Source organism: Rutidosis leptorrhynchoides, chromosome 6 (genome assembly GCF_046630445.1).
Source record: "Rutidosis leptorrhynchoides isolate AG116_Rl617_1_P2 chromosome 6, CSIRO_AGI_Rlap_v1, whole genome shotgun sequence".
Taxonomy (NCBI): Eukaryota; Viridiplantae; Streptophyta; class Magnoliopsida; order Asterales; family Asteraceae; genus Rutidosis; species Rutidosis leptorrhynchoides.
In genome coordinates, this window is record NC_092338.1 from 57,892,140 (window position 1) to 57,964,228 (window position 72,089).

General features: G+C 34.4%; 3 protein-coding genes and 1 long non-coding RNA gene across 4 annotated transcripts; all 4 read left to right on the forward strand.

Annotated features, from left to right (window-relative positions):
• The first annotated feature begins 6,857 nt into the window (after positions 1 to 6,857).
• Positions 6,858 to 11,127, forward strand: LOC139856116 (uncharacterized). The gene is made up of 3 exons (XR_011761682.1): positions 6,858 to 7,015; positions 7,323 to 7,844; positions 10,729 to 11,127. It is a non-coding gene; the product is annotated as an uncharacterized lncRNA (long non-coding RNA).
• Positions 11,128 to 16,044: 4,917 nt separating this feature from the next.
• On the forward strand, positions 16,045 to 21,558 carry LOC139855758 (ARF guanine-nucleotide exchange factor GNOM-like). The gene is made up of 4 exons (XM_071845007.1): positions 16,045 to 16,256; positions 16,356 to 17,934; positions 18,045 to 18,881; positions 19,299 to 21,558. The coding sequence occupies exons 1-4, from the start codon at positions 16,079 to 16,081 to the stop codon at positions 20,986 to 20,988; spliced, it is 4,284 nt and encodes a 1,427-aa protein (XP_071701108.1). The 5' UTR covers positions 16,045 to 16,078; the 3' UTR covers positions 20,989 to 21,558.
• Positions 21,559 to 22,625: 1,067 nt separating this feature from the next.
• On the forward strand, positions 22,626 to 27,510 carry LOC139855559 (uncharacterized). The gene is made up of 7 exons (XM_071844796.1): positions 22,626 to 23,004; positions 23,234 to 23,275; positions 23,972 to 24,054; positions 24,158 to 24,259; positions 24,357 to 24,571; positions 24,797 to 24,891; positions 27,055 to 27,510. Exons 1-7 carry the CDS (start codon positions 22,863 to 22,865, stop codon positions 27,321 to 27,323), a joined length of 948 nt encoding a protein of 315 aa, XP_071700897.1. The 5' UTR covers positions 22,626 to 22,862; the 3' UTR covers positions 27,324 to 27,510.
• A 1,174-nt stretch (positions 27,511 to 28,684) lies between these two features.
• LOC139851691 (leucine aminopeptidase 1-like) lies at positions 28,685 to 32,670 on the forward strand. The gene is made up of 9 exons (XM_071840822.1): positions 28,685 to 28,850; positions 29,342 to 29,957; positions 30,061 to 30,286; positions 30,380 to 30,506; positions 31,257 to 31,352; positions 31,455 to 31,532; positions 31,679 to 31,739; positions 32,122 to 32,309; positions 32,412 to 32,670. The coding sequence occupies exons 1-9, from the start codon at positions 28,788 to 28,790 to the stop codon at positions 32,541 to 32,543; spliced, it is 1,587 nt and encodes a 528-aa protein (XP_071696923.1). The 5' UTR covers positions 28,685 to 28,787; the 3' UTR covers positions 32,544 to 32,670.
• The last annotated feature ends 39,419 nt before the right edge of the window (positions 32,671 to 72,089 follow it).

The window sequence follows — 72,089 nt, forward strand, 5'->3', positions numbered from 1 at the left end:
AGTGTTTGTTTTTGAGAACGCCATGATATTGCAGTACCTCCATTTAGGAATACATATCCAGTTTGAGATTTAGCTTTATGTGGATCAGATAAATAACCTGCATCTGTATAACCAACCAAATCTTGTTTTGATTCGTTAGAATAAAATAATCCTAAATCAGTAGTTCCTCGAAGGTATCGAAATATGTGTTTGATCCCATTCCAGTGTCTTTTGGTAGGAGCAGAGCTGAACCTTGCCAACAAATTAACTGCAAAAGAAATGTCAGGTCTTGTACAATTTGTAAGATACATAAGAGCTCCAATTGCACTAAGATATGGTACTTCTGGTCCAAGAATGTCTTCTTGATCTTCACATGGACGAAATGGATCAGCTTCAACATTGAGTGATCTAACAACCATAGGAGTACTTAATGGTTTTGCCTTGTCCATATTGAAACGTTTCAAAATCTTTTCAGTATATGTTGTTTGATGTACAAGTAAACCATTAGGCATATGCTCAATTTGTAAACCAAGGCAATACTTGGTTTTTCCGAGATCTTTCATTTCAAATTCTTTCTTTAGAAGTTGAATGGCTTCATGTATCTCTTTATTTGTACCTATGATGTTAAGATCATCAACATAAACAGCTATGATCACATATCCGGATGTTGTTTTCTTAATGAAAACACAAGGGCAAGTAAGATTATTTGTATACCCTTTGCTTATCAAGTAATCACTTAATCGGTTATACCACATACGTCCCGATTGTTTTAACCCATATAAAGATCTTTGTAATTTAATCGAATACATTTCTTTGGGTTTTGCATTTGATGCTTCTGGTACCTTAAATCCTTCAGGTATCTTCATATATATATCACTATCAAGTGATCCATATAGATAAGCAGTCACAACATCCATGAGATGCATTTCTAAATTTTTAGAAACTGCCAGGCTGATTAAGTATCTAAAAGTAATTGCATCCATAACAGGGGAATAAGTTTCTTCATAATCAATTCCTGGTCTTTGAGAAAAACCTTGAGCTACAAGTCTAGCTTTATACCTTGTAACTTCATTTTTCTCATTTCTTTTTCGGACAAAAATCCATCTGTATCCTACAGGTTTCACATCTTTAGGAGTGAGAATGATGGATCCGAAAACCTTTCTTTTATTGAGTGATTCTAATTCAGCTCGTATTGCTTCTTTCCATTGAGCCCAATCATGTCTATTTTGACATTCAACCATAGATGTTGGTTCTGGATCATCATCATTATTCATGATGTCATATGCAACATTAAATGAAAATTTCTCATCAAGATTTTTCATTTCATTTCGGTTCCATAATATTTTTGAATATGCATAATTGATTGCAATTTCTGTATTGACATCATCAATCTCCTCTGCAGTAGGAGTACTAATTTGTGGTTCTTCTTGAACACTTTCTTTTACTTCATTATCAGCTGATTTTCTTTTTCGAGGATTTTTATCCTTTGAACCAATTGGTCTTCCACGTTTCTGACGTGGCAAAGATTCATGAGTGACGTTATTGCCAGCTTTTGGAATTTCAATTCGAGCTGGAGTATTTACTGCTGGTATATATGATTTTGTCACCGTTTTTGTATCTGTAAATGCATCAGGCAATTGATTTGCAAGTTCTTGTATATGCATTATCTTTTGAACTTCTGTCTCGCATTCTTTTGTGCGAGGATCAAGATACTTTAATTGAGGTTCACACCATGAAACATCATTTTCTTTATTTTTCATTTCTCCCCCTAATCTAGGGAACAATGTTTCATTAAAATGACAATCAGCAAAACGTGCTGTAAAAACGTCACCTGTCATAGGTTCAATATACCTTAATATTGAAGATGTTTCATATCCAACATATATTCCCAACCTCCTTTGAGGACCCATTTTTGTACGTTGTGGTGTCGCAATTGGAACATACACTGCACAACCAAATGTTCTAAGATGGGAAATATTTGGCTCTTGACCAAAAGCAAGTTGTAGGGGGGAATATTTATGACTTGCACTTGGTCTGATGCGAATCAATGCAGCAGCATGTAAAATTGCATGACCCCATATAGATACAGGGAGTTTTGTTCTCATTATCAATGGTCTAGCGATTAACTGTAAACGTTTAATCAATGACTCGGCTAAACCATTTTGTGTATGCACATGAGCAACAGAATGTTCAACAACAATTCCTATAGACATGCAATAGTCATTAAATGCTTGAGATGTAAATTCACCAGCATTATCAAGTCTCACCCTTTTAATGGTGTAATCAGGAAAATGAGCTCTCAATTTAATAATTTGGGCAAGAAATTTTGCAAATGCCACATTACGGCTTGATAACAGACAAACATGAGACCATCTGCTAGATGCGTCTATTAGAACCATGAAATATCTAAATGGTCCACATGGTGGATGAATTGGTCCACATATATCACCTTGAATTCTTTCAAGAAACATTGGTGATTCTTTCTCAACCTTAAGTGGTGAGGGTCTAGTTATCAATTTTCCAAGAGAGCAAGATGTACATGGAACCATTGTATCATGATGGATTTTTCTATCCTTTAGTGGATGTCCATGAGTACATTCAATAATCCTTTTCATCATTGTTGATCCTGGATGGCCTAATCTGTTATGCCATAAACTGAATACACCAGGATCAATATATTTTTCGTTAACTACCATATGTATTTCTGGTACATTTATATGTGTATAATGTAATCCAGAACTAAGTCTTGGCAGTTTTTCAACCACATGACTCTTGTCAGTGATACTTAAATATTTCTCATTTTCTGTTGTCACTGACTGATAATCATACCCGTTAAGGTATATGTCGGAGAAACTCAATAAATTTCTGCTTGACTTGGGAGAAAATAAGGCATCATTTATTAAAAATTTTGTACCATTTGGTAGTATGAAATTTGCCTTTCCTATCCCTTTTATCAAGTTAGCAGGTCCTGATATTGTATGTATAGTTCCTTCCGTTGGTTTTAGATCAATAAAATATTTCTCGGATTTAAGTATAGTGTGTGTAGTTCCACTGTCTGCTATACAGAGATCTCCACCACTTGATTGATGTTGTATTCCAGCAAAATTCATATTGAACTTCATATATAAGAAATAAATAGTGAGTACATTAATATTACACAATATTTTAAACGCAAATAGATAGTACTGAAACATTTAGCAAACATAATGACAAAGACAGACGATATTAAATCGTTTATTTTTCGAAAGACACACAACTTAAACATTCAAGAAATCTTCATATAAATCAGATGGTTTCTCAGTGACTGTTGGATCGACGTTATCCACAAAGTTTACTTCCTTTTCTTTATCTTTCAGCGAATCCTGATACATCTTAACAAGATGTTTAGATGTTCGGCAAGTATTAGCCCAGTGGCCCATTCTACCACATCTGTAGCAAGATTCTTCAGAATTTTTAGAAGAATTTTCTTCAACATCTTGTTTAATGGGCTTGTTTTGTGGTTGATATTTATATTTTCGTGGATTACTATTTCTTTGACCACCACGGCCACGACCACGACCACGTCCACGCCCATTACCATTACCATAAGGATGGTTTCTACCATAGTTATGGCTTTTGGCATGATGATGGTGATGGTTATTATAACCACGACCTTGCCCGCGTCCTTGTCCCTGTTTATAATTATTTGCAGTATTTGCTTCAGGGATTGCAAGTGTACCAGTAGGACGGGATTGCTGATTTTTCATTAATAGCTCATCATTTTGCTCTGCAACTAAGAGATATGAATTAAGTTCAGGATATGTTTTGAACTTTAGCATTCTCAAATTTCTTTGCACTGTGATGTTTGCAGCATTCATTGTGGAGAAAGTTTTCTCCATCATGTCTGCATCACTAATTTCATGTCCACAGAATTTAAGTTGTGAACATGTATTATACAGAGCTGAGCTGTATTCATTTACTTTCTTAAAGTCTTGGAACCTTAATGTTCTCCATTGTTCCATTGCAGCTGGAAGTAAAATTTCTCTTTGATTATTGAATCTGCTTTTGAGACCTTCCCATAAAACATGGGGATCTTCTACAGTCACATAATTATTTTGTAAGCATTCATCAATATGTTGATGAATAAAGCAACATGCCGTAGCTTGTTCTTTTTCAGAACAAGTGTTGTTTTCATTTATGGTTTCAAGAATGCCCATTGATTTAAGATGCATTTTTACTTTTATAACCCATGGCATGTAGTTGTTTCCAGTTGATTCTAAAGGAGTAAATTTAAGCTTTTCCAGATTCGACATTTTCTATTATCAAAAATTAAAACAAACATCATGATAAATTAGAGTCAATTTATATTCATAAGTATATAAACATTAAACATAAATTTAATATAACATAAATGATAAGTAGGTGACAGTGTCGACCATGTGTAAGCAATCATAAATAAATGTTATATAACAAAAATATAAATATTAGTAAACATAAATGAAAATTTGGCGACAGTGTCGACCATATATTTTTTCAGGTGGTATAACCGACCTATATCATTCTGGTGGTATAACCGACCATATATCATTTTGGTGGTATAACCGACCATATATCATTTTGGTGGTATAACCGACCATATATCATTTTGGTGGCAGAGCCAACCATATTTAGTATTAAGATTATCGTGCTGATAACGTGTTATAATTCAGTAGGCTTATAACTACCTTTAGTGGTTTGATTCTTGATGTTATAATTCAGTAGGCTTATAACTACCTTTAGTGATTTGATTCTTGATTAAGAATACTAATAATGAAGTGTAAGAACAAAGATGATAATGGAGAAAGAAAGAAACACTTTGTAAGTGTGTGAAATGGTGCAAGTTTAATGCTTGCATTCATGAGTATTTATAGCCTAAAATCTCAATATAAAAATACATACTTTGTGTACCAAAATTGACTATATGTATACACCAAAATTGACTATCCATATCTATATTATTATTATTATTATAACAATCTCATTTATTTTCAATTTATTTTTTTATATTATTAAACATGAAAAAGGTTTATTTAGTTCATAAAGAGGGCGAGTATTTTAATTTTAGAATTCTCAGTCATATTTTAATTAGTTTTAATATATTTTGAATTTGAACGATGTAGTAACTATTATTCTTGGCTTATTTTCTAAGAAAATTGTTTAAATTGAAATCTATAATCTATATCTATAATCTATAATCTATCTATAATCTATAATCTATAATATTATAATTATAATAATAATTATTATTATTATTATATTATTATTATTATTATTATTATATTATATTTATATTTATATTTATATTTATATTTATATTATTATATATTATATAAATCGCTAAGATTAGTCTGACATTCAATCTGACAGATTCCCTGACAAATTCTGTCCACGTGTTAATACCACGATTAAGAAAGCTAATTAAATGATAAATACATTGAAAAATACACGTGGTCCAGTTATAACGTAGATTAATTCTTTAATACGCTTCACATAAAGAAAACTGAAACCAACCCAACTCTCTCTCTTTCTTCGCATCTGAAACAACCCGAACATCATCTTCACCGGCGACCATGCCCTGATGTCGCCTTAATAAAATACGACACGTCTACCAATCAATCCGTTGCATTTTTCTCTACAAATCGGTATAAATTTTGCATACTAACACAAGATTATTCTAATCCGCATGAAGTTTATCAGGTCCTTAAGCCAGCGCGATGAATACGATGATGATTTCAGTTGTTACGGAGACTGAAAGAATCGGAGGCAAATGAGCGGAGATTGTGTTTAGATTATACATCTCATTATGATCCGTTTTATCATATGTGAGACGGCAATTGAGCGAAGCAACACTCAAATTATGAAAATTGGATTTAAGATTAAAAGCTATGTGCATTAATATTGGCTTTTCCCAATCGATTAATCAATCGATTTCTTATTCGATTTCTTAATCGATTTTTTCAATCGACTTCTCAATCGATTAATAGTCCGTTTAAACTTTGATAAATAATTGCTTTTTCTCAGCTGTTTATAATCGCTAGGGTTTAATCTGAGATGTCGATTGCATTTGAGGACGTGGCTCTGATTGAGGTTTCAAATTGTGTGAAATTCACCATCGTCAGGTACGTCGTCATTGATTATTTCAATTTTGTATATTGCCCAACAATCATATAATTTATTGTCATCGATTATCAAAACCTGTCAAACAATATCATTCATTTGATAAATTACTATTATTCCCTGTTGTCATCTTTTCTACCCTACTGTGTTTTTTATGAATTTTTGAATATTTATTCAATTTTTTAAATTACTATTATTTTAATTAAATTTAAATTTTTTAAATACCTGTAAATTTAGCATCAATTATTTGGGATGGAGATGAATCTTTAATTTTCAGTGGGATTTTCTGTTATGTTTTGTAAGCTCGAATATTTATAATTGGGTATGATTAGGATTCATCTTTTGAAATTTGAATATTTGATTCTTTGTTGATTTAGTTAGTTGTATTTAATTCAAATTTTGGAAGTATTGGAGATTTTTAGTTAGCCTGTTGAGTATTTCATTGGGGAGGTGATAGTCACACACCAGTTTTTGATCCATACACACTTTTTACCATAAAACTTACAATTATAACCTTAAATTTATCTTGGGACTTGAACCTCTATTATTGTAAGTAAGGACATAATAGTCAATTCTGTGTGTATGGATCAATATTGAGTGTGTGAGTATCCTCCCCCATTTCGTTGTATAAGGCTTGTGAGAATTTTGTTGTGCTCAACCAGCGATCTAATATCACATAAATCCTTCCATAATCACTAACATTCTCCATATACATTTAGGTGAGAAGATGACTTCAATTCTTCGATTCTCGCAATATGGGTCGTGGTTACAGATCAATGTATAGAACATAACAATTTTAGTGGCCATACTTCGGGACTCTTAGCTCTGCTATGATTTTCTCATGCGACTACTCACAAGGAACTCATGGGAATCATTGAACTTGACCCACTTGAACCCAAAGGTAAGTTAAGAAGATATTTATCATATTTACAATTTATTGAAGGTTTGTTCTTTATCCTTTGTCTGAAATTTCATGGTAAAAAATAATTATGAGGTATAATCGAAAAGAGATCAGTTCATATGAGTGTTGAATATTCGGTCAATATCTTTGTTATATATCAGTGTAGTGTACAGTATTGCAGTATTATTATAAAAAGCGACGACAAAATTTAACTGTAGCAAGAGAAACATATACTTATAACTTACTTGAAGCACAACCAAGAACTCATGACTCATGATATAATTTTTGGTTTATTAAAATTATGAAGGTTGAGAGCTTAGAATTCAAGGTTGAGGCCTTAGAATCCAAGGTTATGGTGAAGACAATAAAAGTTCAAATCAACAGTAATCCAATCAAGTACAATCTATATGATTATTGATTTATACATTTGTATATAAAACAGTAAGTACAATCTACTTATGGTTATTGATTCATATTGTCTTTAAATAGTGATTATCATTCCTGTCTTTAGTGTTAGTGTATGGATTAGGATGAAAAACGTTGCGTATATATTACTATGAAATTGACATATTTGGTTTATATTCAGAATTTGTACAAGAACTCATAGAACAGCTTCCTGGTGTTACAACATGCTCAAATTACAATTCTTTGAGTTTGAGGTCGAGTTCGCAAACTCTTGGAAGCGGGTTTTTAACGGCGGTTAACAAAGATGGTTTACAAAATGAAGCGGTTTCAAATTGTCTTAGGAGAGCAACTAAAAGAAAGATTTCCACATGGCAATATAGTCACCTCTAGCCTTCCTCCTCATTTGATTGGTGACATTATTCAGGTAATAACTTTTTTGATCGCTATGAGCTAAATGAGTATACCATATGTATCAAAAGTAGTCAAACATGGAAAAATATGATCATGGTATGCTTATATTGTTGCAGGTCAATTCTGCATGTATAATATTGTACTAGAAAATGCCCATTTGACGCCTTTTCACCCACACTTAGAACATTTTCTAAGAAATGGGTTGGGTTGGGGAAATGGGTTAATGAATTTAAAGTTTTGACCTTTGCTAAGACTCTAAGAGGAAATGGGTTTGTAAAAAGTCTGCAGTTTACTAACATGCTTCCAGCCTGTTAATTTGTTATTTGTAATGCTAATTGTATGTTGTTAATAATCATATTTTATTCATAGTTATATTTTAAAGCTTAAAAATTGGTAAGAAAATCAGCTTGCTCGAAATGTTTACTTATTTTTCCCCTTTTTTTTTTTTTTTTGGAAAGCTACGGTGATAGAAACCACCCACCCGATCATTTTCCACCCACACACGCGTTTCTGGGCAGATACCTGATCCGCATAACAGGGACCTGATCCATCAATCCATACGGGCATGTGGATCTAGTCGAATTCCTGCGTACGGGATGATATAACTGACTTTTTTTAATGTGTACTTTTGCAATGTGTAGGCATTTGAGTTCTGCTTACGGTTCTATGAAGTTCTAGGTTTGGAGGCCTCCGTATCTTGACAATTGATGTCCAGGGTTTTCAATACCAAGTCATCAAAAGGTGTCATTTTAACCTTTTTTCCCGTTTCCATTTTAGGTATTGTACTGACCCATTTGATATAATCATAACCGAAATTGACTCAATAGTGCTCGAATATGGTTCGTATTTACATGCTCATTAATTATGTGAAATTGAAATAATTGTTTATGCTGTGATTGAAAGCCTTTATTATGGTGGTTTTTTTTATCGTGATTAAGTATTCAGGGTGTTTGTTTACTGAAAATTGAAAAGTATGCCGTGAGGTTTCAAGGGGAAGCTTCACTTAGATGATGATGGATTGGAGGCATATAACTATATGTTAGTACTTATCTACCTACCTATGTATCTATCTATCTGTCTGTCTCTTATTATTACAAAATTAAATTAATATTTAAAACAAATAGAGTTATCAAAAAGTGTTGATAAGTACATTGTTATGTACTCATTTTTTAAATTCTTAGATAATTCTCTCTATATATAAAATTGTGGTAATGGCTCCATTGTAATTTGTAGGGTTCTTGGTTTTGCTAAGATATAGCCTAATTCATTGTATAAGTTGATTTTCTACAGTAAAGAAGAAGCTGATAAATTATTTACTAAGCACAAGGATGTAAAAGATTTTCAATACAGTGAACAACATTTTGATGTGGAAGGATTTGATGTTCAAGACATCTACACCCCTTAACTCATTCCGACTAAAGCCTGTTTATGAGAATTTGCGTACTTTAGGTGGATTGGTAAGAAATACTTTTTGATCTTATGTTATGTAGTATCTTTATATTCACTTTAGCTTTAAGTTTCACTTTAAATATTTGATAGGTGTCACTCAATCGTGGTTAATTACTCTATATATTTAAATGCCATAGCCAAAATGAATAGCCAAAATGAATAGTAAACTTTCAGCCCTTTACAAATGCACACTAAACTTTTTATTTTTTACAATTCACCCACCCCTTTCTAATAATTAACTTTATATATTTTACAAATTCACCATAAACTTTTCACGCTTTATAATTTGACCATCAAACTTATAATCCACTATAAATTGACCACATAATTTTCACTACTCCATAACTACTCATTATCATTATTTTTATTTTTTACGATTCACCCACACTCTTTATAATAGTTACCTTTATAGCTTTTACAAAATCACCACAAACTTTTCACACTTCATAATTTGACCATTAAACTTCTCATCCATTATAAATTGACCACATAATTTTTACCAAAATGAATAGTAAACTTTCAGCCCTTCACAAATGCACACTAAACTTTTTATTTTTTACAATTCACCCACCCCTTTCTAATAATTAACTTTATATATTTTACAAATTCACCATAAACTTTTCACGCTTTATAATTTGACCATCAAACTTATAATCCACTATAAATTGACCACATAATTTTCACTACTCCATAACTACTCATTATCATTATTTTTATTTTTTACGATTCACCCACACTCTTTATAATAGTTACCTTTATAGCTTTTACAAAATCACCACAAACTTTTCACACTTCATAATTTGACCATTAAACTTCTCATCCATTATAAATTGACCACATAATTTTTACTACTCCATAACTATTCATCATTATTATTATTATTATTATTATTATTATTATTATTATTATTATTATTATTATTATTATTATTATTATTATTATTATTATTATTATTATTATTATTATTATTATTATTATTATTATTATTATTATTATTATTATTATTATTATTATTATTATTATTAAATAAATCATATAATTTTTCACTTGATTATTGTTTACTTTTTTTTTATTATAAATTAACTACGTAACTCATTGTTTAATAACTGTTTTATTGTCATTATATATAGTTTTTCCTATTTTATTAAATAGTTTGTACCAATCGTTGATGTACGTCTCACTTTATTGATTGAGCATTTGGGTCTTTTCTCTCGACAAGACGAAAGGTCAAACAAAAAATGATGAATAGCTACTTTCACTCTTATTACAAATGAACCACATAACTATTTTTGGTCATTCCTCGATAAAACAAAAAATAAAAAAATGATAAATAATTACTTTTCAATAATTAGCTATGTAATTAATGTTAATCAAGGGTGAAGAACCGGCGCAAAGCCAGGTCGCCCAACTAGTTATTACTAATAAAAACTAATTGGTGTATCTTACAGAAATGTAATTCATAGAGGAATACAAGATCCTTGTGACGATTGTGTTGCAATGATGAAGCTTTACAGTAGGATAAAATTACAGGCTCAACGAACTAATTCGGCTACTGGTATGGTTTTGTTGTACTGATATTGTAGTTCTTTGTCATATTGATTAAGAGCATATGGTTCAAGCAAAGAACCGGTATCGTTTTGCGCTCGCTTCGTTAACACTGAATTTCTGCTCATAAATTAAAACTCATACTTTTCAGCTCATAATTTTTTCTGCTCTTGAACGTTTTACTGCATCTCAAGCGTATGTTTCTTGCAACTTATATTTCTTTTTATTTCTCAAACTTACATTGTGTGAATGTGATTCTATTTGTAATACCAACTGGTAAGTAATAATGCTTGACACAAGTCATGCATTCCCTATGCACATGTACAATTTAAGGTCATTTTTTGCACCTTATATCTATGTGTAATTGAACAGCATACTCAAGTTTATACTTAAAGTTTATTTTTGTTGCAGCTTATATTTGTTAGCATTTGTCCAACTAACATTGTGTGTATGTGGATCTAACTTGCATTTCATAAGAGATAAAATTATTGAATTCGTGTATTATAAACAATGGTTTGCCGAAGTTGGCAAATCAAATGGTCAGGTATTTGTAACAATATTATTTACTTACTAAACACCTCTTCGTGTTGTTGTATGTCAACACACTTGTAATGTACTTAACTTTATGTTGAATTGATTGTATTGGACTTCGAACAAATGAAATGAAAACAAATGACTTGGAGCTGCAAATCTTAATACATCATTTGGTTATTGTATTATGTATTTATTAAGAATGTATTTTGAACTTCGGTGCTAAAGAATGTATCTTGACAATACTGAGTATGAATTGTTGCGAGTGACCCTAACCAATCTTCTATTGTATGCTAGAATCGTACCCGTCTCAGATGCTAAATGAAGATACCAATTTTTTTGTTATCTACTTCATTTGTGGTTATGCTTATTCGTCGTTTATTTGTGTGAGTGTTCAATTTTAAATTGATTAAAAAGACTGAATCTAGGCAGTTTCGACTACAATTAGAAAGTGACTATCCACTATATATGGATCTTAGTGGATTATTTGCTAACAATAAATAGTCTGATTCATTATTAACAATATTGATGTTGTCCACATTGTTTTCTATATCAGGTACTTACACAATGACATAATTATGTTAGGAAAACTATTTTTTATAGATGCCGGGTAACGCACGGACTTTTAAAATTTATGTATGAACTATAATTTATCAAAGTTTTACTAATGTGTTATGTGTTGTTTACAAAAACATATTTTACTAATTCAACCACAACAGTATTTTTAACAATTTTCCTATAATATCATTATTTCATATATAAATTTGAAAACCAATAATGTTTACGAATGAGTTCCCGTACAACACACGGGCTCGTAAATCTAATATAATTGAAATAAAGCCTGAAAGTAAAACAATGCCAAAAATGAAATAAGTGAAAATACCAGGAGAAAATAACTATATTTAATTTCAAACTATTCAGAAGTAATTGGTGTTTACATTTATCAAAACTACATTCCCATTGGCCCAGACTTTGATAATCCGTAAAAAAGGCCGCACTCTCCATTTTTCAATTTAACTAGTTGTCGAGCCCTCGCTTCGCGCCGGGGGCTCCGTTTTGAATGCGAGTTAAAAAAAAAGTCTTGATCTATTTTGTAAAAAAGAATTTTTTTTGACATAACATTGAAGGGTTGTTCCTTTTGTGAAAGTTGCTTCTTTTAGCGTTCGGGTTTTATTTTAAAAAAAAAGTTAGTAAAGTGGGGGTTCGATTTGTATTTTAATAAAAGCTAGTGGGTTAAGTTTGTGAAATTTGAAAAAACTTTACGTATAAAGTGGGGGTTAGATTTGTATTTTAATAAAAGTTAGGGGGTTAAGTTTGTGAAAATTGAATATTAGTAAAAAAAAAAAAAAGTTAGTAAAGTGGGGGTTCGATTTGTATTTTAATAAAAGTTAGGGGGTTAAGCTTGTGAAATTTGGGGAAAAAATATACGTATAAAGTGGAGGGTTCGATTTGCATTGTAATGAAAGTTAGGGGGTTAATTTGCATTGTAATGAAAGTTAGGGGGTTAATTTTGCGTAGAGTGAAAAAGCGAATAGTACTATTCATCATTGTAATGAAAGTTAGGGGGTTAATTTGCATTGTAATGAAAGTTAGGGGGTTAATTTTGCGTAGAGTGAAAAAGCGAATAGGACTATTCATTAGTGCTTTACCTGGGTTAATTTTGCGTAGAGTGAAAAAGCGAATAGGACTATTCATTATTGCGTTACCGGGTTCGATTTGCATTGTAATGAAAGTTAGGGGGTTAATTTGCATTGTAATGAAAGTTAGGGGTTAATTTTGCGTAGAGTGAAAAAGCGAATAGTACTATTCATCATTGTAATGAAAGTTAGGGGGTTAATTTACATTGTAATGAAAGTTAGGGGGTTAATTTTGCGTAGAGTGAAAAAGCGAATAGGACTATTAATTAGTGCTTTACCTGGGTTAATTTTGCGTAGAGTCGAGTAGGACTATTCATTTTTGCGCTACCTTTTAATTTTGCGTAGAGTCGAGTAGGGGTATTCATTATTGCGTTACCTTTTAGATATAGGTATAATATAATTTTCATTTCCAATTGTTTGTTTACTGAAGTCTCAAACTCTGACTTGTAGCACGCGCTCCGACGACCACCAACGGCCACCGGATCTCCGTCGAATCTACAGCAGTTAAGGTATTATTATCCCTTTCAACATTTATTTTTGATTTTGATTTATCATATTTTTCTCTACATTATCCGATTTACATCACCACTGTACGTATCGCATTTCTTACAAAAATAGGGTTCCTGTATAATTCAAGTCAAATTTGTTGAATATAATATTTATTTCGTTAATATTTGGTACAATTTGACGTGTCAGTGTTTGTAGATATAATTGTAGTGATCTAACGAAATCTAGCTGATATATCTATGTTATGGAGTATAATTATCTAAGTGATCGATGCTTTTTTTATGTTTAGATCTGAACTCTGAAGTAACTGAATCTGTTAATTGTGATATGCTGTCTAGTTCTTTTCGAACAGATCAGCTGTACTTTAAGTTTGGGGATGCCTTTGCACTTCTTTAAATGTGCAATTAAATTAATGATAACTACTGTATTTGGTAACTCACTGGATTTTGTAACAACTGATGTTGGCGAAAAAACTAGTTAGGTTTTTTGTGATATGTACGGAGTAATTCGTAGTCAGCAACACCTGTTTTTGGTGTATTTGTTAAGTTTGAGGATGTTAACAAGAATTAAATAGAAAGAAGGATGTTCAAATTGGTGTGATATAATTTTGGATTAGTATGTAGTAACCGAAGCTACTAACTGTGTTAAGTGATTAATGGTGCTAGCAGCTTGCTGACTAAATTGTGTCTTTCGTTTGATTGATGTTCACTGACCGAGGCGAGACCTGTAGTCTTTCTGATTAGCTGAATGTTATACCATTTAAACTAGCTTACTGCATTTGCTGCCACACGTGAGTCATTTTGTTCATAAGTTGTTACCGTCTTAGATTATCTTGCAAAAAATAATCGGTGCTACAATGTATTAGACTAGAATAGGTATAGATCCATTTATTCTAAAGGTGAAGTAACATTATAGTCTTATAGCGCCTGAATGGAGATGCTATCTGCTTAATCGATAATTCGATATCAATATAGTAAGAAAGGTTAGGTTTTAAAGAGAGAGACACTTTAAGGGACTTAATCATTTCCAATAGAGGAATTTCTATATCAAGTCCTTGTAGCATAGTGGAACCCTTCACGATATTTTAGATGAAAGAGTTTGGGTTTCATTTCACATCTTTGGTTGTATTTTGTATTGAATCTGCAGTGTATCTTTGGTTTAGGATCATTTGTGCCAATTATGGTTACATATTCATGATTCAAGGGGCATTTTTGCTGCATTCTATATCAAGTTGTAAATCTCATTTAGTGCACTACATATATTATTTTGTTGCTCATTGTCCTTAGTTGCAAATCTGAACTCCCCATGTAGTAAGTAAAATTGAATAATTGATGGTTATAAATTGTCCCTTTTCTTGTATAACAACTCTTTAGTAAAAAGCACCAAACATCAATTGCTTTCAATCCTACAAAAACTAGAATAAATAATACGTGCCGAAAGTGGTTGATAATCGTCAAAAGTCTAAAATACCATGTATCATGAGAAAAGAATGATAGTTTGATTCTTAATTAGAGTAAATCTCGGGTGAAAATCAATAGTGTAAAGACTCTAATGAAATTTTGCAATTTTTTGGGATAGAGATTAGACACAACAACAACAACAACAACAACAATACCCAATCCAACGAAAGTGGGGTATGGGGGAGGTGAGTGTAGACAATCATTCCTCGTACCCTAGATTAAAAGGAAGTCACTACTCCACCCGCGGGTATAGAACCCGCGCCTAGATAAGGTCGTCCCTCCCTCTACTCTAGCGCAAAAGAGATTGCTTCCTAAAGGACCTCCGGCCCGAAGAGCTCATAAGAACGAAATAGAGAGGGCAAATGATACGTACCTGTACGAGTAATGAGCGCCTAGCAAGAAGCAACCATACACAGTAACCATAAAGGGGACACATATAGCAGTAATGCACAACAGTAGGGCAAAGAGTATGAATAAAATAGTGCACATAACCATTTAATTTCAGGTAGACATACAGACAAACAAAATATATATATATACATATACATATACATATACATATACATATACATATACATATACATATACATATACATATACATATATATATACGCACCCACACAGACACACACATCGATATATATATACCACACGAAAGCATGAAAAAAAAAAAAAAACAAACTCATGCTTAAACATAAATACATATAGATACATTCGTAGATATATATACCTAGGTACAGATACAAGACAGACAAACCTACATACACCAATACATGCACTTAGATACATAGATACATATATATATAGATACAAACATATACATCGGTACATATATATAGCCTAAAAACATATACATAGATACAAAGGCATATAAACCATGTAGAGGGGTATAAATACTTAGAATTTTAAGTATTAACAGTTATATTTGGAAAGGATCGACTAGTAATGATTTCATTCTTAGAACATCGTAACTGCTAAACCTAGCCCCCATAAAGTTGTAAGTTTCATGCCATTTTCTTAATTTCAGTCAACTTATTGGTTTGACTAATATGCTTAGCCAGTTGGCTCTTTATAGGGTGTGAAAGTTGGGATTTAGTCAGGTTGCAGATAATCTAAAAATGGGGCGATTAAAGCTGCAACCTGGAATCAAGGCAATCGAAGAAGAACCAGAAGAGTATGAGAGTACTGTTCCTTACAGGGATAAAGCGGCTTTGGGATGCATGATTAACTCCGAAATTGGTGCTGTGTTAGCTGTCATGAGACGAAACGTAAGATGGGGAGGTCGTTACATGTCAGGTGATTTTTTTTTCAAATTTTTTTTTTTTTTGGCAAAAAACATAATTTAAATTAAAATAGATCAGAAGAGCTAATGAAGTTACAAATGATACATGTCAGGTGATGATCAGCTTGAGCACACCCTCATTCAATCTCTAAAGGCATTACGGAGGCAAATATTTTCATGGCAGCATCCATGGCATACTGTCAATCCAGCTGTTTATCTACAGCCATTTTTAGATGTGATTCGATCGGATGAAACTGGTGCACCAATCACAGGCGTTGCTTTGTCGTCTCTTCATAAGATCCTGACCCTTGATGTGCTTGATCTCAACACTGCTAATGTTGAGGATGCAATGCACTTGGTAGTTGATGCTGTAACAAGTTGCAGATTTGAGGTCACTGATCCTGCATCCGAAGAAGTAGTTCTCATGAAGATCCTACAAGTTCTACTTGCTTGCATGAAAAGCAAAGCATCAGTTATGCTAAGTAATCAACATGTTTGTACCATTGTAAACACGTGTTTTCGCGTAGTACATCAATCTGGGACAAAAAGTGAGTTGCTGCAAAGAATGGCTCGTTATACTATGCATGAACTTGTTAAATGTATTTTTTCACACCTTCCTGATGTTGCCAGACAAGAGGTTACAGATTATTCTTTTGGGGGTAAACATTTAGAAAATGGTAATGGTGGTTCTGAACTTGACTCCAGTTCATCTTCTGCAAATTTTGTATCAAATGCAGTCCCAATGGATGAAAATATAGTGGTCCCCGGTAACGGAAAGGATACAGTTTCTTATGATCTAAATTTGATGACAGAACCATATGGGGTGCCTTGCATGGTGGAAATATTCCACTTTTTATGTTCATTACTAAATGTTGTTGAACACATGGCAATAGGACCAAGAGCAAACACCATAGCTTTTGATGAAGATGTGCCCCTTTTTGCATTAGGGTTGATCAATTCAGCAATTGAATTAGGGGGCACCGCCATACGCCGCCACCCAAGATTATTAAGTTTGGTGCAAGATGAGCTGTTCCGTAACCTAATGCAATTTGGTTTGTCGACAAGCCCTCTGATTCTTTCGATGATATGCAGCATTGTCTTAAACCTATATCATCACTTGCGCACTGAGCTTAAGCTACAACTTGAAGCTTTCTTTTCGTGTGTGATTTTAAGGCTTTCACAAAGCAGATATGGCGCTTCTTACCAGCAACAAGAGGTTGCTATGGAGGCACTTGTTGACTTTTGTAGACTGAAATCTTTCATGGTGGAGATGTATGCCAATCTAGATTGTGATATAACATGCAGCAATATATTTGAAGAGCTTGCAAGTTTGTTATCCAAAAGTGCATTCCCTGTTAACTGCCCGTTATCTGCAATGCATATTCTCGCTTTAGACGGTTTAATTGCTGTGATTCAGGGGATGGCTGAGAGAATAAGCAATGCACCTGTTAGCTCAGAATTAGCTCCGGTTAATCTCGAAGAGTATACACCATTTTGGATGGTTAAGTGTGACAACTATAGTGACCCCGATCAGTGGGTCCCATTTGTGCGCAGGAGAAAATACATAAAAAAGAGGCTGATGATTGGAGCTGATCATTTTAACAGAGATCCCAAAAAAGGACTTGAGTTTCTTCAAGGAACACATCTTTTACCTGATAAACTTGACCCACAGAGTGTTGCTTGCTTCTTCAGGTATTATACAAGATAGTTAAAGTGTAGGGTTATATTATGTAACTAGGTATTCTATATATAACTCTTTTTTACACACAATAACACAATACAATTACCTTGATTAACTTCAGGTATACTGCTGGCTTGGATAAGAACCTTGTTGGTGATTTTTTGGGTAATCATGATGAGTTTTGTGTTCAAGTTCTTCATGAATTTGCTGGAACTTTTGATTTTCAAGACATGAATCTGGATACTGCATTACGGCTTTTTCTAGAGACATTTAGGCTTCCAGGGGAATCACAAAAGATACAGAGAGTTCTAGAAGCATTTTCTGAGAGATACTATGAACAATCACCGCAGATTCTAGCTAACAAAGATGCCGCTCTTTTGTTGTCATATTCAATAATTATGCTCAATACTGATCAGCATAACGTTCAAGTTAAAAAGAAGATGACAGAGGAGGATTTCATACGAAATAACCGACACATCAATGGTGGAAACGATCTGCCTCGTGAATTCTTGTCTGAACTCTATGATTCAATTTGCAAAAATGAGATACGCACAATCCCTGATCAAAGTGCTGCTTTTCCTGAAATGAATCCTAGCCGTTGGATTGATTTAATGCACAAGTGTAAGAAAACCGCACCATTCATCTTATCAGATTCAAGGAGTCATCTGGACCGTGATATGTTTGCTGTGATGTCTGGTCCCACAATTGCTGCCATCTCTGTGGTGTTTGATCATGCTGAGCTGGAAGATGTATTTACAACCTGCATCGATGGATTCTTAGCCGTTGCAAAAATTTCAGCCTGCCATCATCTTGAAGATGTTCTTGATGATCTCGTTGTTTCTCTCTGCAAGTTCACAACCCTTTTGAACTCCTCCTCTGTCGAGGAACCAGTTCTAGCCTTCGGTGATGATGCAAAAGCGAGAATGGCAACTATAACAGTTTTCACCATCGCCAACAGGTGATGATGATTTTCTTATGGTTTATTCTAATCGGTCATAATGAGTTCGGGTTAAATGGGTTTTTTAATGCCTTGTTTAAATGGGCCAGGACAGGTTGGGTTGACCCACATTCACTATTTGTCCTTTTTTATAATGTTTTAATAATCATTATGTGAATTATGATTATTAGAAAAGTATAACTTCAAAAATGATATGAATCTTTGAATAAAACAATACAGGGTGGTTTTTATTTTATGCACAGAAAAGACTTGGGCGAACTTCAACCTGTTTGACCTGTTCTTGTTATAGCTAAAGCTTTTGAATGACCTGTTTGAAATTACACAACTCAAATTGACCCATAAGTAAACGGAAGTTAAACTGCCTCTGGTACGTTATATTGCTTGCTTAAGATGTAGATGTTTTTAAACTATAAATAGGTATGGTGACTTCATTCGGGCGGGCTGGAGGAATATTCTTGATTGCATTCTGAAGTTGCACAAGCTTGGTCTTCTTCCAGCTCGAGTTGCTAGTGATGCAGCTGATGATTCAGAGCTTTCTTCTGAACCTGGACAGGGAAAGCCATTAACAAATTCTTTATCCTCTGCTCACATGCCACCTGTCGGGACTCCAAGGCGGTCTTCTGGGTTAATGGGCCGGTTCAGTCAACTTTTGTCTCTTGACACAGAGGAACCAAGACTCCAACCCACGGAGCAACAACTTGCTGCTCATCAACGGACTCTTCAAACAATTCAAAAGTGTCACATCGATAGTATTTTTACTGAGAGCAAGTTTCTTCAAGCTGATTCTTTATTACACCTTGCTCGGGCACTCATTTGGGCTGCAGGTCGCCCTCAGAAGGGTAATAGCTCTCCTGAAGATGAAGATACTGCTGTTTTCTGCCTAGAATTATTGATTGCAATCACATTAAACAATAGGGATAGAATTGTAATTCTGTGGCAGGGTGTTTATGAACACATAGCCAACATTGTCCAGACAACTGTCATGCCATGTGCCCTAGTTGAGAAGGCCGTGTTTGGACTTCTAAGAATATGCCAACGTCTTCTTCCTTATAAAGAAAATTTGGCAGATGATCTTTTAAGGTCACTGCAGCTTGTTTTAAAACTTGATGCTCGAGTTGCGGATGCGTACTGTGAGCAAATAACGCAAGAAGTTAGCCGTTTGGTGAAGGCTAATGCGTCTCACATTCGATCCCAACTCGGGTGGAGGACAATTACGTCATTACTCTCTATCACAGCCAGGCACCCGGAAGCTTCCGAAGTCGGGTTCGATGCTCTTCTGTTCATCATGTCTGACGGGATCAACTTAATGCCAGCCAATTTCACCACATGTGTAGATGCAGCAAGGCAATTTGCTGAGTCACGCGTTGCCCATGCTGACCGGTCTGTGCGTGCACTAGACCTAATGTCAGGGTCCATCAGTTGCTTAACTCAGTGGGCCCTAGAAGCCCGAGAAGAAATGGGAGAGTTAGAGGCTGCAAAAATGTGTCAAGATATCGGAGACATGTGGCTCAGACTTGTGCAAGGTTTAAGAAAAGTTTGTTTGGATCAGAGAGAAGATGTGAGGAACCATGCTCTTTTATCGTTACAAATGTGTTTGACCGGGGTTGACCAGGTCAACATCCAGCCTAGTCTCTGGTTACAGTGTTTTGAGATGGTTATATTTACAGTTCTTGATGATTTACTAGAAATTTCGCAAGGACACTCTCAAAAAGACTTCAGAAATATGGAAGGAACACTTGTTTTGGCTCTAAAGCTTCTTTCAAAAGTGTTTTTACAGCTGCTTCCTGAACTTTCACAGGTAACTACTTTCTGTAAACTATGGTTGGGTGTTTTAAGTCGGATGGAAAAATACTTAAAAGTCAAAGTCAGAGGTAAGAAAAATGAAAAACTTCAAGAGTTGGTTCCCGAGCTGTTGAAAAACACACTGATTGTTATGAAAAATAGCGGAGTTTTGGTACAAAGAAACGCGCTTGGTGGAGATAGTTTATGGGAACTCACTTGGTTGCATGTGAATAACATTGCTCCGTCTCTTCAATTAGAAGTTTTCCCAGATCAAGATTCTACGGTGTCGGGTGATAATGAATCGGGCCCACAAGAAACAGGCTGATGAGGGTTTGTACAGAATATGAAAAATCTCAAGTGATTCTTACTGGGTCAGTGGCAACTGTATACTAATTGAAGATCCTACAGATGTGTTAACTGAGTGAAATACTGCTAACAAGGAGCATTTTCGTGTTGGTATGTAATAATATTTTCTTATTGGCTACAGATATTTGAGTATAGTCTGTTTCGCATTGAAAATTAGCTATTCGTCTGAGTTTGTGTCTAGAACTGAAGAGGTGTCTAAATGAGAATCCAACGTTGAGGTTTGTGGTGTAATATAGTTAGTTTTAGCATGTTGCTTTGTTTAGTATCTTGAATCTTGATCTTGATCTTGATTGATGCTCAAAATGAGTGATGATTGAAACCAGTTAGTTACCCGAAGACGAAAAGGAGATTGAGGTTTAAAGTCATGGCTTTTATGTTGTCAGTATCCGTAAGTTAAGTGTTAATTCGTTGCATCATGTAAAGAATGTGTTTTGCAACTTGAATGTTGACTATTGTTGAGTGTTTGTTACTGAAATATGTAAAATAATATGTTCACTTTATAAATTTTTTAATTCTAACGCTTTTGTTAATGGGGATACATGTTATAAGATTGAATTTAAAAAATAAAAAAAACATATTAATGAATCTAGTTATTAATTTTGTATTTGTAAAGAAATTATTGCTTTTTTTTTTACAAGTGATTGGTAAAAAAAATGTTAAAACATGGTGTAGCAACTAAAAAAAATTGCTTGATTTTAAACCCATCTAATATTCGGGTAAATAAGCTCTAGATTATTTTGTTAAAATTTTATTTTACGAGTAGGTCACAGTTCACCCAACACAAAACACAATCATCTAGGGTGAACAAAGCTTTTCAGACTCGTAAAAGACGACTAAGTACAAGAATATGGTCGGTCTTTTCGTATTTTGAGGTTGACGTTGAAAAAGACTAAATACGAGAGAGCACACAGATATCCTCTGAAAAGCGCTAATGAATTACATCATCCCTAACACTTATGCGGTGAGATACCAATAATTCGAAATCAAACCTTTACATGCCGATATCTAAAACTGATGCCTTACCACTTTCTTTGTTGTCACTCTTTGCCCTTTTTTCTTTCTTGGTTGCATTTTTTTTCACAACAATGAATGAATATAAAAATATCAAGTTACCGGTGTTCGAATTTACTTACCTTTGAGTATCAAATTATTAAAATGCAAAAGTTTAGAAATGTATATACTTTTGGTTTAGAGCTCATCATTTTGATATATCGAGCTTCAATAGCCGATTAACTTATATCTCGATATCTCTGACTGAATTCTTAAATTTCAATAAATCATCGATTTAATAAGTCAATTCAAACACTTATATTGGTTTATATTTATTATTTTTATCAATTGAAATAGTTCTTGTTTATGATACGTGCGATGCACATTCATTTTTAATACTCATGATTTAAAATCGATAACACTAGTTTTTTTCTGTGTATAATGACACAATAATAATCAAATGACACACATAATATTTAATTGACACGTCTTTATTTTATATACAACTTAAACCGTTAAATACTCGTACTTAAATCAATTATCAATTAATTAACAACATAAATAATGCGACTTCTGGAAACAAATGAAAGAATTTTAAAAACGAAATTCTAATTAATTAATTTTAATTTAATAAAATTTAAAACCCGAATCCCCACACAATCACAAGCTGCTTTGAGCTCCAGCTGTAGCATCTTTTATTTACACTATCAAATTTTCATTCTCTGCAATCTTTGTTCTTTGATTTCTAGATTATGTAACTTTGATCAACCATCATGTAACGGGGTTAAAGATCTGAACTTGAGCAAAATAAAACTAGGTTTTTGTTTGGATTCAGTAACAAAAATGAGTGTTTCACTAACAGTTTTAACATTCAATCTTCTTGAAGATCAACCAGAAGATGGTCAAAATTGTTGGGAAAAAAGGAAAGATTTGTGTATTAGTGTTATCACTAGTTACTCCCCAATGATTCTTTGTACTCAACAAGGTGATTATTATTATTTTCTTATTTTTTTTAAATGTATTTTTGTAGATCTTCAAGGAATATACTAATATGCTTGATTTATTTTATTCTGGAAATGGTTATGGGTCTTGATTAATTTGTGCTTTTTGAGATGGGTTTATATCTATATAGATTATGTTAATATTTAGTGATTTAATTTGTTTTTTTGCTACTGAAAGATGGCAACTTTAATGATTTGTTTATGTGTCTATAGGTGTGAAGTCTCAATTGGACTATCTTCAACAATGCTTGCCAGGTAATGCTTTTGGTTGAATTTTTACTGTTTTATATAAAGTTTATTATTTTTTTAATAATTGATCACTTTTTTTGTAAGTTTATGCTACTAGTATAACTGAATGTGAAGTCTTAATTGTAATTCTGTAAGTACATTTTGAAGTGATTTTGATGGTTGCTTGAAAGTATGTCGATTTTGGTTTATCGAATTCAGGATATCGTTATAGTTTACTAATTTTCCAAGTGGACCTTGATTAGCAAATGGATGATGGTTAGGTTTATGTCAATTCTGCACTATAACACAATTGCTAATCGAGGTCGAATTGTCTAGTTTTTGCATCAATAATCTGCATTCTCCATTAATGATAATAAGCCAATAAGTGATAGAAACTTGAAATCTTTCGAATAGTAGTTGCAATCTTAAGAGGACATATGAAATAGGGAATTGTTTTGCACCATTTGATTTGATACACAGTCTGATAGAAGTCTTTGATAAGTTTGGTTGATGACCGAATAACTAAAATTACCTTGATAAGAGATAAGTCGAAAGACTTGTGAATACAGTCCATCGTGCCATTATCTTATAATAGTTGATAATAGGTAAATTTGGAAAGCATTTTTAAACTGGAGAATTGTGTCCTTTCCCGAGACAACCCAAAATAGAATTTTTCGTTTTTTTACATCGCTAAAACTTAATTAATTTTGTTAAATACACCAGGTTATGAACAATTTGGGATTTCAAGGAAAGGATCTGAAGATGTTGCAGATCAATGTTGCACCATTTTCTATGAAAAGGAAAAGGTAATACTTTGCGTACTCATATTGGAAACGGCTTATATCTGTTATCTTGCTTACAGCTATCTGATTAATCCCCTATTTTTTTCTTTTTTCTAAAAAAATAAAGGTGGAATTATTAGAAGGCGGAACATTTTGGCTATCTGAATCTCCTTCTGTTCCTGGAAGCATGTCATGGGGAAGTGAATCTCCATGTATTGCTACATGGGCAATATCCTTTTTAAACATTACTTCTTAAAAATATTTAAGTATATTTTTTGTTTTTTGGCATTTTATTGTCCAGTTACGTTTCTTTAACAAATCTCTACACGTTTCAACTGAAAGGAGTTGAGGCACCTGGTTTTTCATTCCAAATAGTAAACACAAACATGGACGAGTTCAGTCCTCGTGCTCGCAGACGAAGTGCGTTGCTGACGTGGCAGCATATCGCTTCATTGCCTCCTAGTTTGCCAGTTGTATATTGTGGAGGTTTTAATACACAAAAAGAATCCACCACCGGACGTTTTCTTCTTGGGAGATCAAGGTAGTTTAAAAAAAAAAAGTTTGACTTTAAGGTTGACTTGTCCTGTTTTAGTGCTTTAAAACCGGTGTAAATGATTTAAATTTTGTTAAAAGTTGTTGACAACAACAACATGATACCAATGAGTGGTATACTTTTCAAGGAAATTAAAAACAGATTTATCTTCAGTTTCTTAATATATCATTTGATAAAGTACTGAATTTTTTGTTTACATTACTTGCTTTTCAGAGAACACGGTGTTGTAGGTGATATGAGAGATGCGTGGCCCAACGCTCGGTTGAGGAAAAATGTGTCTCTTATACGCACGTATCATGGATTCAAAGGTACGTGGTTTTATTTTTGTAAGTAAAAACGGTCCCAATTCAATTATTTGTACGACTGTAAGACCCGAAGTAACAATTTGGTGAAGCGTTAGATACTTCCTTCCCAACGGTTGTTTGAATTTGTTTTTTTACTCATTATCGGATCAACAATAAGTTTTTAATGTTTGCCTATACCCATTCTTATGATTATAATTATGATTATAATTATATTTATAATTATTAATTGTAATATAATTATAATTATAATATAATGTATACATATGGCCGACACTAGCTTAGGCCATCTTGGTATATCCACAATGAGTCGGCTTAGGCCATCTTGTATATCCTTAACGAGCCGGACTAATTAGAGACCAAAACTTTGAAGCTTCGATTCCTATGCTCGAAAACCATTCCAACGAGAATTAATACAATGATGTAGGTGTGTTAAATGATATTTTCCACCATCTAAATAATGACGATCAAATTTGATAAGATCTTGGATAATGTAATAACAAATGATTGACCGATTCAATCGGGTCCGAGCACCACCTACATCGCATTTCGCTAGTACTTAAAGGAATGTGCCCATATAAAAGCACTTGTTTTACCGGAATCGCCTCATGTATCGCGAGCCATTGAAAAATAACCATATTGAAGGAATTGATTATTTCAAGTCTTTGAGGCCTAACTCGGAATCGACTCATTTGAAATTAACAAACGCTTCATACCTTCTCATTTTATAAGTCAGACATTATAAATAAAGCTAACATATACACATTAAACGGTAACACCTTAATTCTTTCTTTTATCAATACCATATTTTGATTTCACATATTATATTTAATCCCTCAAAATCAAACCCTTTTCGTTGCTAAATTGAATACCGCTTACCTTCTTTCCTATTGTTCATAAAAAATTGTTACTGGATGAATCAAATCAAACAAAAGAATCAAGATCGCGATGACTGGTCCGATTTATCAAACAATAACAATTTCTTATGAATAATAAGAAAGACGGTAAATGGTAATCAATTTAGCAACGAAAAGGGTTTGATTTTGAGGGATTGAAGAAAATTATGTGAAATCGGAATCTAGTATTGATAAAAGAAAGAATTAACGCGTGACCGTTCAATGTGTATATGTTAGCTCTATTTATAATCTTTTATTTACAAATGATGAGTTCTGAAGCGTTTGTTAATTTCAAATTAGTAGTCGGTTCCGAGTTATGCCTCAAAGATTTGAAATAAATCCATTCCTTCAAAGATGGCTATTTTTCACTGGCTCGCAATTCAGGAGGCGGTTTCGGTAAAACAATTGTTTTTATATAGGCACATTCCTTTAGGTACTAACGAAATGCGATGTGGGTGGTGGTGCTATCCGATTGAATCGGTCAATCATTTGTTATTACATAGTCCAAGATCTTATCGAATTTGGTCTTCATTATTTAGATAGTGGAAATTATCCCCCATCAATGTTCGTTGCAATGGTTTTCGAGCATTGGAATCGAGCTTCAAAGTTTTGGTCTCTAATTAGTCCCGCAACGATTTGGTCTATTTGAAAGGGCTCATCCAAGCACCTTCTTAGCCTAGTTATGAGAATAAATCAACCTTATACCCTTACTAAATTTAGCTTAAATTAATTAATCTTGTATGAACTGAGCACACACAAGAGGTCCCGGGCTTGAACCTCACTAGTCAGTGGCGGAAATAGACACTTTTTTCTTTCACTGGGGGCGAAATTCTTTTTAAAAGCATAGCAATTTTTTTTGGGGCAAAATTTGGAGGTTTTTAGGCAAAATTTGAAGTTTTTTTTTACAAAATTTGAAGGTTTTTGGACAAAATTTGAAGGTTTTTAGGCAAAATTTGAAGGATTTGAGGCACAATCTTGAGACCTTGGGGGCGGCAAAATATGAAGACTTTCTGCCAAAAAAAATTCCGCTAGGTTCGAAACGGAAAAACCCAAATTTTTTGCATTAAAAAAAAAATCCCACTAGGTTCGAAACGAATAAATGCAACCTCTTCATTTCCGCCCCTTTCACTAGTTGCACATCTTGGGGTGGCCAGGAAATTCTCTCTCCAAGTAACCTGGACAGCGAAACCTCATCCGTATCTCTTAATTATCTGGATAAAATCTATGTTAGGTCGTTCAATCTTTTAGATTTATCTTTTTTGTGTGATTGAAGGTAACAAACAAGGAGCTCTTGAGTTTTTTAAGTTGATTTTTCGTGCATTTTGCCTGTGCTGGGATCGCCAAACTCAAGATTTGCACGTTGACTGGATCTTGTTCCGAGGGAGATCACTAGTGCCCGTTTCATGTGAAGTCGTGAACGATAACATTGATGGTCAGTACCCGTCTTCTCATTATCCAATCTTTGCTGAATTCATGCTTCCAAGATCAGTTCGATTGCTTGATCCGCCACCTCTTCAGGATGAAACATCCACAGTTTCTTGATGTTTTATTGTTCAAGTTATTTGCTATGTGTTTCTTTCAAGGTTTCATGTCATTAGCAGGTATCAATGCAGTGGTATTTGCAAGTTTTAAGTGATTCAATTGAATATTTTATTTCATTTGACTCCTTTTTTTGTAACATTATTTCAATGGTTGGTTACTTAATTTGATGTAGTAAAAATTGACTGATTCAACATATTTTTTCTTATTCTGGTAATGTATAATAAAGTCAGAATTATATGCAGGTACTTAGTTATATGTTCATGATTTGTCCCATATTTCATCCGATTGTTTAGAACTTGTAATTTAATTAAAAAAAATATTTGAATAAGATTATTACGGTATATTTGAAATTTTATAATGGGCTGCAACATAATATTTCTGTGAGTTAAGAGTGCAAAAATAAACAAATCAAGCTTGCAACTAAGATATGCAGTTCATAACCATAGAGCCTTTGGTTGATTGGTAATAAAAGTAGTGAATCGAAGAACGTGACCCGATTTCGATTCTCACTCATGGGTTTTACTTCCCTTGAAATACGTGGTCTGGATTCAAGTTGAACAGGTTTTCACTGGACATGTGTTATAGGATGAAAATGTGGTGGGTCCTTCACATTGTGTGAACCTCATCATTGAACTCTAACATTGCTGGTCTAAAAAAAACATATGCAGTTCATATATGAAATTTGTAGTGAAGTATTTTGCTATGAAAACAAACCATCACATTCTCTTCTATCTTTTATTAGAAGCAGCTAGGAGAAACCCACATAGAAACCACAATTTGTTACATAAAAATATCAAAGATAATAAAAAGAGTGGTTTATATAGTGGTAATATAATCGACACCAATTGAGGTCCCTTTTATTCGCGTGTTTATATATTATTTATTTCTGGTAATATAAACGACACCAATTGAGGTCTCTTTTATTTGTGTTATAGTATAGATACTTAATGAAAACGCATTTAAACCTAATGCATTCATCTAAATTTCATAACAAAAAAAGCCAACGAAGCATTGCTTCAACGGCATCGCCTTAACCTTGTGTGTTGGGGCTGGGGGTTAGGTCATGGGTTCGAGCCTCGCTCTGCCCATCCTATTAATTAATCTGCTTGAAAACACAAAAAATAATATTTAAAGATAAAGTTATAAAAAATAATTTAAATTTAAATAAAAATCAAAACAAAACACTTCGAAATGAGAGAAAGTAAAGATTAAACTTTGAAAATGGGTGAATAACTGAATATTATGGGGGGTCCAAATATCTAGAGATACTTAAAAGTCAGGTCCACAACAGGCCCAAAAGGGAAGGGCCTTTTGGGTAGAAAATCATATCATATTATTTATTTATAGACATCTTCCTCGATTATTACGAAAATCTTTCAATCTTTCATTTCAATTCGTTTCTTTTAAATAATTTTTTTGTTTTGGTATTTGTTATTATTATTAGAGGAGGATTATTGTTAGAGGATGGCTGATGTTGCTAAAGCTACTCTTGGGCTCACTAAACCTGCTCAAATCGATTCACCTAAGGTCCCTTCTACACTTGCCCCTTTTTTGATCTTTTATTTGTTTTTGTTGATTGGATCGTATTATAATCATTTGATAATTATACAAATAGGATGATTACATTTACATTACAATTACAAATCTACAATATACTCCGATTCTGTCATTTACCTCAATGCCACTGCTATCGATGGATGATTAAGCTTCAATAGTTGCAATTATTGCAGATTGAATCATTGTTAAAATGCATGCTTCAATTGATTTATGTTATTATAATATAATGTGTTGTATATAAAACAATTGTCTTCACTTATATTGAATTTTGGGTTCTCATATGTGTATTACTTCTCTCTGAGCTCCTGTTTATAAATCAATAGTTTATTATAGCTGAATTTTTAGGATACTTTTGACTTTCATGAAGATGCTCACTTTGGATTGTTATAGACTATAGTTACTTGTCTCTTAAAAGACCACATAAACTAATAATCGTAATTCTCGTGTTTTTTAATTTAAAGATTGCTTTTGCTGCCAAAGACGTTGATTTGTTAGAATGGAAGGGAGATATGCTTGTAATATGTGTCACCGAGAACGATATGACAAAAGTGGACAACTCAAAATTCCAAAATTCCATCTTAAACAAGCTAGATTCTCAACATAACGGTCTGTTGTTCCAAGTATCCAGCGAGGAAGATTTCACTGGTAAATCAGGGCAGTCCATTGTTCTTAGGCTCTCGGGTCATGGACCCAAACGGGTCAGCTTATATGGGCTTGGAAAATGCTCAACTAGTTCATCTACTTCAACCTATCGCAGTCTCGGTGAATCTATTGCCACATCAGCTAAGACTTATCAGGCAAACAACGTTGCCATCACGCTTGCTTCTTTTGAGAACTTAACACCCGAATTGAAGCTCAAGGCTGCATCAGCAATTGCAACTGGTATAATACTTGGAACATATGAAGATAATAGATTTAAGTCTGAATCCAAGAAGCCTGCTTTAAAATCTGTTGACTTTCTGACTTTTGGAGTTGGGCCTGAGCTAGAAAAGAAACTCAAGTATGTTGAGCATGTTTGCACAGGTGTCATTTTGGGTAAGGAACTTGTAAATGCACCAGCAAACGTACTCACCCCTGGTTAGTCATATTTAACTCTCAATCTGTTTAAATAATTTTCAGATAGCTAAAATCAAATTATTTATACTTATGTTTTGTATTTGTGGGGGCATTTATACCTCAGGGGCACTAGCACAAGAGGCTGAAAAGATTGCATCAACGTATAGTGATGTTCTTACAGCAAAAATATTAGATACAGAACAATGTAAGGAGTTGAAAATGGGTTCGTATCTTGGTGTGGCTGCTGCTTCTGCAAATCCTCCTAAGTTTATTCATTTATGTTATAAACCTCCAAGTGGGCCCATCAAAAAGAAGTTAGCTTTGGTAGGGAAAGGACTCACTTTCGACAGGTATTATTCTTATTAAGAGAAATAGTTTGATTTAAAAAATTTAAATTTGCTTTTCAAGTGAGTAATAAATATAAATATCTTGTTTGATTACAGTGGCGGCTACAACATTAAGACTGGACCAGGATGTTTAGTAGAGCTTATGAAATACGACATGGGAGGCTCGGCTGCAGTTTTAGGTGCTGCAAAAGCTCTTGGTCAAATTAAACCGCCTGGAGTTGAGGTGCCTTTTTTGATGTTTCTAAGTAAAATATAATTTGATTTTTCTGTTATATTGTTACTGTCACCATGGTTTTGTAGACCGGGCAATTGAGACCCATACTCTCAAATTTGGGTCAAATGGGTCAAGCTTTCGGGTCAATTGGGTCTTGAAAAAAATCAGGCCCGACAATGTAAATCAAAATTTTAAAAAACTCCAATGATTTTTTTCTTCAACCTATTGGATCTTGTACAAAATATAAAAGAACGGGCCAAATGGGTATCAAATCCTAAAGTTTTTAAATAGACAGGTCTAATGGGTCTTGTAAATGGGTCAAATGGGTCGAGCATAACAATATTCACCCTTTAATCATATATGAAAGCATTAATGGTTATATCAATTATTATGTATACTAATATTTTCTCATATATATAATAAATAATGAATAGTAATAATAACTAAACAATATAATAAATGTAAAAAATCAAATGTAAAAGTATATGACCTGTTTGGACCTATTTGACCCTTTTGACCCATTACCCGTTTCGACCTGTTACCCAAACCGAACCAACCCGACCCGTTTGGACTCGTTTAAATTTTTTACCCGTTTGACCCATGACCCATTTCAACCCAAAACCCTTTTGATCCGTTACCCAAATCGACCCAACCTGACCCATTTGCCAGGTATAGTTTTTAGTTTTTACTCCAATTTGTAAAGTTTAATAAAGTTTTTGGTGATGCACAACGACTTAAGATATAGCAACACCATTGCAGGTTCATTTTATTGTGGCAGCTTGTGAAAACATGATAAGTGGAACAGGAATGAGGCCTGGAGATATAGTGACAGCCTCAAATGGAAAGACTATCGAGGTACTTACATAATCATCATATGTGAAACTTATTAACATAAGCAAGATATGAGAATCTGTCCAAAAACAGAATTATATTTAATGAAAATTAGCTCTTGTTCAGGTAAACAACACAGATGCTGAAGGAAGGCTTACACTTGCTGATGCTTTGGTATATGCTTGTAACCTAGGTGTGGATAAGGTATGTATTATTTTTCACCCAAGCTGTATTTTAATCGTAAATTTTATTTCTTTGTTTTCGCAAAATGCAGTTCGTGTGTTACTAAATTCTTCTTTTGTTTTTTACACTTATATTTGCGAAAATTCATCTTAGTGAAATTGTTGCAGATAGTTGATTTGGCAACATTGACAGGGGCGTGTATAGTTGCACTCGGGCCCTCAATTGCCGGTATATCTACTCTTATTATTATTTCCTAGGAAATGTGCACCAATGTTTATTTAGGGTGCGTTTGATAAAACTGGAAGATTAAGAATGTTCATAATCTAAATGAAGTTGGTTCTGAATGACAATAACCTGTTTGATAATCATTTTAAATGAACAATGCGATTGATGTATAATTACCTTTTAAATCTTTTTCATTAATAAAAAAATAATATAGTTGTTTAATAAATGTTCTTGATATGCTATAAAAAGGATATACATAAAAGTTAGGTGCTTAATGATTAAGTTAGTATTTCTAACTCTGAATGGGTTTAACACTCATCTTTTGTATGCTCGAGTAATTGTGAGTACACTCTTATCTTTTGCTGACACATATTTCAAAAACCAGGTGTCTTCACACCGAGTGATGAGCTGGCAAAGGAGGTTGTTGCAGCCTCGGAAGCCGCCGGAGAAAAACTATGGAAGATGCCAATGGAGGAGAGTTACTGGGAAAAGATGAAATCGGGTGTAGCTGATATGGCCAATAGTGGTGGCCGCCAGGCTGGTTCTATTCTCGCAGCTCTTTTTTTAAAACAGGTACCTCATCTATAACAAATACTACAATGAAAAGTATATGATTATGAATAGAAACTACTATGTTATTCTCTATACTATAATATAACTTGTGTTTGGTTTCAGTTTGTTGATGAGAAAGTAGAATGGTTACACATTGACATGGCGGGTCCGGTCTGGAACGATAAAAAGAAAGCTGCAACAGGGTTTGCTGTTCCTACTTTGGTCGAATGGGTGGTGTCTAACTCTTCGTATTGAAGTATCATGGTCCCAAAATGGTGTCATGATAAAGAATCAGTGGTTACAACTGAAGAGTTAAATAATGCTTGTGAAATGGGATTTTCGAGTTCAACAAATAATTAATTGTCACTTGAAGGAAATAAAGAACATGGAAGTCTTGGTATCGGTTATTTCTCGACTAAGAACGATGTGTGGTTTGCAGGTAGCTTGTAATGGATGTTGTTTCTAGTCTACATGCATCTATGTTGGTGTTTCAAAGCTATATTGTTACTTGCAAATCTGGAACAATTTATTTTGTCAATGTGTTGGAATGTGGACTTCAAAGTATCCAACTTTGCAAATATTGAAGCCAAGCAAAGGGTTACAATATATATTAAACAATCAGAGCTGTTAAGAAACTATATTATCTAGACTAAAAGTAGAAGTCACAGATGTTCTAGAAGTGAGTTAGATGAAACTTCTAAGATTATTTTGACAATAAGTGTTTCATGATTACAAGGGGATGATTGGCATACGAAAAAGATATCACCATCTCAGATGATAGCCGAGTAGCGATGTAGATGGAGACGTCAAAAGTTCAAATCCATGGAACATAAAAGTGTAGGATTAATGTGCAAGGAACAATATATAACTATATGGTCAACTTCATTTGAGCCTTCGGGGTCACACACATATACACCGAGACGTCAAATAAAATATATATATGATGTATATATATTACTCAAGTAACAAAATAGTAAATCGAAATTAATTCATTTACTATTCATATGAATAGTAAATGAAACGAAATTAATTAATTTACTATTCACATGAAAGCGATATGATAGAAATTATTAATCATAAGTTACATAACATACTCCTAAAGTATTTGAGAAATACGACTTTATCGTTTAATGAATTTATACTCCGTATCTTATTTCTATTTCAATATCTTTTTTTGAAAAAGTTGTTTGTCTTATAAAGGAAAATATATCTGTGATCCAGATTGAATGATACGTTTTACTTTACTTCATATTATATATATGGTCTTTTGCTTTCATAAAAACAAAAGAGAGAATTGAAAAGAGAAAAGAGAGAAGAGAGAAATTAAGAAAAGAAATAACATTGTTTCATACAAAGTATTATTTTGGATTCATAATATTAATCAAATGTTGATTAATTATTACTTGGGTTTGGACTAGCATCCATTGACGTTGTTTGAAGTGTAGTGTGGACTATCCAAATAGACGGTCATACTTTTGATAGTAGGTTTCTCTCCGTTCTTCAAGAAAGGTATATCGTTTACTCACTTTGTGAATTACATATTTTGACAATTATTAGTGGTGTAACTGGATCTTTGTGATCGTTAATCATGTGCATGTTTTATTAAATTTAAATATATTAATATTTAATTTTGTAAATGGTTTATAAAATAATAATTGATTATTATTTTAACTATCCGCTGCGTTAATCTGATTTAAAAGTACACACAATTTTCCAACAGTGGTATCAGAGCCGCTTTTACACCATCTTAATTGTCGCGTGATTTTCTTTAGATTTAGCTTTATGGTGAATTGGTAAGAGTCAAAATCTTTATGGTTTTGAAAGTCAACTTTGTTGACTACCTCATGACGCAGAATAAGATCTGGAAAAAAAATCACTGTTATAAATTTTGAATTTATTTTTTATGGCTTGAATAATTGTTGTTTATTTCATTCCATGGTTGTACACATGCATTGTAACCATGGACAAGCCATATGTAGGTTTTAATAATGTAGTTATTAAAATTGTGATTGCACACATAGCCCATAATGCCCTGACCTATGTATGATTGTTGTGATTGTTGATTACGCAATATTAAGTCATATTGATTATTTATTTTTTATAAGAAAGGCCATATTGAAGCCAAAGTTGTATTATATTTATTTTTCATTTTTATAGTATTGTATTTAAGTTTATTCTAAATTGTAAAAGTATTAGATTAGTTGTATTTTTCAATTTTAAATAAATGTAATAAGATGAAGATTAAAGATAAAGATGCAACGTGGATTTTGACTTAGAAGATGGCGAACAGGTCAAGTTGACAACGATGGCGTTTGTCAAGTTTTCACTTAATTCTTGAATTAAGTGGGAGCTACGATATTACCCTTAGTTTGACCTCTTGATCTCATGTCGGCTCATGGGATCAAGCATAGGATTTTTGGGCTAGGCTATGTGTGTGTGATGCATGCATGGTTGTGTTTTATTTTTGCATTTATATATAATTGTTGATTATAATATATGCTAAATGTTTTTGAAATGAAACATTAAATAAAACCAGTAACAAGTTTCAAAGATTAAAATTGATGATTTTAAAAAGTTAAACTCTAAACGAGTTTAAAGTTAAATAATTTTGAGATTCAAATTATATATATGTTTTTGATGGAAACATTAACTAAAACTCTAAACGAGTTTCAAAGATTAAAATTGATGATTTTAAAATAAGTTAAACTCTAACGAGTTTAATGTTAAATGATTTTGAAAGTCAAATAATATATATGGACGACATCTTTTAAAACTGTTTTAAAACGATACACGTTTGTGTATTTGTTATTTTTATATCTTATAAATTAAATAACAAATTAGATCACAAACATAATCGACATATACAATTGGTTAAAATGTTTTTTTAACTAATAGTGTAGCGAATCTTGTGTGCATGCATTATTCGTTGACACAAACTTTTTCCATAATACCCGTCAAATTTAAGTCGTGCCATCCAATGAGCTTGCAAACACTCCTTGTTATTTTTCTGATCTAGTGAGACTAGGCTGAATTATAGCCACGAGGTGGATTTTTCGATCTAGTAAGACTAGCGTGAATTTCCATTATTTCCAAATTGGACGACTTAATCGTATTCAAGGTGAGACCTGAGTTCGAGGCAATGATGGGACACATGCCATTAGATAATAGTGGTTTGTTGGACTACATATATCTCTAGGTCCCATAAAGATCTAAGAGTTGTACTTGTAATGCAATTGGTACCCGCTACCTATCAATAGACTCCGTAACTGCTAGCTGATCAACAGAATTGGCTATGGAACCTCTATGTGGATCTTAGGCTTTCGTAAATTAATTGTTTTTTAAAAATATTATAAAAACTTGGGTAGTTAATTTATTAAAGCTCAATATCGAAAATACTAAATTGAATCTTATATCTGTTGTAGATGTCAAATAATCAAAACGTAAACCAAAACACACTTCCTTCTTTGTTGGAGAAGGATAAACTCAATGTTCAAACTTTCTAGACTGGCACTGCAACCTGAGAATTGTTCTCAAGCATAATTGGAAGTTGAATAAAGTTTAGAACCCATATCCTTTCTTCCTGTTGTGGCAGTTGCTGCTGCTCAGCAAAATGATTATCGAATGTTGTTCGATGATCAGGAAGAAATAGGATTGAAGGGTGAAAAAGAATAAGCCGAATACTTTGTGGAAGGAAAATGACAAATCATTTGCTAGAAAAAATATTCCACCTTCCAAGAAGGAAAGCCCAACAAAAGACGCCGAATGTTTCCATTGTGGAAAGGTTGGCAATTGGAGAAGGAAGTTGTCCTATCTTCCAATCTGAGCTGAGAAAAGGCAACGCTGGTAAGACTAGCAAATCAGGTATATTCCATATATAGTTATATACTTCTTCTAGTGATTTCTAGATCTTTGTTAACTAGTTGTGGCCTTCACACCTGTAAGAATATGAAGGGAATGAGAAGAAGTAATAGACTGAAGAAAGACACAATGGATTTGCAAGTAGGCTAGAGGGATCAAGCTTTTGTTAATGCAATTGGTACCTCTGAACTTACTTCTCTAAGTGGTCTTATTATTTTGTTGGAACAATAGCATTATGCTCTCAATACTGCGAGCGACATAGTTTGAAAAATGTTAGTATTGAACTTGCATTTACACACTTAGGTATTTCAGTTTCTAAGGATAATATATTTATCTTAATACCTATCCACGTGATGGTATTTTTGAAATTGATATGCATAGTGTAACATCCCACATTTTTCCGTTAAATTATTTTAACGCCCGTCTTTTTTTATAGATAATATCTTCCGTTATCTAAATTCGTACCTTTCGTTGACTAACGTTCTAATATTCCCGTTATTTAATTATAACATCACTCGTTTACTCGAGCGTTTTTAAAATATTCGTTTGGTTAATTCCCGCACCCGCTTTAAACTCGAGGGACCGAGGTTGCCAAGTGGGCAAACTAGTTAACTAGGTCAACTAGTCAACCCACTTTCCACCACCCATTCATTTTGATACTTCCACCTCCTCATCCCTTATCCTCTCAAACTCAAGAACACCATTTCCATCTTCTCCATTAATTCATCATCCAAATCCGAATCAAGAAGCAAAACTCAAAACAAATTACATATTTGGAATCCTCTCTTCATCCTCTACAATTTGATACCAATTTCATCTCGTTTGGGTAACATTTCTAAAACTCTAGATTTCTCTAACTCGTGTTTTTGACTTGAAATTGTGTTAGTGTCTATGGCTCGTGTCTAGCATGAATATATGATTTATTTGCTCGATCTTGTTGTTTTACATAAACTAGCATGAACTTGAAATGGGTTTGTTTAATCTTGAGTTTTGGTTGATTAAATGTTGTTTAAATGTTAAAGTTCATGTTTTAATTGTGTTACTAGTATCACTAGCTTCATTTTGATGTGTAGGTTGATTAAGAAAACTTCAATAACATGATTATGAGTTTGTGAATTTTGGTTAGGGTTTGATAGACTTTAAAATAAATTTTTGAAGCATTAAATACTATGAAATGATGTTGGTAAGTGTTTAGTTGTATTGCATGTTTCATTACCTTCAAAACGGCATATCATATGTATAAATTGGATTCTCGAATCATGAAATGCATTTTGCGAACTTGAGACTTTGATTATGAACATTTAACGATCATTTGATGAGGTTTTTGTTGTTGTAAATGATGAACTCGATTGATGATATGTGGTTAGTTGTATTCCTTGTCAAAATACCTTTCCAACGATATAAGATACATGTTCTAAGTGTTTTCGGTTCACAAATTGTGTTAGTTTGAGTTTTGGTTCGTGCACTTGTGTGTTTCAGCAAAACAGGGTCTGTATACTGATCTGGACGTCGTCCAGACCTTCACATCTGGACACCGTCCAGACTCTTTGGACGCCGTCCAGATGAACTGCCAGATTCTGTTTCGCTTGGTCGTTCATCGTTTAATTCTAACTATGCTACGCACCTCCTATTAACATGAAACTTGGCCAACATGCTCATATATGATTATATAACTTAGAAAAATTATTGGATACCCGACCCGACCTCGTTGACTTTGACCAAATTTGACTTTTATTCAAACTTAACCAAATACTTGTTTACACCGTTCTAATCTTCTTGTATACTTGATTCTTGCATGGAACTTGCCAATTTGATTCACATGCTATATAATCAAGTCGTAATGAGCCATAGGACTAATTGAACACATTTTGCCCGACCTTGTGTCGTAACCGGTTAATTGATATGACTTACTTGTTTAGGTCAAGGCTAAGCAACTTTCTGCACATGTTTACTTTGTGAAGTACTTTTATACTCGTGCACCCGAGGTGAGATCATAGTCCCACCTTTTCAACAATTTTTTTTACTCTTTTAAATCGTGGGCTGAGAAACATATACTTTGTTACATCTTGTACTACTTACTTTTATGTTTTGAACACAAGTTCGATGAAACAAACATTCCACAACGAGTTAGAACAAAATCCTCAATTCGATTATCATTAGTTACACTTGCCGAGTGTAAGCATGAACTTATGTTGTGTGGATCCATACGGGTTTGACAAACCCTCATTCGGATGGTTCACTACTGTCATTTCGGATGGAATGTATTTTCGAGAAACAGTGTATGTTCTAACACTTTTGTGATGGGGTTCTATGGAAGGAAAGTTAAGCCTTGATAATTGGGTGCTCGCGAACCTATTTTGAAATGCAACTTTTGGATGATCAATTTTATAGAAATACTAAATCTTGTGGTTCAAAAATAACGTTTATTACTACAACTATGATTTCACCAACGTTTTTCGTTGACAGTTTTCTATATGTTTCTCAGGTCCATGATTGGCTATTTGATACATGCTTCTGCGTACACTCTGATTACTTGCTTGGGGTCAAGCATACATGCATACACTTTGATTACTTGCTTGGAGTTAAGCATACATGCATACGCTAGTGATAGCACCTTTGAATTCAAACAAATGTTTACATACATATTTACGCTATTTATAGCAATCGTGGTTTTAAACTAATTGTGTCGCAAGTTATTTCATTTAAACTTTACTACTTTTGTAAACTTAAACTTGTTGTCGAACCGTTTGGTAAACTAAACTTTGTAAGTCTTGTACGTTTCAAATGAATGCGACATAATTTTGGTCAAACGTGTCTCATATAGGGACTACGACCACGTAACGGGACCTAAGTAGGCGGCGCCGTCAATGAAGATTTTGTCGGGTCGCTACAGATGGTATCAGAGCGTTGGTTGTAGGGAACTAGGATATGCATTAGTGTGTCTGATAGAGTCGTTAGGACGCATTAGTGAATCTAGACTACAACTGGATAGTTAATCATTGCATTCTGACATACATTTGCTATAGATAGCACTTACTTGACTACTTGTGTATTATACTTGAATCATTCTTAGGCAAACTTTTTAATGGTACCAAACTTTCATCATACGAATCGGTATTCTGCCACTTTCTGGTAACCCACATTAATTTCAAGATTCATACGCGTAAGGATGACGACGACTTCATTAGTCACACTTGTTCGGGAACTCTGTCTCCCAGATTGTTATTCGCCACCGTTTCAACTTACTATCAGTGTCACACCGGTGTTCCTTACTATCAACCACTTCTTGTTACTACCATCACTACTCTAGGTGAGTATCGTCATCACTATTTATCACTACGGTTGCGTACTATTCATTATCATGATTCGTTACATTTCTTGTACCATAATACATTATTGTTTGACTTGAACCGCATTGACGTGAACAATCATTTATACACTTCCCTCGGGGAACGCTTCTTTAGAGTTGCACTAATTCTTTCGATTCAATACGAGTCACGTTAGAGACGTCGTTACACTTTGTTCATTTTAAATCTTCACGATTGCACGAACTTGAATCTATGGAGTGATGTGGGAATGGAGGTATGAGTTAGCGTAATATAACGACACTCGATCAACGTGGTTATATTACAGTAAGTCATACCAAAGTTCTAATGACACGTGATGGTGGTTGGACTCGATCAACCTAATCACCACCATGTGTCATGTACATGACTTCATTTTTCTGGTTGGATATCCGAAAACTCCGAGAATATTGATAACAACCATACCAGGGACACACCTTCGATTATTGTCGAACCATATCTATGCTTCCGAATGAATGACAAATTCTTTCAACCCCAAACGTATGTTACACGTGTATACTATCTCGTTTTCGCACAGTTTTATCGACGAACTACAACATGCTTGATATGCTCACATCAAGGCGGAAACTTCTCTCGCATTACACTCGTACTTCCGTATAAGGAAATCTTTTATCTAAATTCTCAATGGAGAGAGACTCTTCACATTATACTAGTATTCGCCTCGAGGGTGAATAGTCCTAACGAACGTTTTCAGAACCCGATAAGAAACTTACTCTAACAAACGTTTTTGGAAACCGATAAATCTTCCGCGGCGCGAATTTCTTGAGAAACGGAAACTTGTTCAAATATACCTTAAAGAAATGTACCTCGTTTCGGATCGAGATGCTCGTTTCACTTCTAATTTTTGGAGTGCCTTACAAAAAGCCTCGGGACCACGTTTAGACATGAGTACAACACATCAACCACAACCCGAAGGACCAAACAAACATACGATTCAAATCGTGGAAACCTTAATACGAGTTTGCGTTATCAACTCCAAATTTACTTGAGAAGAGTATTTTCCTTTAGCCGAATTCTCTTACTACAATGATTTTCATTCGAGTTTTAACGTCACACCTTTTGAAACCTTATATGACCGGAACGTCATTTCTCCTTTTGTCGAACAAAGTAAACGATGATCAATTCACCGGACCCGAGATTATACACGAGCGACCGAGAAAATCTATCCATATTCAAGAAATATCCAACACGACTCGTAGTCACCAAAAGAAGTATGCCGATGTCAGACGTAAACCATTCGAATTCCAAGTGGGTGACCGCGTAATGTTAAAAGTCGCACCTTGAAAAGGTGTAGTCCGTTTCGGAAAATGTAGAACGCTAAATCCGCGACATTTGGATCCTTTTAAAATCTTGGGGCGTATTGGACCCGTTGCTTACCGTTTCGAACTCCTAACTCAAACAAATTCCGTTCATCCTACATTCTGTGTATCAAACTTAAAGAAGTGTCTTGCGAAACAAGAACTTGTTATTCCTTTCAATGAGCTTACTATCGATGACAAACTCCGCTTCCTAGGAGGACCGGTTGAAACTATGAATCGTGAAACCAAATTTTGAAACAACGTAAAACCCCGACTGTCAAAGTTCGTTGAAATGCCCAAGGGAGTACCTTCACTTATTCGTAGAATTTGCAACGCAAAGGTTTCGAAGAAGAAACAACAACTACTACTTCCAACTAAATTTCGGGACGAAATTTCTTTTAAGGTGTAGGTAATGTAACATCCCGCATTTTTCTGTTAAATTATTTTAACGCCCGTCTTTGTTTTTTTTAGATAATATCTTCCGTTATCTAAATTCGTACCTTTCGTTGACTAACGTTCTAATATTCCCGTTATTTAATTATAACATCACTCGTTTACTCGAGCGTTTTTAAAATATTCATTTGGTTAATTCCCGCACCCGCTTTAAACTCGAGGGACCGAGGTTGCCAAGTGGGAAAACTAGTTGACTAGGTCAACTAGTCAACCCACTTTCCACCACCCATTCATTTTGATACTTCCACCTCCTCATCCCTTATCCTCTCAAACTCAAGAACACCATTTTCATCTTCTCCATTAATTCATCATCCAAATCCGAATCAAGAAGCAAACCTCAAAACAAATTACATATTTGAAATCCTCTCTTCATCCTCTAAAATTTGATACCAATTTCATCTCCTTTGGGTAACATTTCTAAAACTCTAGATTTCTCTAACTCGTGTTTTGACTTGAAATTGTGTTAGTTAGTGTCTATGGCTTGTGTCTAGCATGAATATATGATTTATTTGCTCGATCTTGTTGTTTTACATAAACTAGCATGAACTTGAAATGGGTTTGTTTAATCTTGAGTTTTGGTTGATTAAATTTTGTTTAAATGTTAAAGTTTATATTTTAATTGTGTTACTAGTATCACTAGCTTCATTTTGATGTGTAGGTTGATTAAGAAAACTTCAATAACATGATTATGAGTTTGTGAATTTTGGTTAGGGTTTGATAGACTTTAAAATGAATTTTTGAGGCATTGAATACTATGAAATGATGTTGGTAAGTGTTTAGTTGTATTGCATGTTTCATTACCTTCAAAACGGCATATCATATGTATAAATTGGATTCTCGAATCATGAAATGCATTTTGCGAACTTGAGACTTTGATTATGAACATTTAACGATTATTTGATGAGATCTTTGTTGTTGTAAATGATGAACTCGATTGATGATATGTGGTTAGTTGTATTCCTTGTCAAAATACCTTTCCAACGATATAAGATACATGTTCTAAGTGTTTTCGGTTCACAAATTGTGTCAGTTTGAGTTTTGGTTCGTGCACTTGTGTGTTTCAGCAAAACAGGGTCTGTATACTGATCTGGACGCCGTCCAGACTCTTGGATGCCGTACAGATCTTCACATCTGGACGCCGTCCAGACTCTTTGGACGCCGTCCAGATGAACTGCCAGATTCTGTTTCGCTTGGTCGTTCACCGTTTAATTCTAACTATGCTACGCACCTCCTATTAACATGAAACTTGGCTAACATGCTCATATATGATTATATAACTTAGAAAAATTGTCTGATACCCGACCCGACCCCATTGACTTTGATTTGACCAAGTTTGACTTTTATTCAAACTTAACCAAATACTTGTTTACACCGTTCTAATCTTCTTGTATACTTGATTCTTACATGGAACTTGCCAATTTGATTCACATGCTATATAATCGAGTCGTAATGAGCTATAGGACTAATTGAACACATTTCGCCCGACCTTGTGTCGTAACCGGTTAATTGATACGACTTACTTGTTTAGGTCAAGGCTAAGCAACTTTCATGCACACGTTTACTTTGTGAAGTACTTTTATACTCATGCACCCGAGGTGAGATCATAGTCCCACCTTTTCAACAATTTTTTTACTCTTTTAAATCGTGGGCTGAGAAACATATATTTTGTTACATCTTGTACTACTTACTTTTATGTTTTGAACATAAGTTCTATGAAACAAACATTCCACAGCGAGTTAGAACAAAATCCTCAATTCGATTATCATTAGTTACACTTGACGGGTGTAATCGTAAACTTATGTTGTGCGGATCCATACGGGTTTGACAAACCCTCATTCGGACGGTTCGCTACCGTCATTTCGGATGGAATGTATTTTCGAGAAACAGTGTATGTTCTAACACTATTGTGATGGGGTTCTATGGAAGGAAAGTTAAGCCTTGATAATTGGGTGCTCGCGAACCTATTTTGGAATGCAACTTTTGGATGATCAATTTTATAGAAATACTAAATCTTGTGGTTCAAAAATAACGTTTATTACTACAACTATGATTTCACCAACGTTTTTCGTTGACAGTTTTCTATATGTTTCTCAGGTTTATGATTGGCTATTTGATACATGCTTATGCGTACACTCTGATTACTTGCTTGGGGTCAAACATACATGCATACACTTTGATTACTTGCTTGGAGTCAAGCATACATGCATACGATAGTGATAGCACCTTTGGATTCAAACAAATGTTTACATACATATTTACGCTATTTTTAGCAACCGTGATTTTAAACTAATTGTGTCGAAAGTTATTTCATTTTTACTTTACTACTTTTGTAAACTTAAACTTGTTGTCGAACCATTTGGTAAACTAAACTTTGTAAGTCTTGTATGTTTCAAATGAATGCGACATAATTTTGGTCAAATGTGTCTCAAATAGGGACTACGACCACGTAACGGGACCTAAGTAGGCGGCGCTGTCAATGACGATTTTGTCGGGTCGCTACACATAGTGTAATTTCAAATGAGAATTCTGTGTATACCTACATCGCCAAAGTCTTCAAGCAAGACTTGAATAAGACCTATCTATGACATTGTCATATTGGTCATATAAACAAACAATGCATTTCAAAACTCCAATCTAATGGACTTTTGGAATCAATTGACTCTGAGTCATTTGATGTATGCGAGTCATGTTTATGTGAAAAGATGACAAATGCTTCTTTCTCCGATTTAGGTAAAAGAGCTAAAGATCTTTTAGGACTAATACATACTGTTGTATGTAGTCCTTTAAGAACAATGTATAGATTTAGTTAATTTTACTTCATTACATTTACTGATGAGTACAGTAGCTATGATTATGTTCACTTGCTGAAACATAAACATAAAGCTATTTTAACATTCAAAAGTATTCCAAAATGAAGTAGATAATCAGCTTGGAAAGACCATTAAAGCACTTCGCTCCGATGGAGTAACTTTATGAATCAAGAGTTTTTTGGACCACCTAAAGAATTGTGGGATTGTCTCATAGTTCACTCTACCTTACACACCACAACATGATGGTGTGTCTGAGTAAGAGGAATCGAACTTTACTTGATATATTTTGATTTATGATGAGTCTGATTTCTCTACTACCGTCTTTTAGGGATATGCATGAGAGTCTGCTGCAGGCATACTCAATGTGATTCCAACTATGAAGGTAAAAAAGACACCATATGAGTTATGGCATGGGAAGAATCCCAAGTTGTCTTATCTGAAAGTCTGGGTTTGTAAAGCATACATGAAGCATGACACTTCAAATAAATTAGAACCCATAACTATCTAATGTTATTTGTACGATACATAAAGGAAACAATGGGTTACTACTTTTACTACCAAGCTAAAGACAACGTGTTTTCTGCTCAGTCTGCTGAATTCCTTGAAAGAGATATTCTCTTACAAGAAGTCAGTGGGAGTAAAGTAGATCTTGAAGAAATTCAAGTACTTTAAAGTAACATACCTTCAGTAAGCACTAGCAATCCACACGTTGAAACTGAGCGCACTGTTGGTGAGTTAGAACGTGTTACACCTGTACTTTATAGATCTAGTAGAACTCATCGACTTATGAGGTTTAATTATCTGCTTAATTCAGATAAACCTCAACTAAGGGATTATGATGAACCCTCTAGCTGCGTGAGGCCATATCAGATCCTGAATCTGAAAATGACTAGATTCTATGAATACAGATATGCAGTCCATGAAGGATAATCAAGTATGAGACTTGATTGATCTTCTACCCAATTGTAAGACAATGAGGTAAAAATGGGTCTTCAAAGGAAGACTGATATGAACGATAATGTAAACACTTTTAAAGCTCGATTGGTGACAAAAGGTTATGATGAAAGTTTTTCACCAGTCACGAGCCTTAAAACAATTAGGATACTTATTGCCATGGTTACTTTTCATGATAATAAAATATGGCTAATGGATGTCAAAACCACTTTCCTAAATGGCGACCTAAGCGAGGACGTATATATGGTTCAACCGGAAGGGTTTATGAATCCTAAGCATCGTAATAAAGTATGCAAGCTTCTAAAATCCATTTATGGATAAAAGCAAGCATTCAGGAGCTAGAATCTTAACTTTAATGAGAAAATCAAAGTGTTTAATTTTTCTCAAAACCAAGATAAGCCCTGAGTTTACATTAGAGCTAGTGGGAGCAGAGTAGTCTTCTTGATCTTATATGTTGATGACATATTACTTATTAAAAATAACATTCCAACTTGCAAGATGTCAAGTCTTGGCTTGGAGAATGTATTTCCATAAAGGATCTTGATGAAGCTACTTATATTATTGGCATGAGGATCTATACAATAGATCCAATTAGCTTATTGATTTGAATCAAAGTACATACATTATCTTGCAGAGATTTAGCATGCAAAACTCTAAGCATGGAGCTTTGCAAATGCAAAAAGGCATAACCGTGAGAAAGTCTCCAAAGTCATATCACAACAGATGAGATGAGACAAATGAAATGTATCACATATGCTTCGGCTATATGATCCATTATGTATGCCATGATATGTACTATACTCGATGTTTCATTAGTTTTGAGTTTGACGAGTCATTGTCAACATAATCCAGGTGAAGTATATTGGATTGTTGTTAAGAATATTCTTTAGTATTTGCAGAGTACTAATGATATGTTCTTGGTTTACGGTGGTTTGGAAGAAGAGTTAAGTATTAAGTTTTATACTGATTCTAGTTTCCAAACTGATCAAGATGATTCTCGATCCAGTCACGTTGTTTCTTTGTCATGATGGGCAAGACAGTTGATTGGAAGAGTTCTAGGCAGAGCACTATTAAACAATCTACAACAAAAGCAGAATACATTGTTGACTGAGAAGCTGCTCAGAAAGCTGTCTGGATAAGGAAGTTTGTTTTTATACTCAGAGTAGTACACAACATTTAATCTTCTATAATATGTACTGTGATAGTTCGAGTGTTAATATACTTTTGAAAGAATCAAATGTACATAAAAGTATCTCGCACATTCTTCAAAAGTTTGACTACATTCATTAAGTCATTAAGAGGAATGATATTAGTATTCTTAAAGGTTCATACAAATGATAATGTGGCTGACCCGTTCATGAAGCCCATGATGCACAACAAGCATGATGATCATGCTAGTAGTATTGGACTTCGTTATGCTGCTGATCTTTTTCATTTGTAATTTAATATTTGGATATTTTTGGAACATTAAGCAGTTTTATATTAATGAATTGACATACTTGATATGGTCGTTTTCATTTATATCACTGTGTTCTATATTAGCATGTTTAATCCATGAATAATTGTTGATTATTCAAAATCTCCATAATCGGTCATGTTATGGGAATAACATGAATTAAGATTAATGTAAAATTTTGGTTATATTCATTGATGATGAATAGTTAACTTGTTGAGACCAAAATTCATATGTATTCATTGATGATGAATATTGGAATGACCCAACCATGAGATGTCACTACATGGATCGTAGTCAGTAGTAAATCTTTTAGTGATTATGTCTTTGTGTCCTTAGACTTGAGATGCACGCCCGTCTTGATGAGTGTAGCATTGTATTTTGATATGGTTAAACGCTGTCCTGAATAAGGCTGTTATAAAGGCCATTATTGGGTATAATGTAAAGCTCGTGATAGACACGTGTATGCAATATAGGATTTGTTCCTCTAAAATGTTTGGAGTTAGATACTTTTTGAGCTCCTCGATGAATGAATAAGATATTTGTGTGGCCGCACCTAGATGTAATTAAGATGATACTTGATTAATTTGGCGATCTAGTTCACTTCTAAGATCGAGAAATAAAATTGTTAAACAAATGAGAATGACCGATGATCTATATCTCAAGTTTAACTAAAGTATCTGAAACAAAAGGACGAATGACATTTAACAGTTACCATAAATAGTTTCGAGAAACTACCCTCACATGAATTTGGGGACAATGACGTGTTGCTAGACGCTTACCATTGTTTGTATAGTTACTTGGTGTTGTGCCATGCACAAGTGGGAGTCTGTAGGATTAATGTGCAAGGAACAACATATAACTATATGGCCAACTTCATTTGAGCCTTCGGGGTCACACACATATACACCGAGACGTCAAATAAAATATATATATGATGTATATATATATTACTCAAGTAACAAAATAGTAAATCGAAATTAATTCACTTACTATTCATATGAATAGTAAATGAAACGAAATTAATTAATTTACTATTCACATGAAAGCGATATGATAGAAATTATTAATCATAAGTTACATAACATACCCCTAAAGTATTTGAGAAATACGACTTTATCGTTTAATGAATTTATACTCCGTATCTTATTTCTATTTCAATATCTTTTTTGAAAAAGTTGTTTGTCTTATAAAGGAAAATATATTTGTGATCCTGATTGATTGATACGTTTTACTTTACTTCATATTATATATATGGTCTTTTGCCTTCATAAAAACAAAAGAGAGAATTGAAAAGAGAGAAGAGAGAAATTAAGAAAAGAAATAACATTGTTTCATACAGAGTATTATTTTGGGTTCATAATATTAATCAAAGGTTGATTAATTATTACTTGAGTTTGGACTAGCATCCATTGATGTTGTTTGAAGTGTAGTGTGGACTATCCAAAGTGACGGTCATACTTTTGATCGTAGGTTTCTCTCCGTTCTTCAAGAAAGGTATATCGTTTACTCACTTTGTGAATTACATATTTTGACAATTATTAGTGGTGTAACTGGATCTTTGGGATCGTTAATCATGTGCATGTTTTATTAAATTTAAATATATTAATATTTAATTTTGTAAATGGTTTATAAAATAATAATTGATTATTATTTTAACTATCCGCTGCGTTAATCTGATTTAAAAGTACACACTATTTTCCAACAAAAAGACATCCGCATAGTCAAAGAGGTTCACCATACAAGACTCTGTGCATGTTGTCGCTTCGAGATTATTCTGCTCACAAAGCGAGTTGAAAACTTGATTTCAAAAAGAAAAAAAAAAGATTTCATACACTACAAGTTAGTTGACCCTATAAATCTAATAATTATAAGCATCACATGTATTAAGCAATAAAAATCCATGTTCAAAAGTGACTTTTGACTTTATTTTGGTGTGAATATTAAATTAATTAGGCTTTATGTATATGGACCATGCTCAACCATCTTTGGACCATGCTATAGGCCTTTTTAGGGTATAATTATTTAAAAATTAGACAATAATTAGAATATAATATAAGAAAAATTATTTAAATTATTGTTTAAAGTTTAAACAATACGGAGTAATTTAAACAACAGATCAGGGTGTGAATTATGGTCAACCTTCTTTGGACTATGCTATAGGCTTTTTTTGTGTTTAATTGAATAACAGATTTGGGTTCACAATTTTATTGTTTTAAACAAGTGGTGGGGGATGACAGCGGTGGCTGTCGGTGGCCGACGGCAGTTTGATGGTGTTAGATGGTTGATGGTGTTTGTTGTTATCGTTGGTGGCGTTTGATGACGAAAAATTAATAAAAATTGCTCTACAAAAATTAAAAATTGCTCTAAAAAATCAAAAATAACGATTGCTCTACAAAAATTGTTTAGTATTTTACACACCTTGATTAAGAATTAGATTAAGAGTTGTGTTAAGTTTGATTATTTACTTGCATTAAAGTATTTAGTTAATTAAATGAGGTTAACTGTTTTTTTTTGAAAAATTGCTTCTTGAAAATATAATGCAGATTTAGACTTTGACTTATTTGGACATCTTTGGTCAAAAGGACTGGACCCTATTAATTACGGAGTATTCGTTATTAATTATCATGGACTTCTAAGATTTACACAAAATACATAGACACAAACTATCATCTTCTTCTCATGTTTTTTTTTTATTTTTTTATTTATTTTTTTTAACAGTGATTGGGATTACCCGAGGGGGACTTTAACCACCCGTTGCGATCATCTCCCGTTTCGACTATGCTGATGCAACGATAAACCCCGCCCCCGTCGCTGCCCGGGAGGAAACCTTGAAACCGATCCAAGGGCACGGCCAAGTAAAACCCCCTCCCCTTTACCCCCCCCCCCCCCAAACGATATGGGAAAGGTGCCATGGGTGTTCTCATGTTTTTTTAATGGCAGTATTGACATCGAATGCTCTCATTTGTCACTCACACACTAGTTAGAAGAAAACTCTTCACACACCATTGCCGTATTGAATACCTGGTGTGCTTTGAGTTAAACCTGATAGACTTAAGACATGCACCATATCACCCCAACAGAATTCTTGAGAAAACCCTCTCCCAAAATTCGAACCCTCGCCTGTTATTTCAAGGACGTGAACGGTGAGCCCAAGTTGTACCACTCACACACATGTTCTAATGTTTATTTTGGTGTGAATTATGGACTTCCGATCTTTGCAGAAAATACACAGACAGAAACTAGCATCTTCTTCTCATGTTTATTTTGATTCCCAAACTAGCTTTTACACAAATTCATTAACAATTCCAAAACCCACATTTTGAAAGTAACTTGGTCTTTTTCCTCTTTGATCCTAAGACATTCATCGGATCCCATGAAAAGTCATGGAACCTAAAAATCTACAGCACTACGCAACAACAATTCTTATCCAAAAGAAATCTCTCCCAATTTTCAATAATCCTTTCACCCATCTCCACCATAAGCCGCCACCCTAACACCACCTCCGGTCACCCATCACCGCCACAACACCACCGTAGCACCACCACCTCAAATCTACTTTATTTACTTGTTTCTTGTTTGTTTTTCATTATTTTATAAGTTCAAGATGGGGATATGAGAAATCTAAGTTATTGTAACAACAACATTGCAATGAAATAAACATTTTTACCTTTTGACATCTTTCCCCCGTTTTAACCCTCTATTTCGGTTTTAAAAGCTAAACGAGATCAAGCACGAAATCAGAATTTACAGTGACTACTATTGAAAGTTAAAGGGTGTGACACCCCGTACAAAACCATCGTGTACGATTCGTCAACAACAGGATCTTTACACGGTCAAGTACTACATGCTGTTTGAAAACCAGTTTGCATTCATAAAAACATAGTGTTTACAAAAGATAACGTGACACAGAGGTCATTACAAAGCCATTATTCAAATAACATAAGTTGCGAATGCAAAATAAAAGTTTCATGATTGAGACATCTCTAAGTAATGCAGCGGAAATCTAACACAGCAGGTCCTTAACAGCAAGTCTAAACACCAAGACAGCAAGTCTAACAGCGGAAGCAACAAACCTCTAAGCACCTGAGAAAACATGCTTAAAAACGTCAACAATAATGTTGGTGAGCTATAGTTTAAGTTGTAACAGTAATGTAAGATTGACCACGAGATTTCAATGTTTCAAAGTAGTAAGAAAAGTATATGTTTAACCGTGGGCACATGGTAACTAGACTTAACGTAAATATAAATATCACCCCCTAAAAGTACACCTGGCGAGTGCGTATGTCCTCGAAGTATTAAACACTCGTTAAATGCTAGCGCGACTAGCCTGAGTGGGGATGTCAAACCCTATGGATCCATATCTAATATTCGCGTTCACCGGTTCAAAAACCAATGATTAAAAGTTAACGTGCTAAGGGGAATCTTTATGCCGTTATATAACCCACACATATGTAAAGTTTAAGTACTCGTGTCAAGTAAGTAAAACATAAAAAGCGCATGTATTCTCAGTCCCAAAAATAGTATAAGTAAAAAGGAAAGCTATAACTCACAGTGATGAAAGCGGTAAAGTCGGTAATGAAAGTATGCAAGTAGTAAGTCGGTCCGAAAGGTCGTCAACCTAAATCAAAGGTTACTAGGTCAGTAGGTTGTCTTTATAAGTTCTAATAGTGCATAAAATAAGTTTAAGTGTCATCATCATCATCATTCATCATCATAAAAGCTAAGTAAGTTAATCAAGTATAGAGGTCAAAACAATAGGATGACTTGGATCAGCTTCTACGACCTCTACATAAATCGATAAGACGTGTAGTCAGTGGCTATGGCTCCGTATGTGAGTCCTCTAACCGCTGACCAATTTTCAGAACCTAACTCGTCTTCGTTTGACCGTGGCGATGGTTTAAGTGCGAGTAGGTCAGAAATTTCAGCACAACGTTACAAGGGCGTAGTGACTTTCGAAGGGCCATAAATCCTAAACTGTAACTCGGATTAAGACGAGGCCTAAACGAAAAATCATATAATCGAACCGTACTAAATGAAAATCAACTTTACAGTAGCCCAGGTTACTGATCATATCCCGAAAAACAGTAAACAAGTGCTCGGGTGGGGTTCTTAGTGCTTGATGCTCATCACGGTTCTCATCCTTGATGCTTGTAGCTTCAAGTGTACAACTCGTTGATGGTTTAGCATCACTTTTAACCAAGATTCTACCATAAATACAAAATATGTTAAGAACAAGTAATAACACAACTCATTTAAGAGTCTTAGATGGATGATGAACCAATGTTACATCATATCCTTAGTCTTAACACAATTACAAGTTACATTTACAACTAAAGCTATAAACTTTACATCAATCAAACAAGTATGAACATAATCTAAGTCAAATGAGGTGATGGAACCCTAAGCTAGAGAGCTTGGATCCTTTTCACATAAGTTGTAAGGCTACAAAGCTAGAAAGCTTGAACCTTTAGTGTTCTTGAAGATCTTGAAGCATAAAGCTTGGATCTTTAAGTTATATGAAGACCATAAACACAAGTTTTGATATTTATAACAAAATAATGAAATCATAAGTTAGAAAACTTAGATCCATCAAAAGATATGAAGATTCAAGCTAGAAAGCTTGCATCTTGGTTGTTCTTGAAGATCTTGAAGCATAAAGCTTGGATCTTTAAGTTACATGAAGATTACAAACACAAGTTTGAATCTTTATAACAAAATAACAAGATTAAAGCTAAAAAGATATAGATCTATAAAGTAGGTGAAGATTCAAAGCTAGAAAGCTTGAATCTTCCATGTTCTTGAAGAATTCATGCTTGAATTTACAAGATGTAATCAAGATCATAGCTAAAAAGGTTGATCTTTTAAAGAATGATGATGATCACGAAAAGGAAAGGAGAAGAAGAAGAAGAAAAATTAAAAAATTACAAGTTTTAGAGTGAGAAAGGCTAGAAAGGAAATAAGAGAGTAAGTGTGTGTGAAATACAAATGAGAGCAAGTGTTAAATGGATGGAATAAGGGTGGTATTTATAGGAAATGAGGGTGAGGGTGGGGTGAGTTGGCCGAAATTTGGAGGGGGGACAAGGGGGACAAAAGTTTGCTTTTTGGTTAATAGTTGTCTAAAGTTGGTGCTTATGTTAGGATCCCATGCAACATTAAGGATAATACTTGACATAAATGCTAGTATGTTCCCTATAATAAATAGGCATTTGTCTTACTTATTATTGGGTCACTAATAATTAATAAGTGGGCTAAATAAATGGGCTACTAGCTAGAGTAGGGTTGGCTTAAGTCCAACAAGGTAGAAAGTCCAACAAGACTAACTAGTAAGCATAATTAAATTACTACGCATAATTAAGCATCCAAAAACCCAAGTAATTATTTTTATAAAATAATAATTAATATTTCGTAGTCATAATATTTCGATTACGATAAAAGTTAAACGTGTGCGCTGTTCGCGGTTTATTCGAAACGTTAAGTGACACTAACGGTCATAAAGCATCCGGTGATCAAGTTAAGTATCCTACGTACTCTAAGGCACGTTTTAATATATAAATGAAAGTAAACCATGTATTTAAAGATTCCAGAGTATAAAGTAGCATAGTACGCACAAATACGCAGTTTCGCTAAAATACAAGGCATAAAAGCAAGTCGAAAAAGTCAGGTCGCTACATTACCCACCTGTTAATGGAAATTTTGCCCCGAAATTTAAGTTGAGGCAGGTGTTTGAGTCAGGAAAAGGTGGGGATATTTCTGCATCATTTAATCCTCTCGTTCTCAAGTAAACTCAGGTCCTCGTTTGGCATTCCATCGAACTCGGACGATCGGAATCTTGTTGCGTTTCAAAGTTTTGACCTCACGGTCCATAATTTCGACAGGTTCTTTCACGAAGTGGAGTTTGTCATCAATCGTAAGTTCCTCCAGGGGTATGATAAGTTCCGATGGAGCAAGACACTTCTTCAAATTTGATACGTGGAAGGTAGGATGAACTGCGCTCAATTGAGTTGGAAGATCTAGACGGTAAGCTACGGGTCCAACACGTTCCAAAATTTCGAAAGGGCCAATGTATCGCGGGTTTAACTTTCCGCGCTTTCCAAATCAGATCACACCTTTCCAAGGTGCGACTTTCAACATCACACGGTCACCCACGTTGAATTCGAAGTCTTTACGTTTAAGATCAGCATAACTCTTTTGGTGATCACGGGCCGTCTTAAGCCTCGCTTGAATCTGGGCAATCTTCTCCGTCATTTCATGGACTATCTCGGGTCCGGTGATTTGCACTTCGCCTAACTCGGCCCAACAAATAGGAGAACGGCACTTGCGACCATACAACGCTTCAAAAGGTGCGGCATTAATACTCGAGTGATAACTGTTGTTGTAAGAGAATTTGGCTAACGGCAAATGCCTTTCCCAAGACTTTTCGAAGTCAATAACACAGGCACGCAATGTATCCTCCAAAGTTTGAATCGTTCATTCACTCTGACCGTCGGTCTGTGGGTGGTACGCGGTGCTCATGTCGAGACGGGTTCCCAAGGCTTCTTGCAAAGAACGCCAGAATCTGGAAGCAAAACGGGGATCGCGATCTGAGATAATTGATAGAGGCACACCATGACGAGATACAACCTCTTTTATGTACAGTTGAGCAAACCTCTCCATCGTATCAGTTTCCTTCATAGCTAGGAAATGAGCAGATTTGATAAGACGGTCAACGATAACCCAGATTGTATCGTATCCGCCCACCGTCTTTGGTAGCTTCGTGATGAAGTCCATCGTAATTGCTTCCCATTTCCATTGTCGTATTTTCAGTTGTCGAAGTAATCCATATGGCCTTTGACGTTCGGCCTTAACCTTCGATCAAGTTAAACACTTACCAACATAAGTTGCAACATCCTTCTTAAGATTTGACCACCAATACTGTTCCTTAAGATCATGGTACATTTTTCCAGCTCCTGGATGAATCGAATATCTCAACTTATGGGCTTCATCCAGTATAAGGCTCCGTAGATCTCCATATTTAGGTACCCAAATTCTCCCGGCAAAGTATCGAAGTCCAGTCTCCTTGACCTCAAATTGAAAAACGAGAATGTTCAAGTGCTCTTGAGAAATATTCTCCTCCTTGAGAGCTTCCTCTTGAGCTATGCGGATCTGGTTATTGAGATTCGTCTGAATGGTGATATTCAAGGCACGGACGTGAAGCAGTACCGTTCTCTCCTTTCGGCTCAAGGCATTGGCTACAACATTTGCCTTGCCAGGATGGTAACGGAGTTCACAATCATAGTCGTTCAGCATCTCGATCCATCGACGTTATCTCATATTCAGCTGCTTCTGATCAAATATGTGCTGGAGGCTTTTGTGATCGGTGAATATGGTACTCTTTGTCCCATAAAGATAGTGTCTCCACAACTTCAAAGCGAAGACAACGGCTCCAAGTTTGAGATCATGGGTAGTGTAGTTTTGCTCATGTATCTTCAGTTAATGAGAAGCATAAGCAATGACCTTCGTTCTTTGCATCAATACGCAACCAAAACCATTTTTCGAAGCATCGCAGTACACAACGAAGTCGTCACTGCCTTCAGGAAGCGACAAGATAGGTGTGGTGGTTAACTTCTGCTTCAGGGTTTGAAATGCTGATTCTTGTTCGTTCTCCCGAACGAACTTCTTCCCTTTGTGAGTCAGTGCGGTCAAAGGACGCGCAATCAATGAAAAACCTTCAATAAATCTCCGGTAATAACCGGCAAGGCCTAGAAATTGGCGGATGTGAGTTGGAGTAGTGGGTGTCTCCCACTTGCTGATAGCCTCGATCTTTGCAGGATCAACTTTGATACCTTGATCACTCACAATATGACCCAGAAATTGGACTTCCTTCAACCAAAATTCACACTTGGAGAATTTGGCATAAAGTTGCTCTTGTCTCAAGAGTTCAAGCACTAGTTGGAGATGTTGCTCATGTTCTTCTTCGCTCTTGTAGTAGATGAGGATATCATCTATGAAGACGATAACGAACTTATCCAGATATGGCTTGCATACTCGATTCATGAGATCCATAAACACAGCAGGTGCGTTGGTTAAACCGAATGGCATCACTAGAAACTCATAGTGACCATAACGGGTTCTGAACGCAGTCTTCATCACATCACTCTCCTTCACCCTCAACTGGTGATAACCGGATCGCAAATCGATCTTAGAATAAATGCTGGATCCTTGCAGCTGATCGAAAAGATCGTCAATTCTGGGAAGAGGATACCGATTCTTAATCGTCAACTTGTTCAGCTCACGATAATCGATACACATGCGGAAAGATCCGTTTTTCTTCTTCACGAATAGAACATGCGCGCCCCAAGGCGATGAACTCGGTTGGATAAATCCACGGTCTAGCAATTCCTGCAGTTGACTCTGCAACTCTTACAGTTCGGAAGGTGCTAGTCGATAAGGTGCGCGAGCTACGGGTGCAGCTCTCGGCACTAGATCGATCTGGAACTCCACGGCTCTCGGTGGCGGTAATCCAGGCAGTTCTTCCGGAAAGACATCGGGGAATTCATTCACGATTCGCACATCATTCACGCTCTTCTCTTCTGTTTCTAAAGCCTTCAAGTGTGCTAAAATAGCAAGACATCCTTTCTTCATGATCTTTTGCGCTTACATACAACTAATGAGGTTCAGCTCTTAGTTACATCTCTCTCCGTATATAACCAGTGGCTCACCATCTCCTTGTGGTATACGAAGAGCTTTATCTCCACAGATAATGTCGGCCCTCACTTTGGTCAACCAGTCCATGCCGACAATCACGTCAAAGCTTCCCAATTTTATGGGTATCAAGTCAATTGCGAAATCCACACCAGCTATGTTGATAATAGCTCCTCAGCCAATTTGGTTGACTTTCTCAAGTTTCCCATTGGCTACCTCAACTAGCTTACTCTCCTCTAAAGGCACTAATAACCAATCTATCTTAGAGCAAAAGTGTCTACAAACATAGCTCCTATCGGAACCAGTATCAAATAGGACAGAAGCTAATAGATTGTTGATAGTGAATATACCTGTAACCAATTCGGGGTTCTCACGGGCATCCCTTGCGTTTACATTGAACGCTCTTCCACGCGGGGGTCCGCCGTCCTTTCACTTGTTAGGACACTCATTCCTGAAGTGGCCCTGTTGTCCACACTCATAACACTTTCTTGGTCCATTGGGGTTGGTCCTCACAGCTGGGATGGGAATCTTGCAGTCCTTGCCAATATGCCCGGTCCTTTTGCACTTTTCACAGACCACATTACAGTACCCGGTATGGTGCTTGTAGCACCTCTTGCACTGCGGTAGACTACCCTTGTAGTTGGGGTTCGAGCTGGGGGTCAGGTTGGGGTTCCTTCCGTTGTTATGCCTCTTAGTGGGGGTTTGATCATAGACTCTCCCCTTGTTGTTGTCCCACTTACGCTTCTCACCACTGGCTCCCGATTCGGATTTTGCCTTTTCCGATTCCTTGCTGATAATTTGGTTCACAAGGGTTTGCGCCATGCGCATAGCTGCCGGGACGTTAGGTGGATTAGAAGAGGTGAAATTTCCTTGAATGGACTTGGGAAGTCCCCACAAGTATCGCTCCATTCTCTTAAATTCCGGGGTAACCATCGTGGGACACATCAGCGCTAATTCCAGATACCTACGGTTGTAACCATCAAGATCGTTTCCCACAACCTTCAACTCCCAGAACTCAGCCTCCATTTTCTGTATCTCTGCTCTGGGGCAGTACTCTTCGATCAGGGCTCCCTTAAATTCTTCCCACGGAGTGGCATAAGCCTCGTCAATACCCTTAGTGAAAGGACCCGTTCATATACATTATAAACGATTCACAATAGTTGATTACATCGCGAGGTATTTGACCTCTATATGATACATTTTACAAACATTGCATTCATTTTTAAAAGACAAACTTTCTTTACAACGAAAGTTGACTGCATGCACACCATTTCATAATACATCCAACTATAATTGGCTTAATAATAATCTTGATGAACTCAATGACTCGAATGCAACGTCTTTTCAAAATATGCCATGAATGACTCCAAGTAATATCCTTAAAATGAGCTAATGCACAGCGGAAGATTTCTTTAATACCTGAGAATAAACATGCTTTAAAATGTCAACCAAAAGGTTGGTGAGTTCATAGGTTTATCATAACAATCATTTCAATATATTAATAGACCACAAGATTTCCGTTTATGAATATATGTACACTCGTAAGTGTATAAAAGTATTCTATAAGTTGTAGGCACCCGGTAACAAGCCTTAACGTTCATGTTTTACCCTCTGAAGTACACTAGATCAGGTGTGTTTAAAATAACCTCGAAGTACTAAAGCATCCCATAGTCAGGATGGGGTTTGTCAGGCCCAATAGATCTATCTTTAGGATTCGTGCCTACCGTACATAGACAAGAAGTTTAATGTTACCAAGCTAAGGGTATATTTCTGGTTTAAACCCACATAGAATTAGTTTTAGTACTTGTGCCTATTTCGTAAAACATTTATAAAACAGCGCATGTATTCTCAGCCCAAAAATATATATAAAAAGGGAGTAATGAAACTCACAATATTGTATTTCGTAGTAAAAATACATATAACGTCATTTAACAAGTGCAAGGTTGGCCTCGGATTCACGAATGTATCTATATTGAGATTCAATATTGCAGGAAAGTACGTAGACGCAACGGAGATGATAAACACTAGATTGACCTCACGAGCATACCCATGAACCATACCCATCACCTCCATAGCTATAACCCATAATTTCCTTAGCTTCGACTCATTCAAAAAAACTATTTTGAAATCACTCGGACAGTACTCTGTCGTAACATTTTATGTATACTAATAATATCTTGAAATAATACAGAGCAAATATATATATATATATATATATATATATATATATATATATATATATATATATATATATATACATATACATATATATATATATATATATATATACACATATATATATATATATATATATATATATATATATATATATATATATATATATATAAATCGATTGAGAGAGTTTAGAGAAATATATTTTCAAGTTTTTATGAAATAATGAAACCTATTGAATTCTATTTATAATAGATTTTTGAATTATTAAAGTGAATTATTAAAGTATGAATTATTAAAGTAAATTATTAAAGTGAATTATTAAAGTATGAATTATTAAAGTGAATTATTAAAGTATGAATTATTAAAGTGAATTATTAAAGTATGAATTATTAAAGTGAATTATTAAAGTATGAATTATTAAAGTGAATTATTAAAGTATGAATTATTAAAGTGAATTATTAAAGTTAAAGTAAAGTAAAAGTAAAGTAAAGGTAAAGTTAAAATATAGTAAAAGTATAAAAACTATGTATGTATAATACGCGTATAAATATATATAATATTAATTTAAATCGTTATATATATTTAATGAAATAAAATATAAATATCGTTATATTTATTATACTGGTTAAGTAATGAGTTGTCAAAAGTGATTCTAGATATTTATAAAAGTTATATACGTTTTAATAATAAAGTTCTTTTTTAAACTGAAAACGTCTTTGTACGTTTGAAAATAGATTAATAGAATATTATGGAAACCAATTCTTCACTAACTTTTGTCTAACTTTTGTAAATGACACTTTTTGTTTTTATTTATAAATAGCTTTACAAATTATTCTGAATATCGTTAAGAGGAATAGATTTTCTCAAATCATAGTGGACCTCTCCACAGAGACTTGTAATCATAATTCAATGTTTCTGATAATTCAATCATTTAATATATTTTTTTTAATTTCGTCAAAAATCATATTGAAACAAATACGTTCGTGTAAAGTATTATACGTTTAATACTTTATTAATATTCTCAAGTTATAATATATATATACATATACATATATATTTATATATAACGGTTCGTGAATCGTCGAAATTTGGTCGAGGTTATAATGAATGTATGAACACAGTTTAAAATTCTTGAGATTTAACTTAACAAACTTTGTTTATCGTGTCGAAATAATATAAAGATTAAAGTTTAAATTTGGTCGAAAATTATCGGGTCGTCACAGTACCTACCCGTTAAAGAAATTTCGTCCCCGAAATTTGATAGAGGTCGTCATGACTAACAATGAGAATGTTATTATAACGATTATAGAGTTTTATCATGTTCAAGAAGAATGGATAAAATAATTCGATTACTCGAAGCGTGTGAGTGAAGTTATCGTAAATGAATGAAATAAGATAATAGTGATTCGTCGTATCTTTTGACGTCATCACGATTGATCTCCGAAAAGAAAATCTTTGTAATCTATAATGGATTTGATTACTCGGCGATTAAGGAAATTATGATCCTCTTCGAATTAATACGATAATCCATTTTGATTTCTCTGTCGGATATTTCACTATAAATCCACCTCATTTGTTTTCTTACAACTCACACCTTCTCAACTCATATTTTAAAGTATTTGTCAATATGCTTCATCCAGTGCTGATTCTTGATATACTCCTCACTTTCATATCTGTCGCTCTTCTTTTTCATCTGCCTCTAGAAGAATCTATTTACTTCTACTATACTCTTGGTTTTATAGTGTTTTTAGTTCTCCCGTGTCTTTATATTGCTATATGCATTGATATATACGGTTTGTGATTTCTGGGTTGTTGTTGAGTTTTATATCTTCCCTTATATTTCAAAGTCCTTGCTTCTTCTATAATCATTGTCATCCACAGTTAATGCTCTCTTCTATTTGCTATGATTTATACTCCCATTTCTAGTTCGGAGCTTTGTCCTTTCGTTTCTTGTTCTTGCTATTAAGCACCGCTTGTAATGGTCCAGAATTCGCAGATATAAATTTCGGATTGAACATTGTTAATGTTCTAGGAAGGAAATTGTAATGGCACGATCTTGACTTGTCAAATTACTAGAATACCTCGGAAAAGGCCGAATCATCAAGAAATATTTTCTTGATATTTAGAGATCAAAGAGAATACAAGAGTCGTGTAACATAGCACATGATGACGTTATGATCTGTGAATCATCATGTTCCATTTAGAAACTCAGCATGAATTACTGTAATATAATCACGTTGATCAAGTGTCATTATATTATACTAACTCATGCTTCAGCTCCCAACACTTCTTCAAGAATATTCCTATTTTAAACTCGAATGTTTCATAATTTAGAAACTAAAATAGTTTCTTTTATGATATAATACAGATAGCGCGAAGAGGTAAATGATTTCAGATAAGAATAATTATAAAAATATCTTCAGAAGTATGGATGATATTTATAATGAAAGATACGATGATATCTTAGAATGTCTAATATCAGATGATGATGAAGGATATTGTCCGCAGGGGTTTAGAGTCAGGAGCAAGGTATTCGTTAATGACTACAGCAAGTACTGAATCATTTGGATTCTTTGAAGGCAGGTTCAGCCTTTGTGATTTGTCCACAGCCTCCTTCATACTTTGCTCAATCCGTTTTCCAGTTCCAAAGCTTCTCTTTTTCTGAGCTTTGCCAATATACTATCCTTTATCATCCAACTTTTTACTGTTAAGGTCGTTTAAAGTTTTTGCTGCTTCTTCAGCATTTTTCAAAATTTCGAGAACTGGTTCGCAGTTTAGGGTGTTTTTCAGAAATTTCTCATTCAAAGAATGTAAGTCTTGGAGGTAGACGTTGTGTGTATATGTAATTGTTGATGTAGACATGCTGCGAGGTTTCAAAATACTGATTGCTGATTCTTAATAATTGGTATGGAAATTCTTGTTATAAGGTACGAATGAGTATATGATAGGGTTTCGATAATTATAATGATTTTTTTTTTTGGAAAGTCAAAGATCAGTGAAGTTGTTGGTAAGTTTATTGCTAATGTGGTAAATATAAACGATTCCCCGGTAATGTTGGCGAAAGGGCAACGTATTTATCGAGGTTATAATAAGACTGTTTTGATTGAGAAGTCGAAGTTGACTTGCCAGAGCTGTGACAAAACTGTCTATTTTGAAATGAAATTGAAAAGTTATTTTAGTTAGTAAATGCCAAAGGGTCTAACACGGATACGTGTCGAACTATGACTTGGGTTTTGAGAGTTTTTCAGGTGTATAACTGTGGGTAACATGTGGTTGGATCATCACCTCGATTGTTCCTTAGTTGAAGTGTCTTCAGGAATTTCGAAAGGTTTGAGCACATATTGTAATTGTTAATACATATGATGTTCTAACACAGTTTTGAAGTCAAAATATAGCTTTGAAAGATATAGGAATCTAAGAGTGATGATACTGGTTATATTTCGAATTGAATTATGCGATTTCAAAATCAGAATATGTAATTGAATTTGAATGAGTATGATTGTTTTGATTTATATGAAAGAATGGATATTGTTGTGAAAGTAGGGAGTATAGTTGATGATTGCTGAATCAGTTTCGAAAAATGTAATATATTAATTGTGAATTTATATATCTCTCGGGTATTACCTACCCGTTAAAAAATTTTCACAATTAATATTTTGTACAAAAGAAGTTTATTACAGTCTTTATGAAAATATATGTGTATATTTTCTTTAGATGTAATATAGATTTAATGAGTTAATATTAAATTAAACTCATTTGTTTTATGGTTGGAACTAGAATTGAGTAATCCCTAAAACTTTATAAAATGCATAAGTATTTCTTCAATAATATTGAAATTATGAATCATTACTTTGTTATTTGTTGGTTTTCGTGAAATTCTTGTGAACTTCGCAAGGTACGAATGATGTTATTTGAAAAGTTACGAGTACATCGATGATGAAAGTGTAAAATCAAACATATATTCGAATAATACACTTGATTTATTATGAATTGGATTTTTATTGAATTGAGACAGAGATTGTAATTAACGATGGTTAAGTTGCGGACGAAGGACGTACATCATTGCATATTTGTAATATGAATTAACTGAGTAGTTAAGATTCACACATAATAGCTTAGTACGGGAAGATTTATTATGGTTTAAAAATTTATACATATAAAATATACATATAAATCTTTCGATTGGAAATGAGTTAATACTTCATAACTCGTTGATACAATATATTTGTTATTGATTCGTAATGATGTCCACAATGATTCTTGAACTGACAGAGTTTGTGATGTTACAGGTGCTGTTGATTCTGACGATACTGACGGCACTGACTGTGTTGATGATGCTACGGTCCTGTTGATGCTGTTGGTAAAACAATTCTAGCTTATAAATCGTACACCATTTTCGATCAAAGTTTCTACTCTACCATCTCCGTTCACTCATCCGATTTACGGTCAGAATTAAATAATCTCTAAGATTTTGGAGATTACATAACTGTCGCAGAGATATCTCTTCAATGAAGTTTATGAATTAATACTTCATCGTTTGTTGTTGTTGATAATCTTGGATATTTACAGGGCGTATGACGTTGATGTTTGAGATACAGATTGTGATGTTGCAGTGTAGGATGTGGATGTTGTTGTTGGTGGTGGTGATGGTACTGTTGGTGTTGCTGATGGTGGTACTGTTTATGCTGCTAATGCTGCTGCTGGTGTTTGTAACCTTTGCACCATATTCTCCAAAGCCACTACCCGAGCGCGAAGCTCGTTGACTTCTTCTATTACACCGGGGTGATTGTCGGTTCGGACGAGCGGATAAATAAAATCTAGAATTTGGTGTAGTATGTAATCATGACGAGATACTCTAGAAATAAGAGAGAAAATGGTGTTTCGGATAGGTTCGCCGGTAAGTGTTTCAGGTTCTTCGCCAAGAGGGCAATGTGGTGGATGGAAGGGATCACCTTCTTCTTGTCTCCAATGATTAAGGAGGCTACGAACCCATCCCCAATTCATCCAGAATAGATGATGACTAATTGGTTGATCCATTCCGGTCACACTGCTTTCGGAACTTGAGTGGGATTCCATTTCGGAATCCGAGGGACTTGAACTAATGACGAATTCCATTTCGTACGATTGAATAACGAATTTTTCGATATGAAATGATTTTCCAGCTATCGGGTGGTATTCTAATTATATAGAGCAAAAGATTTCGTAGATTACGGAGGAATTTACGGAATATGTCAAGCAAAGTTTACAGTAACAGATACGCTAAGATATGAATTAGCAGATACGCTAAGATATGAATTTTGTCTATACACTATTCATGCAATCAATGCAATAAGATGTGTCTAGACTAAGAATGATAAGCAGGTAATTTCCGACAAAAATGATGAGCAAAACTTTTGACATGCAGACACGGTCGAAGTCCAGACTCACTAATGCATCCTAACGACTATCAGTTAGACACACTAATGCAGACCTGGTTATCTAAGACCACCACTCTGATACCAACTGAAAGGACCCGTTCATATACATTATAAACGATTCACAATAGTTGATTACATCGCGAGGTATTTGACCTCTATATGATACATTTTACAAACATTGCATTCGTTTTTAAAAGACAAACTTTCTTTACAACGAAAGTTGACGGCATGCACACCATTTCATAATACATCCAACTATAATTGGCTTAATAATAATCTTGATGAACTCAATGACTCAAATGCAACGTCTTTTCAAAATATGCCATGAATGACTCCAAGTAATATCCTTAAAATGAGCTAATGCACAGCGGAAGATTTCTTTAATACCTGAGAATAAACATGCTTTAAAGTGTCAACCAAAAGGTTGGTGAGTTCATAGGTTTATCATAACAATCATTTCAATATATTAATAGAGCACAAGATTTCCGTTTATAAATATATGTACACTCGCAAGTGTATAAAAGTATTCTATAAGTTGTAGGCACCCGGTAACAAGCCTTAACGTTCATGTTTTACCCTCTGAAGTACACCAGATCAGGTGTGTTTAAAATAACCTCGAAGTACTAAAGCATCCCATAGTCAGGATGGGGTTTGTCAGGCCCAATAGATCTATCTTTAGGATTCGCGCCTACCGTACATAGACAAGTAGTTTAATGTTACCAAGCTAAGGGTATATTTCTGGTTTAAACCCACATAGAATTAGTTTTAGTACTTGTGCCTATTTCGTAAAACATTTATAAAACAGCGCATGTATTCTTAGCCCAAAAATATATATAAAAAGGGAGTAATGAAACTCACAATATTGTATTTCGTAGTAAAAATACATATAACGTCATTTAACAAGTGCAAGGTTGGCCTCGGATTCACGAACGTATCAATATTGAGATTCAATATTGCAGGAAAGTACGTAGACGCAACGGAGATAATAAACACTAGATTGACCTCACGAGCATACCCATGAACCATACCCATCACCTCCATAGCTATAACCCATAATTTCCTTAGCTTCGACTCATTCAAAAAAAACTATTTTGAAATCACTCGGACAGTACTCTGTCGTAATATTTTATGTATACTAATAATATCTTGAAATAATACAGAGCAAATATATATATATATATATATATATATATATATATATATATATATATATATATATATATATATATATATATATATATATATATATATATATATATATATATATATATATATATATATATATATATATATATATCGATTGAGAGAGTTTAGAGAAATATATTTTCAAGTTTCTATGAAATAATGAAACCTATTGAATTCTATTTATAATAGATTTTTGAATTATTAAAGTGAATTATTAAAGTATGAATTATTAAAGTGAATTATTAAAGTATGAATTATTAAAGTGAATTATTAAAGTATGAATTATTAAAGTATGAATTATTAAAGTGAATTATTAAAGTATGAATTATTAAAGTGAATTATTAAAGTTAAAGTAAAGTAAAAGTAAAGTAAAAGTAAAGTTAAAGTATAGTAAAAGTATAAAAACTATGTATGTATAATACGCGTATAAATATATATAATATTAATTTAAATCGTTATATATATTTAATGAAATAAAATATAAATATCGTTATATTTATTATACTGGTTAAGTAATGAGTTGTCAAAAGTGATTCTAGATATTTATAAAAGTTATATACGTTTTAATAATAAAGTTCTTTTTTAAACTGAAAACGTCTTTGTACGTTTGAAAATAGATTAATAGAATATTATGGAAACCAATTCTTCACTAACGTTTGTCTAACTTTCGTAAATGACATTTTTTGTTTTTATTTATAAATAGCTTTACAAATTATTCTGAATATCGTTAAGAGGAGTAGATTTTCTCAAATCATAGTGGACCTCTCAACAGAGACTTGTAATCATAATTCAATGTTTCTGATAATTCAATCATTTAATATATATATTTTTTAATTTCGTCGAAAATCATATTGAAACAAATACGTTCGTGTAAAGTATTATACATTTAATACTTTATTAATATTCTCAAGTTATAATATATATATACATATACATATCTATTTATATATAACGGTTCGTGAATCGTCGGAATTTGGTCGAGGTTATAATGAATGTATGAACACAGTTTAAAATTCTTGAGATTTAACTTAACAAACTTTGCTTATCGTGTCGGAATAATATAAAGATTAAAGTTTAAATTTGGTCAAAAATTTCCGGGTCGTCACACTTAGCTTGAGCCAGTGTGTTCCACCAGGTTAGGGTGCCGTCTAACAGCGTACATGAAGCATACTTAGTTTTGTTCGCCTCTGAGCAGTTGCTTACACGGAACACAGCTTTTAATATCTCAAACCACCTAGTCAATCCAACCGGCCCCTCAGTAACACTAAAGTTGTGGGGCTTGCAGCTTTAAAACTCTTTGTATGTGCACCCGTTATGAATGGGCTGGTTAACTGGTGGAGCTGGGGGGTTGATTTCCGCAATAGCTGCGGCTACTCTCTCAGTAATCATTTCCTCGATTTGGGCTGCTGTGGGTGCTGCTCGTCCGTTTGCCATTGCTCTTCTAAACAGAAATTTTGACTTAAGTCAAAATCTAGCATTTAATAAATAATAATATAGTATATAGCAACCAACATGGAATCAGCGCAACACATGTTAACTAAGTAATGCACTAGATACAGATACCACAGAAACATCATACAGTAACGTAATTAGAACACCGTACAAAAAGTAAACAACATTAAGTTCCATTCATTAATATTAAGTTGCATACATCCGCATAAGTTCGTACAGTACATGAGTAAAACATGAAACTACAAACGAGATTACATAATGAAATCTACTACAATGCCCTATGGTGACGGTGGGTAAAGGATGTCCATTACGTGGGACATCTGATCCTCGAGCTCAGTTACCCGAGCACGGAGGATCTCCACTTCCCTCGTCAGTTCCTCGACGGAGGGAGATGGTGGGTCAGGCGGTGCAGGCGGTACAGGTGGTGCTGGTGGTTCAGATGGTCCAACGCCAGAAGTAGATGGTGCGCAACGGTAATCCTTACGCACGAATGGATCGGCAGGATAAGGCACAACCCGCTTGCGGGCGGTGACCCTTGTCCTCAGTCCATGTGCGCTAACGAACGACCTACCTCTGTTAACCCCTGGAATAACGGTACCATCAAAACGATATCGCTTCTTCGGCAGGGTAGAGGGTGGCTGCACGGGCGCCTCCTCAGGGTCCTCGTCGGAATCCTCGTCACTGGAGTCATCAGAGGATGAGTTGTCGGATGATAAGTCATCAAAAACAGCTGGAGGTGGCTCTGCTCAGCTGGTAGTCATAATCCGGTATCTGAAAGGCGGAATCGGCACGACACGTCCATCAGGAAGGCGTCTACACCAATGGTTATGCTCATTACGGAATGGAACGTCCCCGTATTCCCCGGGAATCACACCACCACCGGGATGGGGCTGTGGCTCCGGAGGTACTGGGATGAGTGGAGCTGGAATCTCTGGTGGATCCTCATGTCCTTCTGAGGTGATCACTGGGTCGGGTGCATAGCCACTGGCTCCAGAGGACGAAGTGCCAGAGTCACTGGAGTGTGTCGACGACGGGATCTGTGAATCGGCAACAATGACAGGCGAGGTGGAGGGTGAGTCTGAGTCGCTCTCCAAAATGATAACGGGCGGGACATCCGACATCTGAACATGAAAAAATAACTTTTTTCATGTCAGTAAGTCATAAAGCAAGCACGTATTAGGCACTACAGAAACCTAGGTTGTCTAAAACAGTATACAGCATGGCAATAATAACAAAGCTAAACAGAAATAACATGTAAAAGCAGATAGTAATCATGCAATAGCAGAAATAAGCATACAGCAAGTTCGCATGGCAGTAAAGATAAGCAATAGCATGCAGTAATATCACATATCAGTAAAAGTAATCAGTAGCATGCAGTAAGTTTCGCGGAAACAAGTAAACTAGCAAGTTGTAGATTAGTCCTATTAGTTTAAGTTGTAACAGTAATATAAGATTGACTACGAGATTTCAATGTTTCAAAGTAGTAAGAAAAGTATATGTTTAACCCTGGGCACATGGTAACTAGACTTAACGTAAATATAAATATCACCCCCTAAAAGTACACCTGGAGAGTGCGTATGTCCTTGAAGTATTAAACACTCATTAAATGCTAGGGCGACTAGCCTGAGTGGGGATGTCAAACCCTATGGATCCATATCTAATATTCGCGTTCACCGGTTCAAAAACCAATGATTAAACGTTACCGTGCTAAGGGGAATCTTTATGCCGTTATATAACCCACACATATGTAAAGTTTAAGTACTCGTGTCAAGTAAGTAAAACATAAAAAGCGCATGTATTCTCAGTCCCAAAAATAGTATAAGTAAAAAGGGAAGCTATAACTCACAGTGATGAAAGCGGTAAAGTCGGTAATGAAAGTATGCAAGTAGTAAGTCGGTCCGAAAGGTCGTCAACCTAAATCAAAGGTTACTAGGTCAGTAGGTTGTCTTTATAAGTTCTAATAGTGCATAAAATAAGTTTAAGTGTCATCATCATCATCATTCATCATCATAAAAGCTAAGTAAGTTAATCAAGTATAGAGGTCAAAATAATAGGCTGACTTAGATCAGCTTCTACGACCTCTACATAAATTGATTAGACGCGTAGTCAGTGGATATGGCTCCGTATGTGAGTCCTATAACCGCTGACCAATTTTCAGAACCTAACTCGTCTTCGTTTGACCGTGGCGAAGGTTTAAGTGCGAGTAGGTCAGAAATTTCAGCACAACGTTACAAGGGCGTAGTGAATTTCGGAGGGCCATAAATCCTAAAACGTAACTCGGATTAAGACGAGGCCTAAACGAAAAATCATCTACTCGAACCGAACTACTGAAAATCAACTTTACAGTAGCCCAGGTTACTGATCAGATCCTGAAAAACAGTAAACAAGTGCTCCGGTGGGGTTCTTAGTGCTTGATGCTCATCACGGTTCTCATCCTTGATGCTTGTAGCTTCAAGTGTACAACTCGTTGATGGTTTAGCATCACTTTTGACCAAGATTATACCATCAATACACAATATGTTAAGATCAAGTAATAACACAACTCATTTAAGAGTCTTAGATGGATGATGAATCAATGTTACATCATATCCTTAGTCTTAACACAATTACAAGTTACATTTACAACTAAAGCTACAAACTTTACATCAATCAAACAAGTATGAACATAATCTAAGTTAAATGAGGTGATGAAACCCTAAGCTAGAGAGCTTGGATCCTTTTCACACAAGTTGCAAGGTTACAAAGCTAGAAAGCTTGAACCTTTAGTGTTCTTGAAGATCTTGAAGCATAAAGCTTGGATCTTTAAGTTATATGAAGACCATAAACACAAGTTTTGATCTTTATAACAAAATAATGAGATCATAAGTTAGAAAACTTAGATCCATCAAAAGATATGAAGATTCAAGCTAGAAAGATTGCATCTTGGTTGTTCTTGAAGATCTTGAAGCATAAAGCTTGGATCTTTAAGTTACATGAAGATTACAAACACAAGTTTGAATCTTTATAACAAAATAACAAGATTAAAGCTAAAAAGATGTAGATCTATAAAGTAGGTGAAGATTCAAAGCTAGAAAGCTTGAATCTTCAATGTTCTTGAAGGATTCATGCTTGAATCAAGATGTAATCAAGATCAAAGCTAAAAAGCTTGATCTTTTAAAGAATGATGATGATGATCACGAAAAGGAAAGGAGAAGAAGAAGAAGAAGAAAAATAAAAAACTTACAAGTTTTAGAGTGAGAAAGGCTAGAAAGGAAATAAGAGAGTAAGTGTATGTGAAATACAAATGAGAGCAAGTGTTAAATGGATGGAATAAGGGTGGTATTTATAGGAAATGAGGGTGAGGGTGGGGTGAGTTGGCCGAAATTTGGAGGGGGGACAAGGGGGACAAAAGTTTGCTTTTTGGTTAATGGTTGTCTAAAGTTGGTGCTTATGTTAGGATCTCATGCAACATTAAGGATAATACTTGACATAAATGCTAGCATGTTCCCTCTAATAAATGGGCATTTGTCTTACTTATTATTGGGTCACTTGTAATTAATAAGTGGGCTAAATAAATGGGCTACTAGCTAGAGTAGGGTGGTCTTAAGTCTAACAAGGTAGAAAGTCCAACAAGACTAACTAGTAAGCATAATTAAATTAGTACGCATAATTAAGCATTCAAAAATCCAATTAATTATTTTTATAAAATAATAATTAATATTTCGTAGTCATAATATTCCGATTACGACAAAAGTTAAACGTGTGCGCAGTTCGCGGTTTATTCGAAACGTTAAGTGACACTAACGGTCATAAAGCATCCGGTGATCAAGTTAAGTATCCTACGTACTCTAAGGCACGTTTTAACATATAAATGAAAGTAAAACATGTATTTAAAGATTCCAGAGTATAAAATAGCATAGTACGCACAAATACGCAGTTTCGCTAAAATACAAGGCATAAAAGCAAGTCGAAAAAGTCGGTTGCTTTATATACTGGGAATTATATGTGGGTCCCAGTTATATGAGGTGAGCTCTCAAAATAAACAAAAAAAGCCCTAACCTTAATAAAAACGTGAAATTACAATCGGAAAATTTCAGCTGTAAAAGAAAATGGTAGCAACAGATTTGAAGTCGGAAATCAAGAAATTAATTTAGTTTAACTTGTTTAGGTTAAACTATCCGTGATTTAAGCTTATCAGCTATTAAATCCTTACTTGTTTGCGCTTGAGGAACTTGTTTAAGTGTTCTAATAGTTATCTGAGCATGGTATTGGTTTGAGTTGAAGTACATATTTGAAAGTTTTGTATTAATTGCAGTGGTTTCCGGTATCTGACATTGACATTCCGGTAGTGCGAGCAGACCGAAATACGCTTGCAGGTTTGTTATATATATCTTTATTATCACAGTGATGTATGAATCTTGATGTGCTAGTTGTTGTTATGCTTAATTGACTTGGATACTTACAGCTCAAAGTAATATATAGTTACTTGTATGTAAAATCTACCTCACACGCTTTTGGTTTTCCCTTATTTAAAGAGAGGGCAATGTTCAGTATCGTTCTGAAATTGAGTAGTAGGTTAAATAGCGTTAGAGGTTACATACAGAGTATTATTGAGGTTGGCAGCTGCACATTCTTGTAAAGTAATACTCCGTATATTTATAAGATTACTAATGATATAGCCTCAACTTTTGTTCTACAATCCTCTTGACATGTTAATATGTTCTATACAAAGAGGTTAACAATTGTTCACGGAAATGTAAATAAATTGTATGATGCAAGTTGGAATCTTAAGTGCTTTATCTTCTAGTACTTATGTTTCTTCCTCTACAAAAACGGGTTCCACTACAATGAGTTAATGATATCTAAACTGACACATTTATGCACCCCTTCTTCTATTTACCATTTTTATTTTTATTTAATTTACATTGTACAGGACTCCAGAATGACCACAAGGATATCATTGAGAAAATAAATATACAATGATTTTGTGAGTTCATTTAGTTTTCTTTCATATATAAGTGTGGTATGGTTATTTGTAAATTGAGCAGATTTTTAGGGCACTTTATATATTAGCATGTCTAACTTAGGTTTCTAAGCAGTTGTGTCTATGAAGATTCGTGCTATGAACTGCTCACGCCCTTGAACCCCAAGACCTACGAATGCTATCCAAGGTCTGGCATTGAAGGGTGAAAGATTATGCATGTGCAAAGTATCACGAAATGTGGTTTTTACAAAAGTTTTAAACAGGTTGTAGAATGTAGATATCCTTTTAGATTTTTACACTATTCATTTATTATTAATTCTTTATATATGTTAACAAATACGTTGTATAAATTATAATTTCACTTTCTAGAAAATTTGTGTGAAAGAATTTTGCTCTTAGTGTTTCCAAAATCTTCTCACAAAATTTCTAGAACCTGAATTATATTTTATATTTATATCTGTTAAAATATTAAGTCAATTAACAATAAATGACCAGAGTAATAATTTAAATCGATATCTACATTCGACAATTCGTTTAAAACTTTTGAAAGAATTTTATCTTCAGGGTACGTTGCCCATACATAATCTTTCACCGTCCCAAAACCAGACATTGGTTTATATTCATAGGTCTTGGGGTTCAATATATCTTCATAGACACGTGCTCAGAAATCACTTACATTAGACATGATTGATGATAATATATAAACTACCGTAAACAACTGTTAAATCTTCATT

Bases quoted from the DNA above. Each gene is read 5' to 3' on its own strand.
- LOC139855559 (XM_071844796.1), top strand. From the start codon at position 22,863: ATGAGTGTTTCACTAACAGTTTTAACATTCAATCTTCTTGAAGATCAA. The intron at 24,055-24,157 runs GTAATACTTTGC...AAAAAAATAAAG, and splicing joins TTTTCTATGAAAAGGAAAAG to GTGGAATTATTAGAAGGCGG. The intron at 24,260-24,356 runs ATATCCTTTTTA...ACAAATCTCTAC, and splicing joins CATGTATTGCTACATGGGCA to ACGTTTCAACTGAAAGGAGT.
- LOC139855758 (XM_071845007.1), top strand. From the start codon at position 16,079: ATGGGGCGATTAAAGCTGCAACCTGGAATCAAGGCAATCGAAGAAGAA. The intron at 17,935-18,044 runs GTATTATACAAG...GATTAACTTCAG, and splicing joins AGTGTTGCTTGCTTCTTCAG to GTATACTGCTGGCTTGGATA. The intron at 18,882-19,298 runs GTGATGATGATT...AACTATAAATAG, and splicing joins GTTTTCACCATCGCCAACAG to GTATGGTGACTTCATTCGGG.
- LOC139851691 (XM_071840822.1), top strand. From the start codon at position 28,788: ATGGCTGATGTTGCTAAAGCTACTCTTGGGCTCACTAAACCTGCTCAA. The intron at 31,353-31,454 runs GTACTTACATAA...GCTCTTGTTCAG, and splicing joins CAAATGGAAAGACTATCGAG to GTAAACAACACAGATGCTGA. The intron at 32,310-32,411 runs GTACCTCATCTA...GTTTGGTTTCAG, and splicing joins CAGCTCTTTTTTTAAAACAG to TTTGTTGATGAGAAAGTAGA.